The following is a 72089-nucleotide window of genomic DNA, read 5'->3' as shown; positions in this document are numbered from 1 at the left end:
TGTGTCGAGTCAATAAATTTGGGTTGAATACTGTACCCTTGAAAACTGTTGCGATCCCCTATACTTGTAGGTTATCAAGACCTTTTTCTGGCGACGCTGCCTGGGAGCACAGTTCTATTCTCTGAGTCACTTGGGATTTATATCTATTGATCACTATGAAGAATTTGAAAGATACCAAAACCAAGATTTTTCCCTCTAAAATGAAGGGAGATAAGGAAGTGCCTTCTAGCTCTACACTTGATTCACCTTCTGTTTTGAGTAAGCTTGCGACACCTACACCTACTATTGATTCTGATATGTCGCAAGTAATCGTTGATGCTACTTCTGCTTTACATGATGCTTATGATGATACTACTACTTTTCTTGATAATGTTGTGCCACTGGGTCAATTTCTTGATGAACAAAAATTGCTAGAGTTAATGATATTGAGAATGCTGAAAGTGATGATATTTCTGAAACTGATGAAATTATTGAAACTAAAAACTTTGAAACACCTGAAAAGACTAGATCTCCTAGATATGAACTTCCTATTATACCCGAGGGTTATGTTATGGATGGAGAGATATCTAGGCACTTTCTTGCTTGTAAAGATAGAGAGGATCTTAAGAAACTGCTTGTCAAGTTGAAAGAAAAATCATTGAATGCTAGAATACAATATGATCCTAAGTTTGCTACTTAACCTATCTTTGTTATTGATAAGGATTACGAATTCTCTACCGATCATGAGTTAATTACTTTGGTTGAATCAGGTCCTTTCCATGGTGATGAATCTGAAACTATTGTGGCACATCTTACTAAATTGAATGGTATGACCACTCTATTTGCTCATGAGGAAACAATTCGCTATTACTATATTCTTAAGTTGTTTCCTTTCTCATTAAAGGTTGATGCTAATATATGGTTAATTCTCTTGCTCCTGGTTATGTGCGTAGTCCCCAGGATATGATTTACTACTTCTCTCAAAAATATTTTCCTGCTCATAAGAAACAAGCTACCTTACAGGAAATATTTAACTTTGTGCAAACTGAAGAAGAGAGTCTCCCACAAGCTTGGGAGAGGCTTCTCCAATTACTTAATGCTATTCCTGATCATCCTCTCAAGAAAAATGAAATACTTGATATCTTTTATAATGAACTAAGCGATGCTTCTAGGGACCACCTAGACAGTTGTGCTAGTTGTGTTTTTAGGGAACAAACTATTGAGCAAGCTGAAGTGATACTAAACAATATATTTAGTAATGATAATGTGTGACGCCCGGGAAATTAAGCTACAGTGATCCTCTGCTAGTGATGCCACGTCACCTCAATTATAGTTGCTAATCTTGAGTTAGTTCAAAACCGGTCCAAAATTCAAAATTCAAATTAATGATAACAATAAAAGTTTTCAAAAATTAAAACTAAAAAGTTCGCTGGTTGTCAAATATTACATCGGCAATTATGGTGGAGTGCACACATTTTTATAAAGTGTCTGAATATTTTAAAATGAATTAAAACAGAAAAGGAAAAATAAGAAAAGAAAATAAAAACAAACCGAATAAATAAAGGGAGGGGAGAAAACCCCACTGGCCCAACTAGGCCAAGCCCCCACCTGGCCCAGCCGGCCACCCCCAGGCCCGGCCGGCCGGCCCACCCCGCTACCCCCTCCTTATCCACTCCCTCCCCCAAACCCTAACCGACAGCCACCCACTCGCCCCCCACTCGCTTTCTCCCTCTCCCCCCGATCCAATCGGGATCGGGCCCGACGCCGACGCCGCCCCTCCCGCACTCCCCTGCGCCCCACGCCGCCTGGACCGCGTCGGCCACCTCAACCGCACGTCGTGCGCCTCGGACCCGCCGTCCCCAGCGCCCGTGGACGGCCCGCCGTCGCCGCTCGACATCGTCCCGCCGCCAGGAACCTCCCCCGCCGGACCACACCTCGCCGCCTCGACCGCCTCCTCGCCGGAACCACGTCACCGCCGCCCGGAGGATCACCTCGCCGGTCCTCCCCGACCGCCCCCGAGCCCACTGCCCCGTTGCCCTACTCCCCCTCGTGAGCTCCCCCTTCGCCCTCCTCTCCCCCTAGGTCGCCTCGGCCGTCGCCGCTCGACGCGCTCCGGCGCCACCGGCCCGCGCCGGGCCGTCCCGCCCCCGACCTCTCCCCTCTCCCCCTCGCTCACTCACCGAGCGGTCCGCGCTCCGGCGCCCGCGGCCACCCCGCTCAGCCCCTGGTCGTGCTCCGGCACCACCGACCGCACCCTCGACCCCGGCCCTCCCTCTCTCTCCGCTCGCGCCCGCACCCGCCGTCGCGCCCTGGCGCCCTGCTGCTTCCCCCCTAGGCGTTTCCCCTCCGGTGGCCGCCCGGCCATGCCCCGGTCCTCCTCGCCCGCCGATTTGGGCGAACGCCCAGTCGGGCGCCGCAACGACCAACCCGCTAGCCCCCGGGCCACTGACTAGGGGGCCCCGCCCCATAACGTTTTTTTTAAAAAAGAATTAAAAAAATGTTAAATGAATAAATAGATAATAATTAAAATAATTAAAATGTTAATTAATTAATTAATTAAGTAATTAATTAAGTTAATTAATCCTGATTAGATTAAGCTAATCACTAATTAGATTAACTAATCTGTAATTAAACTAAACAGAGAATGACAGGTGGGTCCCACTGGACCCGCATGTCAGGTTGACTAAGTCAACCCTGTTGACTGCTGACGTCAGCATGACATCATGCTGATGTCATAAATCCATTTTCGAATTAAATTAAATAATTAATTAAATTTCAGAAATTAATAAAATCTTTAGAAAATCATATCTTTTAATCCGTAACTCGGATTAAAATATTTTCAACATGAAAGTTGCTCAGAACGACGAGACGAATCCGGATACGCAGTCCGTTCGTCCGCCACACACCCCTAACCTATCGAACTCGCAACTTTCCCCCTCCAGCTCCTCTGCCCGAAAACGCGAAACACCGGGGATATTTTCCTGGATGTTTTCCCCCTTCACCGGTGTCACCTATCCCTGCGTTAGATCACCTCTAGCACCGTATTTGTCATGTTATGCTTTGATTGCTCTGTTATTTATTATGTTCCCCCTCCGTTACTTTTTCCGGTAGACCCCGAGGCCGCTGTCGGTACCCCCTGTGATCGACTATGGTGTTGTCGACCCCTCTCTCTTGCCAGAGCAACCAGGCAAGCCCCCCCCCCTTTGATCACCAGATATCGCCTACTCTTCTCTATACTGCTTGCATTAGAGTAGTGTAGCATGTTACTGCTTTCCGTTAATCCTATTCTGATGCATAGCCTGTCATTGCTGCTACAGTCATTGATACCTTACCCGCAATCCTAAATGCTTAGTATAGGATGCTAGTGTTCCATCATTGGCCCTACACTCTGGTCAGTCTGCCTTGCTATACTACCGGGCCGTGATCACTCGGGAGGTGATCACGGGCATATACTATATACTTTACACTGTTACATTACCTGTGATACTGTTCGGAGTTGGGGGCTGAAAGGACAGGTGGCTCCATCCCGGTAGAGGTGGGCCTGGGTTCCTGACGGTCCCCGACGGTTACTTTGTGGCGGTGCGACAGGGCAGGTTGAGACCACCTAGGAGAGAGGTGGGCCTGGCCCTGTTCGGCGTTCGCGGATACTTAACACGCTTAACGAGATCTTGGTATTTGATCTGAGTCGGCTACGAGCCTATACGCACTAACCATCTACGCGGGAGTAGTTATGGGTATCCCGACATCGTGGTATCAGCCGAAGCACTTCAGACGTCAGCGACGGAGCGGCGCGCGCCGAATTGGACTGGAACGCCACTAGGCTAGGTCTGCTTTCGGCCGCGTACGCAACGTGCAGGTGTGCTATGGGCGATGGGCCCAGACCCCTGTGCGCTTAGGTTTAGACCGGCGTGCTGGCCTCTCTGTTGAGCCTAGGTGGGGCTGCGACGTGTTGATTTTCCGCGGCCGGGCATGACCCAGGAAAGTGTGTCCGGCCAAATGGGATCAAGCGTGTTGGGTAAGTTGGTGCACCCCTGCAGGGAAGTTAATCTATTCGAATAGCCGTGATCTTCGGTAACAGGACGACTTGGAGTTGTACCTTGACCTTATGACAACTAGAACCAGATACTTAATAAAACACACCCTTCCAAGTTCCACAGACAACCCGGTGATCGCTTTTCCATAGGGCGACGAGGGGAGGATCGCCGGGTAGGGTTATGCTATGCGATGCTACTGGAGATGCTACTTGGAGATGCTATTTGGAGATGCTACTTGGAGATGCTACTTGGAGGACTTCAATCTACCCTCTTCTACATGCTGTAAGGCGGAGGCTGCCAGAAGCGTAGTCTTCGACAGGATTAGCTATCCCCCTCTTATTCTGGCATTCTGCAGTTCAGTCCACTGATATGGCCTCCTTACACATATACCCATGCATATGTAGTGTAGCTCCTTGCTTGCGAGTACTTTGGATGAGTACTCACGGTTGTTTTTCTCCCTCTTTTCCCCCTTTCCCTTCTACCTGGTTGTCGCAACCAGATGCTGGAGCCCTGGAGCCAGACGCCACCGTCGACGACGACCCCCTACTACACCGGAGGTGCCTACTACTACGTGCAGCCCGCTGACGACGACCAGGAGTAGTTAGGAGGATCCCAGGCAGGAGGCCTGCGCCTCTTTCGATCTGTATCCCAGTTTGTGCTAGCCTTCTTAAGGCAAACTTGTTTAACTTATGTCTGTACTCAGATATTGTTGCTTCCGCTGACTCGTCTATGATCGAGCACTTGTATTCGAGCCCTCGAGGCCCCTGGCTTGTATTATGATGCTTGTATGACTTATTTTATTTGTAGAGTTGTGTTGTGATATCTTCCCGTGAGTCCCTGATCTTGATCGTACACATTTGCGTGCATGATTAGTGTACGATTGAATCGGGGGCGTCACAAGTTGGTATCAGAGCCGACTGCCTGTAGGAATCCCCCTTTCACACTTCTTGGCCGAAGTCGAGTCTAGACATTGCAAAACTTTTACTAACTTGGCTGTGTGCCTTACGGGCCCACGTCGCCATTGGGTGGTAATAGGATCTTTTACTCCTCGACCTTTACTCTGGGACTCTGAGCTCTCTTCTATTCGGGTTAAATGATTTTGCTAAAAACAAAACTAACTTTAGGTTCTCGCAAGTACTTTCTCCCGGAGAGCCACTTGTTACCGATGACCGCCTGCTGCACCAGAAGATTCTGAAGATACTCTACGATGTGCTCTCGAGACTATGTGCCATCGCTTTTGCAATTCACTTCCATCGATAAATCCCTCTGGATAACTACTTACACCTATCGTTCATATTGTCATCCCCAGTTGCTCTTGTTATTACAAGATGTCCTGAAATACTCTTCGATATTCCGAGAATTCTTTACGCTTACTGCCCTGCAGTTCCTTGCTGCATGAATACCCCTACGGATAATTACTCGCGCTTGCCGAGTATCCGCTCATCCCCAGTTGTTCTTGTGTTTCACAAAAGTCTTCAAAATAATATTCGATCTTCTGAAAACCCTCTGGAGCCTTTGGCTCTTGAAATTCTTGCTTGCTTGCATTATGGTTAATCCCATAAGTCTCATAGTCTTAATGACATTCATTGTCATTATCATTTTGAGTCTGTTGACTCAATATGTTTGCGAATACACGCAATCATCATTGATCCTTATAAATTACCTTTCCGGCTGAGCTTCCATTCTTTTAACTGGAGTTGGTTCTCGACCAATCCAATTGTCGTTGGTTGTACCCTAAGGCTATTCAACTTATCCATCCCTAATCAGAGCATTGCTTTTGATCCCTTGATTTGGAAATCATAATTCCTTTGCATTTGACAATTGAGTTAGTCAGTTGTTTCTATAATCTGATCTCCTTGCATTCTTCTTCCTCTAGTTGAGTACCGATACTCGTATCAGATCCCTTGTGGACCATCAAGTCCTTTGTTGGATTTATCGGACAACGCCCTTCATATTCAATAACCTTGTGAGCCTTTCCTCGGATACATAATGCCTTTGGTAAATTGTATCCTCTGCTTTTCTCAACCATGCTCTGCCATCGAGTTTGTGTTATTTACTCTTGAAACTTGTGGTATATGTTTCTAAGAAGCCCCTATGGGTTGAACATATGCCTTCTCTAAACCGTGTGAACCCGAAAGTTTTCACGAGTCATACCCTTCTGGTGCTTCACCAGACAAAATTTCAACACTACAACTTCATCGAACATGAGAAGTGAATGAAAGGTTATGCATTGGAGAAGTGGGAGTCGACCTTGAACTTGTGTTCATGCCCATGGACGCGATATATATCCTATCATGAAAGCTTCTTGTAACAATAACTATTTCCTTGATAACTAACCTATGGTATCTGTGAATTGATCCCTTGCAACCGTGGTTCCGACCATGATTGTTCTTCTTTGATCTCATTTCTCGGACAAGTTAAAACAATTGTCTTCTATGGATCAATACACCAGTCCAACCTTTACTTTGATCTTGTGTCGAGTATTACCCCCCTGGTATCTCGAGATTATCATGGAACTGCATAACTTTTTATGAGTTCTTCATCAAGTGCTACCTTCCCATCGATTCCAATTTTTCACGGGCTCTGAGTTATTGAACACTCAAAGACACCGATAACTGAACCGAGTCCGCTCTACGGTTCAACAACTCTTTAGCAAGCTTCTATAAGTACGAGTTTGTTACCCGATCACGCCATTCCTAGCCTGTTTGGCTATATCGTTGTCGTGACGAATTCTAACGGGGCTACCTGGTCCTTATTTTCTGAGCACCAATTTTCGACGCTGAACTAACCTTACGTCGATTGTCCTCGTCATACCCTTTCACCTTAAACAACAAGCTTGAGTTCGAGTTTGTGTCGTAACGGTGGTTCCAATAACCTCTTGCTTCATCATTCCTTTGACTTGATGTCGTCGCTGATTGACTACATCTGCATGAAATCTCTCGACAATTGTGTCGTGATCATCATCAACCTTATGAGCTCTTCCAGGAATTCAATTGAATTCATGATGGGTAATACCATCCTTGCCCCTCGATGATTCCTGTTCTCATCGACCACTTTATTGCCTTCCGTTCAACACAACTTGTTCGTGTTTGGTGTAAACCTTGAGATCACTGCTACCCAGCAGTCGATCTTCCTTACCTCGGTAGTATTACCATCTCTTTTTGTCAAGAATGTGGTGAGAATTTCACCACCTCTTAATAATTCTTCATAACATAATACTTCTTGCCATCTTCGTTCATTCCTTGGTCCCCGTATTGTTTTCAACCGGAATACCGACAATGGAGCTATGACGTGTGAATTCAAAACTTCTAACAACCCTATTGCTTTGAAGTGAATGGGCAATAGTTCATTCTAAGTCCTTCGCTAATTGAATCACCATTCTGACATTGGTCGTGCAACCCAACCCATATTTCGGGCGCACCTTTCAACCAATGTTTAATTGTGTATGTTTTCCTCGAGCATACTTCCTTATATCATTTGATCTGACAAATGTTATCTCCTTGTTCACTTAATGGTGGAAATCCATCTTTTGGGAATCTCGGTGAATTGCCGTTGAGTTCACCAGACACCTCCTTGTCCTCTCCTTGGGTTAATGATGGACTCTTGTTAACGGAAATCACTTCGTAGTTCATTTCCCCGAGAATCTTACAATGTCATCTCGTCAATTTGCGTTGCACCTTTTCTTCTCAGGTATCCTAAGTCTGAGGTATCCTGACACCAATCGGATCTGAATCTCGGTCAGATATGATGGTTGGGACAATTTTCCAAGAGTCATGAAGTTGATCCTTTGATGACCCGGTAACATGATGTCATGCCTAGCACCCCCCCCCCGGCTGGAGGACCTATCATTATAGATTACTTTTCAGCAAGGTTATCCATTCGTCCATGAGGAAATTGTAAGACTTATTCTACAAGTTATTCCTGATGGATCCTTCGTGTTTCCAAAGTCTGATCTTCACCTGAAGACCATGTCAATGCTATCTCGAAGCATGTCAATGGTACTCCGATTTTCAACAGGAACATTTGAAGCACGATGCTAAATTTTATTTATCACTTATCCTAACACCGTTGTATGGGTAATATCATGAGATTCCTTCCCCCTTACCTAAATGGTTTTCTACTTTATATCCTGTCATGGATATCATGCTCTGCTTGTCATTGGGAAGGATATACCCCTGAAATATGTGTTTAAACACATTTTCCTTTCCATTGTTCTGTTTAATCTGATGATCATATTTTCCTTCCATTGTTGGTTTAACCTTTCTTGTGATCTATATGATCTGAGAAGTAATATTTTCCTGCTTATGTAAACACCTTGTTGTACAATTCTGTCAGTAAGACCCTGTTACTTTTGTTGATGACATTCCGGTAACCACCGATGGACGAGAACTTTGCCTACTGGTCTGCCTCGTTCAACGAGCAGGAAAATGGTTCTCTTCGTCCCTCGCCCTTGGTACCAACATTGTTGCCGACATAACTGACATGCTACTCTCTGACATGCCTTGCTATCGTGATCGTACAAGATGTCAGCCCCCCTTTATACTTTTAACCCACATGGTGGGCCCATAACCCACAGGTCCCAGGAACGAAACCTGACTCTCCTATACAACCTGTTGTCAAAGTTGTTCCTCGTGCTTGGCTTTGTATGTAATTCACGGGCCATTTGCCTGTTGATCTATTCTGGTATCAGACACAAAACTTATTACCATTGCTCTGGACCCCTTTTACACTTTGTTTCAGGCATCAGATGATTGCCTACCCGCTTGAAACTTCTCATGGTACCTTCTTACTTGCTCTCGATATTTTCTTGAGTTCCAGTTCGAGAGTTACTTTCCGCCACCTTCCCCTATGTTAGCTACCAGATAGTCAACCTTGCATAGGTTCGTTCTACCGGAATACCCCCTTACCTATTCGTAAGTACGTTGGAGTTCCCGAGAAAAGGGCGGCATCACCATGATGACCTGTAGCAGAGAAATGATGATGTCAAGGTAATGGACCGACCTCTTCAAGAAGAAGAACCAAGACTGAGAAGATTCGTTAGGATTTCGTAACCAGACCTTTCCCCCTTACTCCCCTCTTAAATCTCGGGACGAGATTTCTTGTAGTGGAGGAGAATTGTGACGCCCAAGAAATTAAGCTACAGTGATCCTCTGCTAGTGATGCCACGTCACCTCAATTATAGTTGCTAATCTTGAGTTAGTTCAAAACCGGTCCAAAATTCAAAATTCAAATTAATGATAACAATAAAAGTTTTCAAAAATTAAAACTAAAAAGTTCGCTGGTTGTCAAATATTACATCGGTAATTATGGTGGAGTGCACACATTTTTATAAAGTGTCTGAATATTTTAAAATGAATTGAAACAGAAAAGGAAAAATAAGAAAAGAAAATAAAAACAAACCGAATAAATAAAGGGAGGGGAGAAAACCCCACTGGCCCAACTGGGCCAAGCCCCCACCTGGCCCAGCCGGCCACCCCCAGGCCCGGCCGGCCGGCCCACCCCGCTACCCCCCTCCTTATCCACTCCCTCCCCCAAACCCTAACCGACAGCCACCCACTCGCCCCCCCCCACTCGCTTTCTCCCTCTCCCCCTGATCCAATTGGGATCGGGCCCGACACCGACGCCGCCCCTCCCGCACTCCCCTGCGCCCCACGCCGCCTGGACCGCGTCGGCCACCTCAACCACACGTCGTGCGCCTCGGACCCGCCGTCCCCAGCGCCCGTGGACGGCCCGCCGTCGCCGCTCGACGCCGTCCCGCCGCCAGGAACCTCCCCCGCCGGACCACACCTCGCCGCCTCGACCGCCTCCTCGCCGGAACCACGTCACCGCCGCCCGGAGGATCACCTCGCCGGTCCTCCCCGATCGCCCCCGAGCCCACTGCCCCGTTGCCCTACTCCCCCTCGTGAGCTCCCCCTTCGCCCTCCTCTCCCCCTAGGTCGCCTCGGCCGTCGCCGCTCGACGCGCTCCGGCGCCACCGGCCCGCGCCGGGCCATCCCGCCCCCGATCTCTCCCCTCTCCCCCTCGCTCACTCACCGAGCGGTCCGCGCTCCGGCGCCCGCGGCCACCCCGCTCAGCCCCTGGTCGTGCTCCGGCACCACCGACCGCACCTTCGACCCCGGCCCTCCCTCTCTCTCCGCTCGCGCCCGCACCCGCCGTCGCGCCCTGGCGCCCTGCTGCTTCCCCCTAGGCGTTTCCCCTCCGGTGGCCGCCCGGCCATGCCCCGGTTCTCCTCGCCCGCCGATTTGGGCGAACGCCCATTCGGGCGCCGCAACGCCCAACCCGCTAGCCCCCGGGCCACTGACTAGGGGGCCCCGCCCCATAACGTTTTTTTTTAAAAAGAATTAAAAAAATGTTAAATGAATAAATAGATAATAATTAAAATAATTAAAAATGTTAATTAATTAATTAAGTAAGTAATTAATTAAGTTAATTAATCCTGATTAGATTAACCTAATCACTAATTAGATTAACTAATCTGTAGTTAAACTAAACAGAGAATGATAGGTGGGTCCCACTGGACCCGCATGTCAGGTTGACCAAGTCAACCCTGTTGACTGCTGACGTCAGCATGACATCATGCTGATGTCATAAATCCATTTTTCGAATTAATTAAATAATTAATTAAATTCCAGAAATTAATAAAATCTTTAGAAAATCATATCTTTTAATCCGTAACTCGGATTAAATTATTTTCAACATGAAAGTTGCTCAGAACGACGAGACGATTCCGGATACGCAACCCGTTCGTCCGACACACCCCCCTAACCTATCGAACTCGCAACTTTCCCCCTCCGGCTCCTCTGCCCGAAAACGCGAAACACCGGGGATATTTTCCTGGATGTTTTCCCCCTTCACCGGTGTCACCTATCCCTGCGTTAGATCACCTCTAGCACCGTATTTGTCATGTTATGCTTTGATTGCTCTGTTATTTATTATGTTCCCCCTCCGTTACTTTTTTCGGTAGACCCCGAGGCCGCTGCCGGTACCCCCTGTGATCGACTATGGTGTTGTCGACCCCTCTCTCTTGCCAGAGCAACCAGGCAAGCCCCCCCCTTTGATCACCAGATATCGCCTACTCTTCTCTATACTGCTTGCATTAGAGTAGTGTAGCATGTTACTGCTTTCCGTTAATCCTATTCTGATGCATAGCCTGTCATTGCTGCTACAGTCATTGATACCTTACCCGCAATCCTAAATGCTTAGTATAGGATGCTAGTGTTCCATCATTGGCCCTACACTCTGGTCAGTCTGCCTTGCTATACTATCGGGCCGTGATCACTCGGGAGGTGATCACGGGCATATACTATATACTTTACACTGTTACATTACCTGTGATACTGTTCGGAGTTGGGGGCTGAAAGGACAGGTGGCTCCATCCCGGTAGAGGTGGGCCTGGGTTCCCGACGGTCCCCGACGGTTACTTTGTGGCAGTGCGACAGGGCAGGTTGAGACCACCTAGGAGAGAGGTGGGCCTGGCCCTGTTCGGCGTTCGCGGATACTTAACACGCTTAACGAGATCTTGGTATTTGATCTGAGTCGGCTACGAGCCTATACGCACTAACCATCTACGCGGGAGTAGTTATGGGTATCCCGACGTCGTGGTATCAGCCGAAGCACTTCAGACGTCAGCGATGGAGCGGCGCGCGCCGAATTGGACTGGAACGCCACTAGGCTAGGTCTGCTTTCGGCCGCGTACGCAACGTGCAGGTGTGCTATGGGCGATGGGCCCAGACCCCTGTGCGCTTAGGTTTAGACCGGCGTGCTGGCCTCTCTGTTGAGCCTAGGTGGGGCTGCGACGTGCTGATTTTCCGCGGCCGGGCATGACCCAGGAAAGTGTGTCCGGCCAAATGGGATCAAGCGTGTTGGGTAAGTTGGTGCACCCCTGCAGGGAAGTTAATCTATTCGAATAGCCGTGATCTTCGGTAACAGGACGACTTGGAGTTGTACCTTGACCTTATGACAACTAGAACCGGATACTTAATAAAACACACCCTTCCAAGTTCCACAGACAACCCGGTGATCGCTTTTCCACAGGGCGACGAGGGGAGGATCGCCGGGTAGGGTTATGCTATGCGATGCTACTGGAGATGCTACTTGGAGATGCTATTTGGAGATGCTACTTGGAGATGCTACTTGGAGGACTTTAATCTACCCTCTTCTACATGTTGTAAGGCGGAGGCTGCCAGAAGCGTAGTCTTCGACAGGATTAGCTATCCCCCTCTTATTCTGGCATTCTGCAGTTCAGTCCACTGATATGGCCTCCTTACACATATACCCATGCATATGTAGTGTAGCTCCTTGCTTGCGAGTACTTTGGATGAGTACTCACGGTTGCTTTTCTCCCTCTTTTCCCCCTTTCCCTTCTACCTGGTTGTCGCAACCAGATGCTGGAGCCCTGGAGCCAGACGCCACCATCGACGACGACCCCCTACTACACCGGAGGTGCCTACTACTACGTGCAGCCCGCTGACGATGACCAGGAGTAGTTAGGAGGATCCCAGGCAGGAGGCCTGCGCCTCTTTCGATCTGTATCCCAGTTTGTGCTAGCCTTCTTAAGGCAAACTTGTTTAACTTATGTCTGTACTCAGATATTGTTGCTTCCGCTGACTCGTCTATGATCGAGCACTTGTATTCGAGCCCTCGAGGCCCCTGGCTTGTATTATGATGCTTGTATGACTTATTTTATTTGTAGAGTTGTGTTGTGATATCTTCCCGTGAGTCCCTGATCTTGATCGTACACATTTGCGTGCATGATTAGTGTACGATTGAATCGGGGGCGTCACATAATGATTGGACTCTTCCCGAACCACCTGCTAAGCCAACTCTAAAGAAAAGAGGTATTCTATTTCTCAGTCCTGAAGATATGCAAGAGGCAAAGAAATCTATGAAGGAAAAAGGTATTAAAGTCGAGGATGTTAAAAATTTACTACCTATTGAAGAAATACATGGGCTTGAAGCACCACCACCATCTAAGGTGGTAGAGGTAAAATCTTTAATGAAATTCAATGAGTGATGATCCTCGAAATAAACATCCTAGTCAATGCCTTTATGAGTATGATAATTACATTAGGAAGCAAGACCACTTTAATGCAAATGTTATGGAACAATTGAAAAACAACTCTATTATGATTGCTCGCTTAAGTGACTTGCTATTTAGAATCTCAAATGATGTTAGAGGTGTAGAAAGCATGCCTCTATGGTTCAAACTCAGTTAGAACAAGTTGTTAAATCTCAAAGAGAGTTACTTGATGAAATGAACAATAATATAAGTGACTTTGCTGTTAGAGTAGCTACTAGAGGAGGTAATATGACTCAGGAACCACTTTATCCTGAGGGACACCCAAAGAAAATTGAACAAGACTCTCAAATAATTAATACTGATGCGACTAGTCCTTCTAGAAAGAAAGGGAAGAAAAAAAGTTAGGACTTTGCATGCCTCTAGTGAACCTGAAATAGAAAAACCTCCTGATAATGATAATGAAATTTCTATCTCTGATGCTGAAACTCAATCTGGTAATGAACATTCACCTTATGATAATGAAAAAGGTAATGTTGAGGTTCATGAAGACATTCAACCAAATGATAAAGAACCATACAATGATGTTGAGATAGAACTAGCTGTTGATCTTGATAACCCACAAACCAAGAATAAAAGATATGATAAAAGAGACTTTGTGGCTAGAAAACACGGTAAGGAAAGAGAACCATGGGTTAAAAAGCCTATGCCCTTTCCACCTAAGTCAAACTAAAAAGAAAGATGATGAAGAATTTGAACGCTTTGTTGAAATGATTAGGCCAGTCTTTTTGCGCATTCGCTTGACTAATATCTTAAAAATGCATCCTTATGCAAAGTGCATGAAAGACATCACTATGCTTGCTAAAGTCTCCACTATGCTTGCTAACTATACTTTTAAATATGGAGTACATAAAAAACTTGGAGAACCGGGAATACCAACTATACCTTGCTCCATTAAAAGAAACTATGTGAAAACTGCTTTATGTGATTTGGGAGTTGGTGTTAGTGTTATGCCTTTCTCTTTATATAAAAGACTTGATTTGAATAAACTCACACCTACTGAAATATCTTTGCAAATGGCTGAAAAATCAACTACCAAACCTATCGGTATTTGTGAGGATGTACTGTTGTTGTTGCTAATGTTACTATTTTGACTGACTTTGTTATACTTGAGATGCCCGAGGACGACAACATGTCAATTATCCTTGGTATACCCTTCTTAATATTGCACGGGCTGTTATTGATTGCAATAAAAGCAAGGTCGCTTTTCATATCAATGGTAATGAGCACACGGCGCACTTTCTGAAGAAACAATTCCAAGTGAATGGTATTAATGTTATTGAAAAATCTCCGACAATCACTATTGAAAGTTTTAAGCTACTCTACCTACTGTTAAAAAGAAATATGAAATGCTTATTGTTGGGCACATTGATATCCCCATTGAGGTAACTTAGTGATTTATGAAAGTTCTTTGGTTTCATATTAATCAAAAGTGGTTGTAAATAAGACTTGATCAACCTTATTAATGGATCAGTTTTGAGAGGTATGAAGTTGATGAATTTAATGAGCACTACCTTCTGCCCCTTCCTTTTGTTTTCTGTTTTTCTTAGTTAAATAAAATAAAATGCCATGCTTTGTCTATTTTCTGATTTTTCCGTGCAATAAAAAATGACCCAAAAATAAAAGTTCTCAGAATGCCTTGAAAATTTAACAAGATTTTTTCTGGATTCTAAATTTTGGGTGCAAATAATATCAGAGGGAGGTGCACCAGGTCGGCACAACCCACCTGGGTGCGCCAGGACCCCCAGGAGCGCCCTGGTGAGTTGTGGGCCCCATGTGGGCCCCCTCACTTACTTCTTATTCCCACATCACCACATTCACCCAGAAAAAAATCACCATTGCACTCTCTCTCGTGTTCTTACTCCCGAAACCGCGGGTTTCGATCTCTTTGTTCGAAGCTGCGTTTCCAAAACTGTTTCGGGGCTTTGTTGCTTGGTATGTGACTCCTTCGTGTCTCCAATTAGTTTTTGTTTTAGTGGTTTATATTTGGAATAATTAGCTACTCTTGTTGCTGATGTAGATGAGCTTGCATGTTGAATTCTTAGAGTTCTAAGTAGTTTGAATGCTTGTTATGGCCTCTATACATCCCTATGAGTAGTTGCTACCCTTCTTATGAAGTTTTGTTAACAAGTTTTAGTGACCAAAAATTTTCAGAAAATTGTACGCGAATATGATGAACCTTTTTGGAAGGAGTTCTTCGAGGAGGAGATCCTCGGAGGCATCTTCTAGCAGCAACTCCGCTCGTCGGTCTTATGTTGAACCAAGTAAAAGTTCCATTCAAAGTGCCACCACCAAAACATGCTTATGGACATTCAATGATTATATGGTGAGTGTGGGCATTAAGGAGGAATTCGAGCAATATGTTCACAATCCTGACCTCGGTCTCTACATTTCAGATAACTGCTACCAATACCTCATCCTCACTGAATCATTTGTCAAAGGATTTAAATTCCTTCCCCATGAGTCTAGGATGTCGTTTAAACTGTATGAAAATCCATTTACCATTTCTCTACAAAGGTTTGCTCACCTCTGCAAAATCCCATTCTGGGGTTCGCTCGATGAGCCACCGAGGTCTGAGTTTGAAATATTTTTTACTAGTCTTTGCTATGGTGAAACTAGGGGAGTGACGCAAGGTAGAATAAAGAGCATTCATTTTCTTGCAATTCAGTACTTCGCATTATTTAATGGAAAATGTATTGTAGGCAAACAGGATTGTAGTGCACTTTGTGCTCCTGACCTGAGCCTCATACACACCGCTCTCAATAGTGATATGAGTTATAATCTTGGAGCGATTGTTGCACGTAGATTACAGCACAACGCTGGTAGTGGATATTTTTATGGTGGAACTTATGCCGCACGCTTAGCAAGAGGGCTGGGTGTTTCACCTTTGCCCTATGATCCTATTTTACCCACGCAGTACCTAGAATTTGATGCTATGAAATGTCAAAAGATTCTGAGGGGTGATCCCCATAATTTCACTTATAATTTTATGTTTAACAAGGACTCTGTGGTAGACACATATTTGCCTGCACCTGCTCTCTTTGATGTTCATAACAGGGGAAGATATTATATTCTTGAGAGCGAGGCCCGAGCTCATAACACAGTAGTTGTGGCTGCACGGCGGGCTGAGACATCCGCACCGAGAGCCTCCATGAGCTACCACTCCGACCATTACACATGCTACTCACTGATTGCCAAGTTAGGCCAAAACCCTAAGCTTGGGGAAGTACGTATTTCCCACCAACATTACATCCATGTTCACACATTTCATGCGAGTTGTCGGCGTTCACACGTTTTCATTGTATTATCCATGTTAGATTTATGTTCTCGCTTTCTTCTTGTGTGTTTGAAAAACTTTGAGAAAATCCAAAAATATGTTTCTTGTTTCTTTTTGATTTTTTCTTCCTAGTTTAAATTTTTGTAGCACTACAAAGAAAAACCCAAAAAGATTTCCTTGTTCCTTTTTTACTCGTTGGGAGCTTTCCCGTGTAAACAGTTTTTCTCGTTTTTGCTTTTCTCTTTTTCATTTGCTTGCTTATGAAAAAAACTCCAAAAATATTTCGATGTGTTTCCCTGAATTTCTTTTCTTTTTATTGAGTCATACCGAGGAGAAGACCACGATGAAAATGTTGAGTGGCTCTCATTTGCATTATTGTTGATCTAACAAAGAGCCCATATTACCTTGTCTTCTCCTGTAGAATAAAATGTTTGTAGATTCTAGCTTAGTCCACGGCACTCTTGCACTATTAATATTTTCAAATCATTCAGTCGTGCAAGTGAAAGCCAATAATGACGATATTAGATGAACTGGCCGTGGCAGAGAGAAACGGGCATGAACTCGACTTGTTCTGTCTTTGTAAACATGTTTATCCTAGTATCCATGATTCTGCCTATTATGATCAAACATGTTTGCAATGACAATTAGAGATTATAGTTTCTCATGCCATGCATAAGTAGCTAGGAGTGAATAATGACTTATCTTGGATACCAACATTGCATTAAAATGATTGTGATGTAGTATGACGATATGGTATCCTCCTCTGAATGTTTGAGTGGCTTGACTTGGCACATGTTCATGCATGTAGTTGAATCAAAACCAACATAGCCTCTATGATATTTATGTTCATGGTGTTCATATCCTACTCATGCTAGTATCATATGTTACTTATGCATAATGCATGTCCATGGCCGTTGTTGCTCTCTAGCTGGCCGCTTCTCAATCTATTTGCTAGCCTTCGCCTGTACTAAGTGGGAATTCTGCTTGTACATCAAAAACCTTAAACCCAACTTATTCCGGATGAGTCCACCATACCTGCCTATATGCGGCATTACCCTACCTTCCTAAGTAAATTTGCATGCGCCATCTCTAAAAACTTCAAATAAATATCCTTTTTGTGTGCCTGGATCGTTCATGGAACGACATGAGTTAGTCGGTATCTTCCATGCTAAGCGGGTTATTCTCAGGTCGAGTGTTTATTCACTCGCCATCGCACGAGAAAAGGGCGGTAATAGGGATGCCCAGTCCCAAACTGCAAAAAGAATTGATCTCTCAGATAATCAAACAAAAACTCCCAATGGAGTCATAACCTTTACTTTTCTGCTTGGGAACCGCCACTAGCGTGTTTAGCATGGGAGATATTGATAATTGATAGTCGTGAAGTAAATGAGAAGGGTGCATGTCTCAAAATTTCATTTACCTCTGTTATAAAAACTTGAGCACTGGCACCTCTGCAAATCACTGCTTCCCTCTGCGAAGGGACTATCTATTTACTTTTATGTTGTGTCATAACCTTCCCAAATAAGTGTCATAACCTGAGAGCACTGTTGTCATGATGATGCATTGTGTATAGCTAATGTTGGGTGCATCATGACTGGGTCTTTTCTACCATGAATTACAATGTTTAGTCGTTGCTTGAACTTTGGGGGTGCTCTACATTTATGTTTTGCGGTCTCAGAAAGGGCTAGCGAGATACCACTATTGTCATATTATATCATGGTTGTCTTGACAACGTGTTGCTGTTTGAGATATCTTATTATCTGCTCTCTAGTTGATTATGTCATTGATATGAGTTAATATAATTTTAAGAGTTATTGCCGACATGGTTAGTTATAATCTTTGCTGAAAACCTCGGTGTTGTTTAAGCTTATTTATGAAACAAGAGCAAAAAAGTTCATAAAAGTTTTTCTTTTTCACTTTCAGTTTATCAACTGAATTGCTTGAGGACAAGCAAAGGTTTAAGCTTGGGGGAGTTGATACGTCTTTGTCGAATCTACTTTTCCTAATGCTTTTCCTCTTGTTTTATACTCTAATTAGCATGATTTGAATGAAACTAACCCGGACTAACGTTGTTTTCAGCAGAACTACCATGGTGTTGTTTTTGTGAAGAAATAAAAGTTCTCGGAATGGAATGAAACTTTGCGAGGATTTTTTATACAATAAAAGAAAATATCTGGAGCCAAGAACCACCAGAGGGGGGCACCTGGGTGGGCACACCCCACCAAGGCACACCGACCCCTCCAAGCGCGCCCACATAGGTTGTCCTCACCTAGTGGCCCTGATGACCCTGAAACCGACGCTATAAAATCACATATTTCTAGAAAAAAATCAGTAAGAAAGAATTATCGCGTTTGATGAGACAGAGCCGCTGCCGTCTCTTGTTCTTCATTAGAAGGCCAGATATGGAGTCCGTTTGGGGCTCCGGAGAGGGGGATCTTCGATCTTCATCATCACCAACACATCTCCATCGCCAATTCCATGATGCTCCCCACCGGGAGTGAGTAATTCCTTCGTAGGCTCGTTGGTCGGTGAGGAGTTGGATAATATTCATCATGTAATCTAGATAGTTTTGTTAGGGCCTGATCCCTAGTATCCACTATGTTCTGAGATTGATGTTGCTACAACTTTGCCATGCTTAATGCTTGTCACTTTGGGCCCGGGTGCCATGGTTTCAGATATGAACCGTTTATGTTATCACCATTATATCCATGTTCTAGATCCGATCTTGCAAGTTATAGTCACCTACTATGTGTTATGATCCGGCAACCCCGGAGTGACAATAGTCCGGACCACTCCCAGTGATGACCGTAGTTTGAGAAGTTCATGTATTCACCATGTGTTAATGCTTTGTTCTGGTTCTCTATTAAAAGGAGGCCTTAATATCCCTTAGTTTCCAATAGGACCCCGCTGCCATGGGAGGGTAAGGCAATAGATGTCATGCAAGTTCTTTCCATAAGCACGATGACTATTTACAAAATACATGCCTACATTATATTTATGAACTGGAGCTAGTGCCGTATCGCCGTAGGTTATGACTGTCTCATGATGAATATACTCCAACAAGTCACCGATCCAATGCCTACGAATTTACCTTATATTGTTCTTGCTAAGTTACTACTATTGCTACTGTTATCATTACTGCTACAAAATCACTGATATCACTGCTACCGTTACTGTTGTTGCTGCTACTATTATCAAAACTATCATCTTATTGTGCTACTAATCACTTTTATGTAGATAATTAACCTCCAGGTGTGGTTGAACTGATAACTCAGCTGCTAATACTTGCAAATATTCTTTGGCTCCCCTTATGTCGAATCTTTAAATTTGGGTTGAATACTCTACCCTCGAAAACTATTCTGATCCCCTATACTTGTGGGTTATCAACCTACTATAGACACACCGGAGAACCCAAATGATATTTCTATTTATGATGCTGAAACACAATCTGGTGATGAACATGAACCTATTTATAATGTCAATGATGATGTTAATGTTGATGCTCAACCTAGTAATGATAATGATGTGGAGATAGAACTTGAGGTTGATCTTGATAACCCAGAACCTAAGAATAAAAGATATGATAAGAGGGACTTAATTGCTAGGAAACATGGTAAATAAAGAGAACCATGGGTTCAGAAACCCATTCCCTTTCCTTCTAAACCATCCAAGAAAAAGGATGATGAAGAATTTGAGCACTTTTGTGAAATGCTTAGACATGTCTTTTTACGCTTGCGTTTGACTGATATTCTAAAAATGTCTCCTTATGCTAAGTATATGAAAGATATTGTTACTAATAAAAGAAAGATACCAGAAGCTGAAATTTCCACCATGCTTTCTAATTACACTTTTAAGGGTGGAATACCAAAGAAACTAGGAGATCCAGGAATACCAACTATACCATGCTCCATTAAAAGAAACTATGTTAAAACTGCTTTATGTGATTTGGGAGCTGGTGTTAGTCTTATGCCTTTCTCTTTGTATCATAGATTTGATTTGAATAAGTTGACACCTACTGGAATCTCTTTACAAATGGCTGATAAATCAACTGCTATACCCATCGGTATTTGTGAGGATGTACCTATCATAGTTGCAAATGTTACTATCTTAATGGACTTTGTTATTCTTGATATTCCCAAGGACGATAGTATGTCGATCATCCTTGGTAGACCCTTTTTGAATACTGCAGGGGCTGTTATCGACTGCAACAAAGGCAATGTCACTTTTCATGTTAATGATAATGAGCATACGGTACACTTTTCGAAGAAACAACCTCAAGTTAATAGCATCAATTCTATTGGAAAAATTTCAACTAATGCTATTGGAGGTTTATAATTCCCTATTCCTACTGTCAAAAGGAAATATGATATTCTTATTGTTGGGGACATGCATATCCCCATTGACGTAACCTAGTGTTGTACGAAAATTCTTCGGTTTCATGTCATTCAGAAGAAGTTTGTTAGTAAGAACTGATCAACCTTGTTAAGGGGTTCCTTTTGATGGGCATGAGATGGATGAATTTAGTAAACACAACTTTCTGTACCCACTTTTTACTTTCTATTGTTTAGAATAAATAAAGCAAAAACACTAGTATTTGTCCGTTTTCTGAATTATCCGTGCAATGAAAAATGTCCCAAAAATAAAAGTTCTCAAATGCCCTGAAATTTAGCAAATGGGATGTATGCTATTTTCCACAGATTTGAGGCTAACTTATGCGCCTACTATAGGTTGACTCGTACGCTTTCCTAAGAAAAGGTTGATGTGTATGCAAGGTTGTGCCAACTTAGTCAACACAATAGAGCAATGATTGTTGGATGTCCATCCAACGGCCGTCGTGCTTCTTCTATCTCTGGTCTTCCTGCTCCAGCCGCCCAAGCCAGCACCGGCGGGACCACTTGCTCCCTCCTCCCGTGGCCGGCTGTTCTGCTGTGCAGGCCTCACCGGCCGACCCTACCGCCACGCTGGCCAGGCTATCCCTCTACCCACCCATACATCCTGTTATTTTCCGGCGACACCAGCCTCACCCCACAATCGAACTAGTCGCAACCCTCGTACTCCCCTCAGCATGGGCATCCAATACTGTGGCTTCACCGACTCTGGGTCATTTCCTTCCTTGGCCTCGCCGTCGTGCACCGCGTTGATGCTCTTGGCGCGGCGTGGTCAACGTGGTCCACAAACGACAGCCATCAGTCTACTAATCTTGGACGTGATGCCTATATAATGATCATTGCTTGGATATCGTCATGATTATTTGAAGTTCTATCAATTGCCCAACAGTAATTAGTTTCCCACCATTTGCTATTTTTCTCGAGAGAAGCCACTTGTGAAACCTACGGCCCCCGAGTCTCTTCTTTATTATATTTGCCTTCACGGCCTATTTTATTTGCTTTTATTTTCAGATCTATTAAACCAAAAATACAAAAATACTTTGCTGCACTTTTTTTATTTGTGATCTATTTATCCAATCTATTACAACTTTATCCCGTCTCCGTGTGAATTTCTGGCGCCGTTGCCCGAAAAGGATTGACAACCCCTTTAACACATCGTGTTGCAAGTATTTGTTATTTGTGTGCAGGAGTTGTTTACGTTGTGTTGCGTGGTTCTCCTACTGGTTCCATAACCTTGGTATCATCACTGAGGGAAATACCTACTTTTGCTATGCTACATCGTCCCTTCCTCTTTGGGGAAATATGGACGTAGTTCAAGCAAACATCAAAAGGAATTTCTGGCGCCGTTGCCGGGGAGACATCATCAACATCAACCAGGTTCCTAATCACAAATCTCATCTCCTTGCAATTTACATTATTTGTCATTTGCCTCTCGTTTTCCTCTCCCCCATTTCGCAAAAAATTGTCCTTTTTGCCTTCTTTTTCATTCGCCGTTTTCTCGTCAGATCTGTTTTTGAGTGCAATCTTGTTGTGAAGTCACCATGACTCAAGAGAACACCAAGTTGTGTGATTTATCAAATACCAACAACAATGATTTTATTAGCACTCCGATTGCTCCTCCCGCCACTACTGTGGAGTCTTGTGATATTAATACTGCTTTGCTGAATCTTGCTATGAAAGATCAATTTTCCGGTAATCTAAATGAGGATGCCGTGTGGACAATGATCAATCTTAACACATTCATGGAATTATGTGATATGCAAAGGAAAAATATGTGGACAATGATGTTGTGAAATTTAAATTATTTATGTTTTCTTTACGAGATCGTGCAAAAAATTGGTTTTCTTCTTTGCCTCGCAATAGTATCGATTCTTGGAATAAGTGCAAGGATGCTTTTATTACTAAGTATTTTACGGCCGCAAAAATTATTTCCCTTAGAACCCAAATCATGAATTTCAAGCAACTTGAACATGAGCATGTTTCACAATCTTGGGAAAGGATGAAATTGATGCTAAGGAATTGCCCAACTTATGCGTTAAATCTTTGGATGATCATACAAAATATTTATGCGGGATTAAATTTTGTTTCTCGTAATCTTTTAGATTCTGCCGCGAGGGGTACTTTTATGGAAATTACTTTGGGTGAAGCTACTAAATTGCTAGACAATATTATGGAAAATTACTCGCAATGGCATACCGAAAGAGCGCCTACTAGTAAAAAAGGCAATTCGGTAGAAGGAATAAATTCTTTGAGTGAAAAAGTTGATGCTCTTATGAAGTTGGTTGCTGATAAAAGTGCTCCTATTGATTTTAATGATGTGCCTTTGTCCACCTTGATTGAGCAAAATATTGATGCCATAGATGTGAATTTTATCTCGCAAAACAATTTCAATAAAAATGCTATAGAGGTAATTTTAATCCTAGGCCTTTTCCTAGTAATTCCTCTAATAATTATGGTAATTCCTATGGTAACCCTTCCTATAATAATAATAGAAACACCTTTGATCTTGAGAATAATATTGAAGAGTTTATCAATACTCAAAAAGTTTTCAATGCTACGATAGAAGAAAAGCTGAATAAAGTTGATGATATGTCTAGAAGTATTGATAGAATTTCTCATGATGTAGAAACTCTCAAGATGAAATTTTTTGTGCCTAAAGTTGAAGAATCAATTAAAGCTCTTTACGTTTCTATGGATGAAAGTAAGAAAAGAACTGCTATGCTTAGAGCCAAAAGAGAATTTTTAGAAAAAGCATTTTTTAGTGATTACTTTCAAAAAAGTGATGAAGATCTTTAAATGATTGGTGTTTCTTCTATTGATTCTTTGTTCAATAAAATTAAGATTGAAGAAAAAGGGACATGAGAAGAGTCAACTTTAGCTAGAATGCGTCCCGATAATTCAGAGGGTGAAAATCTTGTTGAGAAATTGATAAAAGTGGGTTTGAAGAGGTCAAAACTTTAACTAGTGATGTGCCCACTATTTTGGATTACAAAGACTTTAAATGTGATAGTTGCTCTTTGGTTGATCGTATTTGTTTATTGCAATCCATGATAAATTCACCCCATGCTTATGAACAAAATAAAGCTTTTACTAAACATATTGTTGATGCTATGATAAAAGCTTTTAAAGAAAAGTTGGAATTAGAAGTTTCAATTCCTAGAAAATTACATGATGAATGGGAACCTACCATCAAAGAAAGATTAAAAAGTATGAGTGTTTTTTGTTTATGTGACTTGGGTGCTAGTATTTCTACAATTCCGAAATCTTTATGTGATTTACTTGGTCTTACCGATATTGAAGAATGCTCGTTAAATTTGCACTTTGCGGATTCTACTATTAAAAAGGCTATGGGAAGAATTAATGATGTTTTTATTCTTGCAAGTAGGAATTATGTGCCCATAATTTTATTGTTCTTGATATTGATTGCAATCTGTCTTGTCCAGTTATACTTGGTAGACCGTTTTTACGTACTATTAGTGTCGTGATTGATATGAAAGAAGGCAATATTAAATTTCAATTTCCATAAGAAAGGGTATGGGAAACTTCCCTAGAATAAGAATTAGGCCACCATATGAATCAATCATGAGGGAATCGTATGGATCTAGAGCTAAAGATGACAAAACTTAGATCCTTTGCATTATGCCTAGCTAGGGGCGTAAAACGATATCGCTCGTTGGGAGGCAACCCAAATTGTATTTTTTTGCTTTTTAGTATTCTTGTTGTTTTCAATAAAATAACCAATTATGCCTCTGATTATATGTGTTTTCGTGGTTTAAATTAGTGTTTGTGCCAAGCAAAGCCTTTGGGATGATTTGGGTGAGAATTGATTTGATCTTGCTAAAAAAATATAAACTTTTGCTCTCACAAAAATAATTCTAATTTTTAACAGAAGAGTGCTTTTGATTTGATTCTTTTTGCAGAATATTAATAAACAAATTTCTCACGTTGTCCAAATTTTTCAGAATTTTTGTAGTTACAAAAGTATTCGAAATATCCAGCTTGCTACATACTGTTCTGTTTTTGACAGATTATGTTTTCTTTGTGTTGTGTGCTTGTTTTGATGATTCTATGGTTTTCTTTGAAGAGTATTGGCCATAGAAAAGTTGGAATACAGTAGATATAATGCAAAAATAAAATATGAATGGGTTTGCAACAATACTTATAGTAGTGGTTTGCTTTCTTATACTAACGGATCTCACGAAGGTTTTGTTGAGTTTTGCGTGATTGAAGTTTTCAAGTTTTGGGTGATATTATGATGGATGAAGGAATAAGGATTAGCAAAAGGCTAAGCTTGGGGATGCCAGAGGCACCCCAAGATAATATTCAAGAAGTAGCAAGCAACTAAGCCTGGGGATGCCCCCGAGTGGCATCCCCTCTTTCTTCTAACAACCATCGGTATTTTACTTGGAGCTATATTTTTATTCGTCACATATTATGAGTTTTGCTTGGAGTGCCTTGTATGATATGAGTATTTGCTTGTTTTGCTTTGTGTTTTAAGTCTTCAATCCTTGTTGGACACACCTTTTTGAGAGAGCCAAAAATTATGCTATGCTTGCTCCTATGCTTCACTTAAATTTTTAGAGCCTTGGAATTGCTCTAGTGCTTCACTTATTTCTTTTTGAGCATGGTGTGCTTTGTTATTTTTGAAGAAATGCTCTTATGCTTCACTTAGATTTATTTGGGAGTTAGTAAATTTTTTAAGAAACTCTCTCTTGCTTCACTTAGATTATTTTGAGAGAAATAAATACTATGTTCATGTTCTTCACGTATATTTGTTTGAGCTTATTAAAAGCACCATATGAAATTAGTCCCAAAGTGATAGATATCCAAGGAAGATATAATAAAAACTTTCATGAAGATCATTGGACAAAATAAACTTTATTCTTAGTAATGGTTTTGAGATATGACGATATGATATGTGAGTCATGTTGATGAGTAATTATGCTTTCGTAAGAATATTGGTGTTAAGTTTTGTGGTTCCATATGCAAGCATGAAAGTCAATAGTTATGCAATGAAATTATATCCTACTTGTGGTGCATTATTCGGTGTAACTTATGCTTGATGCTCGCGTATGAGATTTTTCGCTTCTTTGTTGGACGCTTCTCAATCTTTTTACTAGCCTTCATTTTGCACTAAGTATGATCACTACATGTGCATCCAAAACCCTTTAAACTAGTTTTGCCACATGAGTCCACTATACCTACCTTTTGTTGAGGAAATTGTTAACTAGTAGCTGCTCGGTTGGCTGGTGAGTAGGGGATTAATCGGCTAATCGGCAAGTTAATCGGCCATTTAATCAATTAATCGGACGATTTATCGATTTATAGGCTACTCGGTGACCCTACGAGTAGGGATTAATCGGCAAGTTAACTGGTTAATCGGTACATGCAGTATTTCCGTGTCACTCTAAGCAAATTTGCATGTTCCATCTCGAATTTTCAAAATAAATTTCTCTTTTGTGTGCTCATACCGCTCGCGAGGCGGTGAGGGGTGGCCGATGTTTTCCATGCTAGATGTGTTATTCTCACGATGAGTGTTTATTACTTGTCATTGCACGAGAGTACGGTAAAGGTATTAGGGATTCCTAGTCCCGAAATGAAAAATGAATTTACTTTATGTTGTCAAATGATAAATTCCTTGGAAAGTGTTGGTATCAAGGGCACCCATGGATAGGTTAGCCATGGAAAGTGAAAGTATGGTGGAAAAAGGAATAAACTTTGTTTTCTGTTTGGGAACCGCCTATGATATATCTAGCATGGAAAGTGTTGGGAACTCTAAGTCATTTTTGTTGGTGGGAAAATTATGCCTCCCAAAATATTTTTATCTCTCAATTTTCGCTTTGAGATCTGCACCTCTACAAATCCCTACTTCCCTCTGCGAAGGGTCTTTCTTTTACATTATGCAAAAAAAATTGAACTTGAGTATCCATCTTCTCTTATAAAGCACCAACTAAGGGGCACTATGATCGTATTTGAGCATTGGGTATAGCTAATATTCGAGTGTGTTCCATGAACGGATCAATGATTGAGCATAATGGGCTAGGGATAACTTGCTTTAGCGTTGATATTTTGAAAGACATGGTTGCTTGTCAATATGCTTGAGTATTAAAGTCTTCATGTCGAAACTAGACTATTGCTTTGAACAATATAAAAGTCCAAATGTCCATGCTAGAAATAAAAAGAAAATGTGATGAACATGTTAGGCAGCATTCCACATCAAAAACTCTGTTTTTATCATTTACCTACTCGAGGACGAGCAGGAATTAAGCTTGGGGATGCTGATACGTCTCCAACGTATCTATAATTTTTATTGTTCCATGTTGTTTTATTATCATTCTTGGATGTTTTACAATCGTTTTATAGTCATTTTATATCATTTTTTGGTCCTAACCTATTGACATAGTGCCCAGTGCCAGTTGTTATTTTCTCCTTGTTTTTTACATCGCAGGAACTCAATACCAAATGGAGTCCAAACGCATCGTAACTTTTTGTGGATTTTTTCTAGACCAAAAGACACAAGTTGGGTCGAAGAAATACCAGAGGGGTGCTCCCAGGCAGGCACAACCCACCAGGGCGCGCCTGGGGGCCCAGGCGCACCCAGGTGGTCTATGCCCACCTCGGTGGCCTCCCGCGCCGCCTCTTTGCTCTATAAATACCCCAATATCCCTGAAACCCGAGTCGACGAAAATCAATTCCAGCCGCCGCAAGTTCCAGAAACACCATATCCAATCTAGACACCTTCACGGAGGGGTTCATCATGTCCATTGGTGCCTCCCCGATGATGCGTGAGTAGTTCTTTGTAGACCTACAGGTCCGTAGTTAGTAGCTAGATGGCTTCCTCTCTCTCTATCTTTATTCTCAATACAATGGTCTCTTGGAGATCCATATGATGTAAGTCATTTTGCGGTGTGTTTGTTGGGATCCGATGGACTTTGAGTTTATGATCAGATCTATGTTTTTATCCACGAAAGTTATTTGAGTCTTCTCTTGATCTCTTATATGCATGATTTCTTATAGCCTCGTATTTATTCTCTGCTATTTGGGTTTTGTTTCACCAACTTGATCTATTTATCTTGCAATGGGAAGAGGTGCTTTGTGATGGGTTCGATTTTACAGTGCTTGATCCCAGTGATAGAAGGGGAAACGACACGTATGTATTGTTGCTATTAAGGATAACAAGATGGGGTATATTTCTACATAAATAGATCTTTTCTACATCATGTCATCATTCTTATTGCATTACTCCGTTTCTCCATGAACTTAATACACTAGATGCATGCTGGATAGCGGTCGATATGTGCAGTAATAGCAGTAGATGCAGGCATGAGTCGGTCTACTAATCTTGGACGTGATGCCTGTATAATGATCATTGTATGGATATCGTCATGATTATTTGAAGTTTATCAATTGCCCAACAGTAATTGTGTTCCCACCATTTGCTATTTTTCTCGAGAGAAGCCACTAGTGAAAGCTACGGCCCCCGGATCTCTTCTTTATTATATTTTTCTTCGCGATCTATTTTATTTGCTTTTATTTCCAAATCTATTAAACCAAAATTACAAAAATACTTTGCTGCATTTTATTTTATTTGCGATCTATTTATCCAATCTATTACAACTTTATCCTATCTCCGTGCCAATTTCTGGCGCCGTTGCCCGAAAGGGATTGACGACCCCTTTAACACGTCGGGTTGCGAATATTTGTTATTTGTGTGTAGGAGCTGTTTACGTTGTGTTGCATGGTTCTCATACTGGTTCGATAACCTTGGTCTCATCACTGAGGGAAATACCTATAGTCGATGTGCTGCATCATCCCTTCCTCTTTGGGGAAATACCGGCATAGTTCTAGCAGACATCATGCACCACTTCGCTACCGGGTTTCAATTGTTTGTAATAGCCATAATACTTGCTCATGGCCTTTTGAAAGATGTACCATCAATCAGTGAGCAACTTCAAGTTACAGTCATGGATCATCACCATGCAATATGGATCAAAGTGCATGTCCTCATGGAAGCAAGCATGCACATTTGTCCAAAAGGTTGCGCCCCTTTTCTCAGTGCCATGAATTAGATAAATGCTCGTGGCCAACTAAGCATTAACCAAAAATTTAACCTCCCTAATGTTGAAATTTCTCTCATTTTCTTCTTTCGCTCCACACCCTCAACCCACACGTCATTCGAATCACCGTCCGGTTGTTGGATTTGCATCGGCTCAGCCTGGTACTGCTAGTTGTCCAGCAGGTGAGTGTCCACCTCTGGCTGGAAGTCGTCCACTTGCCAGGTCTTCATAGTCATTGCCATTGTGGATCAAATTCATCCGCTCCTCATCATCATCAATCGTCGTGACTGATTGAGACATGTCGGCAAAAAGATGCTGGTTCCAACGGGCGTGGTAGCCGGCATCCGCGAACAGAAAAGCTCCCACAACTGTGACTTAGTGAAGTCCTACTCCTTGTTGAGGTCGATGTTGTATGGGACGTGATAGCCGGTGGTGCCGATAAGAGCGGGCTGCTGCTGCAGACAGAGTTGCATGGCGGTGAAGTAGTATGCAGGAACCAGCACCCGCCGAGCGATACATTTTGCTGGACGAAGAACTAGGTTACCGGCCGCCGCTAATGCATCCTCCCTCTTCTCCTATTTTTAGCGGCGTGTGTGCGTGTCTCCATGTTGGCCTTGTGGGGGACCACCTCCGAAGTGTCCCCGGCTAAACTATGATCATCGCCATCACCACCTCCTTTGTCTACATCATGGCGGTGGACTATGAAACATGCGAGGAACTTGGGTGAGTTGCGGACTTGCTGTCGGTGTCAAAACCGGCGGATCTCGGGTAGGGGGTCCCGAACTGTCCGTCTAGGCGGATGGTAACAGGAGACAAGGGACACGATATTTTACCCAGGTTCGGGCCCTCTTGATGGAGGTAAAACCCTAGGTTCTGGTAGACAAGGGACTGCCAGAATTTTTGCTGAGGTTATTGCTGCGTGCTAGCCAGCTATCCTCACCCGCGCAGAAGCGGGTCATGAGTGATGTGAGGGCTGCCATGGATTTCGGCTTTTCCTGTCCCAGGTGCCGGGCAAGCCACTCATCGCGGATGTTATGCTTGAAGGCCGTGAGGGCCTCCACATCCGGACAGTCGGCGATTTGGTTTTTCTTGGTTAAGAACCGTGTCCAGAATTGTCTGGCTGATTCGTCTGGCTGTTGAATTATGTGGCTTAGGTCGTCAGCGTCTGGTGGTCGCACATACGTGCCTTGGAAGTTATCGAGGAATGCGGCTTCCAGGTCTTCCCAACTCCCAATTGACTCTTCTGGCAAGCTGTTAAGCCAATGCCGGGCTGGTCCTTTAAGCTTGAGGGGGAGATATTTGATGGCGTGAAGATCGTCACCGCGGGCCATGTGGATGTGAAGAAGATAGTCTTCGATCCAAACCGTGGGGTTTGTTGTGCCATCATAAGATTCGATATTCATGGGTTTAAACCCTTCGAGGATTTGATGATCCATTACTTCATCGGTGAAGCATAGTGGGTGTGCGGCGCCTCTGAACTGGGCATATCACAACGGAGCTCGGAAGAACTTTGTCTGTTTTGTTCGACCCGGCCGGACTTACTGTGTCCGGCGCGACGGCTGTCGTCACGTACCGTGGGGCGCCCACGCGATCCATAGATCGATCTTGATTGTCTTGCCTTATCCTTCAATATATCTCGCAAGTCCGGAGCATTCCCCTGTGGCCTTGTGCTTTTCGAGCGATGCCGGGGTACGGGTCTAGTGAAGGGCCTAGAGGCCTCTCTGTCGTGACCACGGGGTGGTCGGTCAGCCGTATTGTCTCTTGGTGATGCGGGTTCATACGCTTCCTCCTCTAATCGGGGGAGCAGCTTGCATTTAGGGTAGCTTTTGGAGGGGCGTTCGAGCTCATGCTCTTCGGCCGCGAGGACTTCAGTCATCTGTCGGCTAGCAGATCTTGATCAGCTCTAATCTGTTGTTGCTTTTTCTTGAGGCTGTTCGCCATGGCCATAAGCCTGCGTTTAAAACGCTCTTGTTCGACGGGATCCTCAGGCACGACGAATTCATCGTCGTCGAGGCTTGCTTCGTCTCCAGAGGGAGGCATATAACCCTCTACCTCTTCTTCTGCCGCTCTCTCATGAGGGCTGGCGTCTCCATCCTCCTGCGCTGGATCTTGCTGGAGTGGATTGTCTTCAGCACTGTCCGGTGTATTATTATCTCCGGTGCCGGAATCTTCATTCTTGCTATGGCGGGATTTAGAGCGGCGCCGCTGACGCCGGCGCTTGGGCTGTTTCTTGGAGGGGTCATCCTCCTCTGTTCCTTCGCCATTCCCATCCTTTGGGATATCCACCATGTATATGTCATATGATGAGGTGGCTTTCCAGTGCCCGGTAGGCGCTGGTTCTTGGTTGTCTCCGGCATCTTCGTCCATACCGTCGATGTCTTCGGAGTCGTAGTCTAGCATGTCGGTTAGATCGTCGACAGCGGCTACCAAGTAGGTGGTGGGTGGGCTTTGAATTTCTTCGTCATCCGCATCCCAACCGTCCTGACCGCAGTCCGGCCAGGGCTCTCCTGATAACGAGAGATACTTTAGTGAACTCAAGATGTCGCCAAAAGGTGAGTGTTGAAAGATGTCCGCTACGGTGAACTCCATGATTGGCGCCCGATCGGATTCGATCGGAGAGGGCGCTGGAGGTTCGGAGTCCGGCAAGGAGTCCGGCACCTCGGAGTCACGAGCTTCATGAGGGACAAGGTCATTGTTCGGCTCCATCGTTGTAGAGGTTGCAGCCCCCGAGGCGGTGTCTAGCCATTCGTCCTTGATTTGTGCAGCCGGCTCCGAATTGAAGATCGGAGCGGGTTCGAGTGCGGCCTCCAGGTTACTGTCCGGCTGCAGAGCTAAATCATGCTCGCCGTGACAGCGCGGCACGCTCGGCTGTGGCTCGAATCCATCGAGGATCAAGTCCCCGCGGATGTCAGCCGTGAAGTTCAAACTTCCAAATCCGACCTGACGGCCAGGGGCGTAGCTTTCGACCTGCTCCAGACGGCCAAGCGAATTGGCCCGCAGTGCAAAGCCGCCGAATACGAAGATCTGTCCGGGGAGAAAGGTCTCACCCTAGACTGCGTCGTTGATGATGGTCGAAGAAGCCATCGAGCCTATCGGTGACGACACAGAGGAACTCTCAATGAAAGCACCAATGTCGGTGTCAAAACCGGCGGATCTCGGGTAGGGGGTCCCGAACTGTGCGTCTAGGCGGATGGTAACAGGAGACAAGGGACACGATGTTTTACCCAGGTTCGGGCCCTCTTGATGGAGGTAAAACCCTACGTCATGCTTGATTAATATTGATGATATGTGTTACAAGAGTGGATCTACCACGAGATCAAGGAGGCTAAACCCTAGAAGCTAGCCTATGGTATGATTGTTGTTCGTCCTATGGACTAAAGCCATCCGGTTTATATAGACACCGGAGAGGGCTAGGGTTACACAAAGTCGGTTACAATGGTAGGAAATATACATATCCGTATCGCCAAGCTTGCCTTCCACGCCAAGGAAAGTCCCATCTGGACACGGGACGAAGTCTTCAATCTTGTATCTTCATAGTCTTGGAGTCCGGCCGATGATGATAGTTTGGCTATCCGGACACCCCCTAGTCCGGAACTCCCTCACTTGCGGTGGCGATCAAAGTGGAGACATTGGAAAGGGCGGGCTTTCACGCGGAAACAATGCGGAAATTGCCAATGGCGAGGGCTCAAAGTGTCAGAGCCGCCTTGCTATTTTGTGGGTTGGGGTATCGTAGTTCAACGTGTCGGCTGCGTGGACTCCCCCCAAAGCTCCTCCATGTTTCCTTCATGTTTGTGACAATTTGGACGCCCTGACTATTCTGCATACGTTTAATGGACGACGTTGAAGGGCTCAAAGTGTGTGGACGGTCTAGTCTTGACGTTTATGGGTGGTTTGATGGAGGCAGTTGGAGACGCCCTTACTTGAGAAATTCCCATACAAGCTTGAATGACAAAGTATAAGGGTAACTCCAACGCAAGATCCCAAATCGCCCGGCCGCGTCCATTTGGGGGTAAACGGACATAACACGCAGCCCAATGCGCGGGAGCAAACGGACCAATGTCCATTTTTGGTCCGCTTTCTACCCATTCCCAACCCAACTTTGGGTTGCGTTTGCGGCCAAAAGGACATGCTCGGACGGGCGCGACACGTGCCCTTGTCCTCCCCAGGCATACACCCGTCAGGGACACATGCAACCCTTTTTCTATTCCCCTTCCCCCACTCCAGCCGCACCCCACCCCGCTTCACTCCCCCCTCGTCCCTAGCCGCCACCGCCGCCATTTTTCTCGGTCGTGTCGCTGTCCAGCATGGACGTGTGCTCGCCCCTACCCTTGTTGCAGCCCACCTTTGCTCGACACCCCGGGTTGTCCAACCCCAGCCGCCTGATTTCAGTGCATCCATCGGCCGGATTTGGAGCCAATCCGTACAAATTTGGAGCCAATCCAACCGGATTTGATCTCACCCCGGTTGCAGGAGGCCATGTCATGCCATGGACTGGACGGGTACGGGACTGCAGAGTCCCGGTACCACCCGATGCCACATGCAGTAACTGACTTTGCCTCTACCCATTCGGATTTACCCCATCGCCGGTTCGCCAGCAAATACACCAACGACCGTTGTCCGGGCTTGGTAACGGTCCAAAGGCTCGTCGGCGCACCGTTGTCGCTTGTAAAGTGCGATGACTATCCACGGAAGGTCATGCACCGCATGTCTACAACGCCAGAACATCCTGGGTGGGTGTTGGTCAAGTGCAAAAATGATGGTGTACGTGCTAGTTTTGCTTCGGTTGTGCTCCCGGATTCGGTGCATCTTGCTTATACTCAAATTTTTAATTGTATAGGAAGGATGCAACTTTTGGTATTGGGAAGAATAATACATCAATATATTGATAGAAATAAATTTTATAGATGTTCGTGCACTCGTTGCTAGAATAGATCCTAGAGATGAGACTAGATGCGAACAAGCAATGTCTACTTCTTTACACTCGAAGAAGAAAGAAGCATGCAAGATCGAGAATCCGCAGATCAACAATGAAGGCATCGAGAAGATACTAATCCAGCTTGCGGGAGCAATTATGGAAGTTGAATATAGTTTAAAATGTCTTCTATTGTTCTTGTTTTCTTTGGTCTTACTATTCTAGTCAAGATTTGGTGAATGTAGTCCAATGTATCAAAAAAAATTGTTGGTGAAAATAATAAGAAATGCGGTGAAAAATAATGTATGCGGACGAGATGTGGCCAAGATGCGGCTGCGCTTTGGGTGCACAGCCCCCGCATCCAGAAAATCCGGGCAGACGCTGCCCCATTGCCACCCCAAACGGACGAATTGCAAATAAAGCGAACATCCATTTAAGGGCGTGCGTTGGAGTTGTCGTACCTCCTGAGTTTAACTTGAGAAATTCTCATACAAACTTGAATGGCAAAGTGGGCATCGACATACAAGACATTGTCAGTTGTTCAACCAAACATCATTTTTTATCATGATTAAGAAAACAGGGGTGCTTTGGCTATGATCGAAACGACACAACTGTATCTTTTCTTGACTAGCCATAGGTAAGAGCATCTACATCCAGGTGCCTCAAACCCTCCTCAAACGCCCCGGCGAGCCGTCCGGTCACTGACCGGTTACGTTGTTTCAACCCAGACGAACGCCTCAAACATGCCTCAAATGCCCGGGCTGACCGACACCCCTCATATTCAGACCAAATATGGGGCAGATATGGAGGCGCCCGGGCACGCCGCCATGTCGGACCCGGCTCATGCTAGCCGACCCGACACCACATATATTTGTTCCCATCCGCTCACCGGAGCAAACCCTAGCCACTTCACTCCACTCCCCCCCCCGCCACCCAAACTCATCTTTGACGGTTTTCGGCCTTCTCCGGCATGGCAGGCAGTGGATCGGACTTCAACCACTCTGGATCCGTTGATTGGGGTGTCATCTTGTGCGGGTTGGAGGAGGCAATGGCACTCCGCCGCTCCCGGGAGTATAGCGCGGGGCCAACAGATGGATCCATCCACCACGACACCATAACGTCTGCTCATCAGGCACTTGGGTCCTCTGGTGCTGGATCCTCATGGTCCCGGTAGCCGGAACACCTCTCTTCCTCATCACAGGTTGAGTAGACTATGAGTCCCACCAGGAACAGGCGGCCCGTCGTGGGAAGGAAAGGATAAGGACCGACGAGGCTCATATCACGACGGAAACGGCAGTGGCTATGGCGGATGATGCGGTGACGCAGGCGGTCACAGAGGAGGAAGACATCTGCACCCGCATTGTGAAGAAACGACAGTGAAGGAACACGCGTGCCCTCGCGCGAGAGCAGAATTGGGCGGTCTGTGCCATTGCCGGACTGCCACCAAAGGAGAAGGAAGACAGCGACGACGAGGACATCTCTGACGACTAGAAGATCTAACTCGATCCGTACTGTGTTTTCAACTGGTACTTCAATGAGAAGGACAGCAAGGGCAGCCGTGGATGAACTCCACCCCAGCCAAACATGCCAATTTTTGGTAGTCCGATGGCATGTTTAATAGTAGTGATGAAGTAGCCAGATGATGTGTGTGCATCGACGTAGTTGCATGAGTTTGTATGGATTTGAGATATGATAATTGAGGTGTCCGAATGTGGATTATATTATTTGAGGGGTGCCCGGTCATTGCCCGTGGATGCGCCCGGGCACGTCCGCGGGTGTTTGAGGGGCCAGATTTGCCAAGTCCGGCTATAGATGCTCTAAGGCCAACTCCAATGCGTGACCCCATACGGACGCCTGTTTCGTCTGTTTGGAGATGGCAATGGGGCCGTGTCCGCCCAGATTTCTGTATGCATTGGTCATGCACCCAACGCGCGGCCGCATTTCGGCTGCATCTCGTCCGTTCAACCAGCACACTATACTGAAGCATATCAAATGGTTCAAATCAAACATAGCAAATTGTTATATGTCCGAAATGGTCTTACAACCCAATCGAAAGAAAAATATATCAAATAGTCTTACAACCCAATCGAAATTTGTTTGCATGAAAAAAATTAAACTGATAGATCTACTGGTTGCCAATGTGAGTCCATATGTGCTCAACCAAGTCATCCTGGAGTTGGACATGAGTACGCCAATCCCGCAATTCATGATAAAAATGGACAAACTGTTCGAAGGTTGCAGGAGGTGGCTGCTTAGGCTCAACATTTTCACCCTGGAAATCAAACCCTTGGTCATAGATGATTTCATCGCGCTCATCTTCCACGATCATGTTGTGCGTGATCACATAAGCAGTCATCACCTCCCAAAGCTTCTGTGTGCTCCATGTAAATGTAGTGTTTCGAGCGATACCCCATCGTGACTGAAGCACACGGAAAGCACATTCCACATCCTTCCTAGCACTCTCCTGCATTTGGGCAAACCTCTGTCTCTTCTCTCCTTGTGGATTGGATATGGTCTTCACAAGAGTGGACCACCGTGGATAGATACGATCAGCAAGGTGATATCCCTTGTTGTACTAGTGGCAATTGACCTCAAAGTTGACCTCTGGACGATGGCCTTCTGCAAGCCTTGCAAACACTGGAGAACGCTGAAGACCATTGATATAATTGTGAGAACCAGCCTTGTCGAAGAAAGAATGCCATATCCACAGATCTTGAAGCCACTGCTTCAAGTATGACAGTAGCACCTTTCACATGCCCCTTGTACTGCCATTGACAAGCAAATAAACAGTTCTTCCACTTCTAGTGCATACAATCGATACTACCAAGCATGCACGGAAATCCCCTTTCGGCATTGATCGCCAACAACCTCTCTATATCAATGGCAGTTGGCTCTCTCAGGTACTCAAGGCCGAACACTGCCACCACGGCCTTGCATATACATTGAGAGGAGACATGTGGACTCACTCATACGAACATACTCATCCACAAGATCATCAGGAATTCCATATGCAAGTATGCGGATGGCCACAGTGCATTTCTGGTAAGAAGAGAAGCCAAGCTTTCCAAGGGCATCCTCTTTGCACTCAGAGTATGGGTCATATGCTACCACTCCCTCCCGAATACGATTGAACACATGTCTCGCCATACTGAAGCGGCGGTGAAATTTGTGAGGTTTGAAGAGAGCGTTATTCTCCAAGTAATCGACGTAGAGAATGGTGTGGCCTTTCTCCCTATTGCGCTTGAAGACCGGAACATGGTCGGGGATTGATCCCTTGTACCAAGGCCGCTTCCTATTAATGTGGTCGTGGACGACCAATGCAGTGCAAGCTCTTCATCATCCAAGGACGAATCATCCGATGAACAAATGAAGTTGTGAAAGAAAAACTCATCCCCGCTATCCCTGATACCTTATGAGCAAGGGGTCGAACACCTTGCGGTTGTGGTGGAGAGGCAGCCGGAAAGAGCAAGTCGATGAAACAAGCAAAGTTGGTGCTGATGAGGTGGGCGCACAGCCGCAATGCAGCGCCTCCTGGAAGTTGTTAGGGTTGACGGCCGGCGCCGGCGGACGTAGCTTCTCTCCCACTGGCAACAAGGAACCATGAACGCAGGCAAAAAAAAGCTACACCGAAACGCGGGCGTGGGGCGGCTATGACATGGCGTGGTTGTGGGGCGGACGACCTTGATGGAAGGCGACGCGGCCGGGAACTGGGGTGGCAGCGACGATGGCGGCTGTGGAGGGCGGAGGGAAGAGAAGGAGGAGAGAAAAGTGGTTGTGTCCCCGACGGGCGAGCCAGAGGAGACTAGAGCGCGCGTCGCGCCCGTCCGCACGTGTCCATTCGGCCACAAACGCGACCCAACCTTGGACCGGAAATGGATCGAAAACGAACGAAAAACAAACGACGGCTTGTTTGCTCCCGCTTGTTGGGCGGCTTGTTAGGCCAACTCCATCGCACGACCCCAAACGGACGTCCGGTTTGGCCGGATTTTGTCCCTTTGGGGCGCCGATGGGTTCGCCCATGTCCGGCTTTATCAGATGGGTCATGCGTGCGCCCACCGCGCGGCCGCACCCCAAATCGTGTCCGGGGTGGATGTGAATAAAAATATAAAAACTAGAATGAAATAACTAAAAAAGTAAATGAACGCATTTTAAAAAAAACATAAAACATATATAGGGGTCGGCCACAAAACGGCCCAGTTTTCACGGCCACTTAAAAGGCCCAGTTTCATAATTAACATATAAAAAAAGAAAAAAAAACGCCTCCCACGCGCTCCTGCCGCGCCCGTCGGTGCCGTGGCCGTCCCCGTCTTCACTCGTCGCCGGTGTCGTCGTCGTCGCTGACGAGGTCGACGTAGGCCGGCGGCGTCCACAAGTGGGGCGGTGGTGCGTGGTAGACGGGGGCGGGATGGACGGCCAGAGGTGCCTGCACCACCTCCTCCCGCGGCGACGCCTCACGCTCCGGTGACCGCGGCGGAGTGGGGCACCAGTTCACGCCCAGGCCGGCGGCCATCTCCGGCGCAGTGCAGGACCAGCCCCACCCCTGGCCCAGCAGCTTCTCGAACGCCGGCGGGTCCTCCTCCATCGGCTCCTCCGTGATGGCCGTCGTGACGGCCGCCAGCTGCAGCTCCGGGAAGGCGACGTCCCCGGCGGCAGAGAGGGCCATGGCCTCCTCCAGGCCGTCCCACTGCCGCTCGTCGTGCGTGTTCATGGAGTCGTCCATGACACGCTCCAGGAGACGGGCCTCCTCCTCCGCTGTCATGCAAGGAGGGGGAGGGGGCGACGGAGACAGGGAAGGCGACGGCGTGGGCATCAGGCCGCGCACCCGTGTACGCCCGTGCGGCTCTGCGCGTGGCTTCCGCGGCCCCGACACGGTGCCGGCGAAGTAGGACGTGCGGCGCGTGTCGTGCTCGTCCTGGAGCCATGTGTCCCAGAGCGGGGAGTCGGGGGCATACCTGTGGTCGTAGTACAGGTCGTCGGGGAGGAGGCGACGGCGGCGGTTGATCTCATCACGCTGTGCACGGCCGGTCGCCGGCACTGGCGGGATGGGGACCCGGTCCGCGGAGAGGTGCCACCCGTTGGGGAGGTGGGCGTCGCTCCACGGGACCGGCGTCGCCGTCTCCAAGTACCTCTGGCACACGTCCGCGCAGATGTACTGTCGGTCGCGCTCGCCGGAGGGCCTAGGGGCAATGGTGAAGGGGGCCGGCGCGGGGGCTCGACGGGAGGAGTGTGGCGGTGACGCGGGCTCCTCCTTTTTCACGGATCCGCGGCGGCCGCCGGAGGAGGAGCCGGCCTCGCGGTCGTGCTTCCCCTTGCGGTTCCACAGACCCATGGCTAGGGTTTGGGCGTGTCGACTTTCAAGGGGGTAGAGAAGGGCCGGCGTGGGGATGAGGACGACGACCGGTCCACGGGTCCCATTTAAGAAGGACGCCGACCCGTCGCTGTGCGGATGACAGGTGGGGCCTCCCGCCCGTGCGTATTTATGTTGGCGGGTGGGAGGTAGGTGGCCGCCTGTCACGCGGCCCCGATGCGGACGTTCGAAGCGTCCGTTCGTTGTCCGCCGCGACCCAAATCCGACGCAAGTTTGCGCTCGAAATGGGTCGGCACAGACACAAAACGGACCAGATGGGTCCGGACCGTCGCGCGCTGGGCCGTCTCATTTGTCCCTTTTACGCCAAACGAACGGGGCCGAAGGTCGCGCGGTGGAGTTGGCCTTATGCCCGTTTGCCCCGAACGGACACGGCCAAACCATCTGGGATCGCACGTTGGATTTGGCCTGACCCTCACAACACTTAATCCAAAGTACCAACCCTAGTAGAGGGCGGTGGTGAAGTCCGGTCAGTTCAGGTTCAGGGCGTCAGGCTCATGCCCATGCACCAAGGCAATGCGAGCAACCAACAACTGCTCCTCGGTACAGGCACGGCGAGGTCGGGGTGGGCGTGCGCAAGCGAACCAAACCAAGTCGCAGCAGCGTGACACGGAGCCGGTGGGACGAGGACGTGTGGACGGGCTCGGCATCGGCGTCCGCGTAGGGCGGTGCGGTCCGGCCCGTGCGCGCGCGCGGCCCCGGGCTCGGCGTGGCGTGGACAACCGCGCGCGCTCTGCAGACTGCAGCAGCGGCAGGCAGGGGGAAAAGGCGGGCCGCTTCGATTGGTCGGGGATCAGAAAGGCAGGCCAGGCCGGTAAAAGCCAAACTATACGGAACTGCAGCTTTCTTTCCTGGGGAATGCTGCCGCCACTGTAGTAAAAGTAGTAAAAGAAAATCTTCACGTCACCCCCCTCAGTTCCCACTTTCACCCCTACACCATCCACAATTTATCAACCTCGCCATGCCCTGCGTTGCGTTGCGAGAGTGCACCGGAGGAGTACGCGGTAAGCTTTGTCAATGTATTACTCAGCTTAATAGTATAATCACCAAAGATTCTGTGCCCCGTTCCCCTCGGCGAGACGGCGACCGGGGCGGATCGTTTTCGATCAGGGCCAGCCTCTGTAGTCGCCGCGGAAAAAGTAGTCGCGGCTTTTGCGACACCTCCTCCGTTTTCTTATCTGCTTAGCCGCAATATTTTAGCTTGCCCAAATCCCATCGGATCCCGGCGACACGTATTTTAATCCATCTACTTCCACATAAAAAAAGTCGCTCCCCGGAAAGTGATTCCTCCCAAAAGCTGGATTCTTTGGATGTTCCCCTGGTCCGTTACCCCCGTGTGTGGTTGTGTGTGTGAACCTTTCCTGCGTTCTCGTACTACGCGGCGCTGCCAATTGTAGTTTGTTCTTTGGAGTTTTTTTGTGCGTAATCCGCGCCCCGTGATCGCATCGTCTTTGTTAAAACGGAGGAAAGGCAGAGGTCACTGTAAAATCAGATCGCGTCTTACTTTGATCTGTAACACGAACCACGTCGACCCCCGCAAAAAAAAAAAGACACGAACCACGTCGGGCGCCTGTCGTGCGCTGCATGGCGGAGAGGACAGGAGAGCGAGAGAGCGTCAGGGAACCGTGGCGTGCGAGATTCCGGGACAAACAGAGGTGGCGACGCGACGCGCCCCCAGTGACAAGAGGGAGGCAGGGGGCCGGATCAGCTCGACCGCCGGCCTCGTCGCAGTGGGAGGAAACCACGGGAGGACGGATAGCCCCGTGCCGACCACTGTGCCTGTGCGAAGCACAGTGGACCGGAACAGCCCCGCGCACATCTCACTCGCTGGATACCGACCCATCCGTCGATCAGTCGCTTTGGTCTCCCTCCCTTTCGGCCCGCTCGTCCTGTTTGTTTCCCTCGCCGCGGTGTCGTCACGCGCGCATGTCCCATGTGGTGGTGCGTCCATCGTTGTAGCACCGTCTCATCACGCGCATGCGTCTCTCCGCGGCTGGGCCGTGCGTGCACGATCCCTCTTGCTCTGTGTCGCGGCAGGCAACGTCACCTCACCCCCGTTGTCGCCACCCGGCAAGTGAACCGTCGTCACCGGCTCACCTTCCTTCCTCCTTCTGGGCGGCGTGTGGGTGGACTGGCGTGGCAGCAGCCGGCAGCGAGCTTTGCGGGTGAGGTGAATTCGGCGCCAGTTCACTGGTGCCGGAGCGAGCGCCGGGGGGGTCCCGGCCGGTGGAATGGCCGTCGCCCATTGGTACGTTGTAGCCCATGGTGGCTGGTGGGATGGGCCTGAATTTTGCGTGGAACTAGGAGGAATCTCGCCCCGCGATGGCTCCTCGCGGCATGGGTGGGAATCGGGCATGGAACCTAGCGGCTGATCTGTCGATCCCGGCTCGGGCGCGACGGAGGGACGGGAAGGGAAGGGACGAGGCATATGCCGCGCCTGACTCGGCTGATGACATCCGGGCGCGCACCAGGCCGAGGCTGGTCCCGCGCAGGCAGGCTGACCCACTAGCCTTTGCCCCGTCCGTCTCCGTCGCACTGACGCCACTGTAGCCGCTGCCTGCCTACGCCCAAGTACTGACTGCTTCACGCCCCCTGCCTACCGGGCCAAGTTACCCCGGCCAACGCGACGGATCATCATGGTCAGCGAATTGCCTTGGTTCCGCTCTCTTTTTTACCGATTTTTTAGGGTCTTTTTTACCGATTTTAATACGTACTTTGTGGTGTGAATTCTTACTGCTAGCGGACGCCATTTTCCCAGACGGGGTCAGGTGCACGAGCATCTCAGTAGGCTGGACGTGCAGTTCACATGTCGCAAGTACTACCCAAGTCAGCGGTCGGGTCAACATTCTTGACCAAACTCGGGGACTGCGACGTCGGCTCCTAATAAGTTACTGCGGGTGAAACTGTGAAAGAAAGGATTCACGCCTCGGCGGGGCAGCGAAGCAATGGCGTGATTGGATTTTACTGCTGCTACACAGTAAAACAGCCTTACAGAAAGTAGCTGCCGCTGCATGCAAAGCAGTGAGTGATCTCTCCCTCGTCGGACAAACGGGTTGCGCAAGGCTCCAGAGGAGACGAGGAAAGGCTGGGGGCACCACACGGGTCGTGATATAGAAGAACAATGTACTCTACGCGCGTTCGTGTAGCACCCCAAAGTACGAAGAGCGTGAAGTTCTTCCAATTTACACGTAGATCGCCAATCTGTCGAGTGAAACATCTCCACAGCAACTTCAGTGCAAATGAACGTGCAGCTAAGCACTGTACTAGTCAGTGCGCTGAGTAGATGGCAGTCAACAGGCCGGGCAGGGGCGACCCCATGTACGTACGCGTGCCTGCGGCCGTAGAAAACCCTGTTCATGACGCATAGTATGTCCAATGGACCTTTAGTCGTATTCAAAGACCTGGACCCCTAGTCTCCGGTACACGCCAGCCACCTGTCCCCGGGAAACAGGCTCTGTATAAACAGGGACGTCGTGGGCAACTTAGCAACGGGCCGAGCAAGCAAAGAGGCAGGCACCTGCCCAAAAGGCCTCGTCCCCGGCCGGTCCGGAGGGCCACTAGGCCGGACCGCGCTAGGAAAGCGATGCGTGCGTGGGTTGGGGCCGCGCGCTCTGGCCCATCGTCGTCATCATCGTCGTCCCCTTTTCTCCACGTCCAGCATGCATCGATGGGCTGCACCACGTACTGGTACACTACTACTGTGCTGTGCACGAACCGCCCGACGTGCCCCACACGCACCCACCACCCATGGCCGGACGGATTCCTCCTCCGTCCCCTCCCCGCGCAGACGGGGCAAAACCGCAAAAGCTCTCGCGCTTTATAGGTGAAAAATAGCCTCGCTTTTGCTCCGGTTTCCTGCCGGACCAGAGCGGCAACCATGGCGCATGGCGCGTACCGCGCGCGGTGGGGTAAAAACCGCAGCTGCGGCAAGGCTTCTGCGTGCATGGCATGGCACGGCCGCCGCACTTGATGGAGTGCTAAATTAAATTAAAGCTCCATTGCCATGTCAAGTTCATGCTCTTGATAGTACTTCCCGTTCGAGAAAGATCGCACTCGTAACGTACCCATGCTGATCGTCGTCGTGTGTGTCGACTAGGCGAAGAAGTTTCTTTTCGTTCATTGTCCCGGGCTCGATCGGGGCCGTGAGACCGAACGGCGTTTGGTTTCCACTTCCGTAGGCTCGGGTAGAGCAAAAGGATGTGCTGGTAGGACTAGCTAGGCATTGTCATGACCGATCGCGTATGGAGTATCTCATCTTTCCTCTTCTTCGATAGGCGCAAAAGCGAGTTCTCTTGGTTTCGGGTGAGCCCTAGCTCTAGCTAGCCGGAGACTTTTCTAGGCCGGGCTGGCGACGTTACGCTCTTGCCTGACGTGCGCCGAGGCGGTAGTAGTGCGTTTTCCTACGCCTAGCTAGGCGATGTTAGCTGACGCCTGCAAACACGATCGACACCGGCAACGGCAGCTCTAAAACGTTCGGTCGCAGGGGTAAAGGTGAAGGCGTTGTTGCATCGACCTTTGGTCGTTTCGCTGGCACGCATCAAAGCTTCCGGTTCCTGTGCGGCGGCGGCTTCGGGTATACGTGCATCGTAGAGTCTGTCTGTGTTGTCCGGGCCCCGGATGGACATCAATCACGTTAACATTCACGCTGGCGGCCGGCCGGCCGTGGTGACGGTGATCCGAGGATGGGGTAAATGCGCGACGCGACAAGAGACGGGCGCACCAACAGGAGCTGACGAGGCCCTCGGGCCACGGACGACACGTAACGTGAGCGTACCTGTGGCTGCGGGCGTACGTGCGTGCGTGGCGGGCACCCCGCACCCGTCGCGTCCGTCCGTGGAGCAGCGAAGCGAACGCGGGCGGGCGGGACCATCCTATCGCTGCCTTTTGAGTTGGTTACGATCAGGTGGTCCAGTGGCCGCTGGAGCTGGACCATGCATGCGCGCATACGGCCGGCTGAGCTGAGCTTACCTTCGCGCGCGTCTCGAGCGGCGCGACGTACGTACGCACTGTGCGCGCCGGACGGGACGGGATGGGACGTGGGCGCGGCGCGGCGGGTTCATGGCGGGGCTTTCGGTTGCGCCCGGGCGAAGCTGTTGGTGGCGTAGCACGAGAATCCCGTCTCCAGTTGGTGAAGTGCACACTGACGGCGACGGGTCGCACGTAGTAGATGTGTAGATCAGCATGTGTAGTGTAGGTCCGAAACGGCATGGTTGTTTGTAGATGCTGGTACAGTGGTACTGGTGCTCCGCTGCGCTCCACACGCATCGTACATGCCCTCCTTTTTTTTCTTCCCTTAAGAGCACAGGCTCCAAATCGCGCATATCCGTGTATACTATATCCGAATCCCGGTATCCATATTAAATCATGCAACGTCGATTAAACTATGTAGATCAACTGACGGGACATAGAATCGGACATAGGACAACACAATAGTTCATCAAAAGATCACCAAAGTTTACATAAACGACGGACAACTTTATACTACATCTAAAACTTTTGAGATAAAATTGAACATCATCACTTCCGGGCCGGCCCTTTCCCCTTCTGGTCGCCGGCGTAGCTGTAACTGTCGGCGGCTGGTGGAGGATCATCCGATTCATCGGACGAGGAGCCGTAGTCGTCGGACAAGGAGGACACGATGATGAGGCCCTTGAGGCGCTGAACGGCCCGGTCCTGCTGGCGTCTGAGCTTGGCCAACTGAGCCGCCTTCGCCGCCTTCTCCTTCGCCTCCTGCTCGGACTGCTCGATGGCAAGCTAGAGGGCATTTGCATTCTTCCAGCGGAGCCGCCGAGCGTTCGTCTCCGCCGTCTTAAGCGACCAGCGGTAGACCCACGCGAGGAGCCGCTCGTCCTAGTCGGACTCCGTCGGTAACCCACGGTGGCGACAGACAGAGCTCTCCGTAGTGTCCCTTTCCCTTGCCCGCTGCCTCTCGCGGGGCGCGGCCTCCGACTTTGGCGTGCACATCCGGGCCGGTGGGGGCGGGCACAAGCACCCACCGCTGCCCACGAGGGGGAGTGACAACCGGTAGGGCCAGGGGACGGCGTAGGGGAGGCGCGGATTGCGCAGACCGCCTGTCGGAGCCGCCCCCGGGCCAGGAGGAGCCAACGTCGGCGTCCGACCTGCGCCGACGGGGAAACTGCGGCTGCAGCGAGGCTGCAGATCCGGACTTGCCCCAGGTCTCCACCTTGGAACGCTCCAAGGCGACGCGGAGGGCTAGCTCATACTCCGGATCAGTTCATCGTCGGAGCGGCTGCCGGAGCTCAACATTGCGCCGGATTCGATCGGAATCGATGCGGGGAGGGAAGAGGAGAGGACGGAGAGAGAGAGAGAGAGGAGAGTGAGTGAGTTAGGGTTTCGAAGCGATGAGCCTGACGAGGTTTTTTGTGGGACGTATGTGGGGTCGGTGATGGGTCGGGCATGTCAGGCGGACGCGCCCGAGCGTGCCTGGGCCGCCTCATATCCGTCCTACATTTTGGGACGGATATGAGGGGTGCTAGTCAGTCCGGGTGTTTGAGGCCCGTTTGAGAGCTCCGGTTGGGTCGGTATTTTCTGACCGTTCAGTGCCCGGACAGCCTGCCCGGACGTATGAGACGGATATAGGGCGTCCGGCTGTAGATGCTCTAACTTAAGCATGTTTATGTCAGTGCCAAGTTCAACCAAGAGAACCTTAGAACATCTCCAGCCGTTCGGGCCCCCAGGGGCTCGAAATAGCACAGCCTGGGGCGTGCTGGCGAAAATATCAATGTGGGGGAGGTCGGTTTCCCAACCGCCGCCCCAAGCCCACCCCCAGACGCCGTTTTTTGAAAAATAAACTCGGCCAAACTAGGATGATTTCGTTGATATTTGTACATAAAACATAAAAACATAATTTAAAGACTTAAAAACATAACTAAAACTATTGTGCCGCCATCCGCCCCCCCTCCTACAGGCCGAAGAGCGCGTCCAAGGCGCTGTAGTCACCGCAGTCGTCCTCCTCCTCCTCCTTCTTCACACCGCTGACGTCCTTGCTGCACCTCTGCCCTGGGTCGCCTTGGCGGCGGCGGTGCGTCGTCGTCACTGTCCTCGAGGACGATGACGCCGCCCTCGTCACGGCCGCAGCGCCGAGCGGCGATCTCCTCGAGGGCGCGGCGCTAGCGCTCCGTCTCCAGCCGGACGTAGTCCTCGCGTGCCCACTTGAGGGCCGCTTCGTCGGCGGCGGCCATATAGTCGTACTCGCTCTCCACGGCGACGAGCCCCGGCTCCGTCTTCGGCTTTACGAGGCAGGAGGAGGAGGATCCACGGCCGCCCTCGTTGATGACGAGAGCACCGCCGTGGGTGCGCCGCCCGAGCAGCGTCTCCACGGGCTCGACCTTGACACTAGCGAGCCGGTGAACCGTAGGAGCGGGAGGGTGAGGAGGAGGGCGACCCACCCGCCATGCGCCTCGGCAGCCAAATGTCGTCGCCGCTCCAGCGGGGGACAGGCACTGGGCCGCCGGGTACTGGAGCAGCGGTTGGTTGCCGCCCTCGAGGTACTCGAGGACGTAGTGCAGCGTCCGCCTGGGACGCCCCACCACAGGCGGCGGCCATTGGCATTGTGGCGCACCCTCATCGGCGCGTTGTTGGTGCAGGCAACCTGCTCCTCGTGGCGACGTTGGAAGTACGCCGCCCAGCTGGCATGGTTGTTGGCGGTGTACTCTAGGCGGCCGCGCACCTCCTCCGACATGGAGGCCCGAACGCACGCGAACTCGCCGTGGAAGCGATCGGCGTCGGGCTGCGGGGGGACGATGAAGCCTCTGGCGCTGAGCCTCCACCGCCCCGGCACGCGCATGTCAAGTGGCGCCAGGTAGTTCGCCTCGTGGAGGAGGTACGCCTCCCGCTCGTGCAGGGTGCGGCGGCCGAAGTCGTTGGCTGCCGCTCCGTCGCCGAGGAAACGCTCTCCCATCAGCGGTTGTGGCTATAGATGGGGAGAGAGAGAAAAGATGGGGCGTCGACGACGAGAGAGGGGCGAGATGGGGGCGTCGAAGGAGAGTGCGTCCACCGGCGAGGGAGGGGCGGCTTTTATAGCCGCCTGTGAGGAATCAATGGAAGGCTGACCGGCGACAGCCTTGACATTGATTCTCCGCGGGAAAACAAGGTGATGAGGAAGACGAGACGCGGCCGGTCGCTGACTCGGCGGGTCCATCGGGTTTTCGCGCCAAAAAGTTCCCCCCGACGCCCCCGGTTCGGCCTGGATCCGCCGGCATCAAATTCAGGTCTAACCGCCGAAAAGTGGGCTTCTGGGGACGCGACTGGGCCGATTTTTCAGCGCCGACTATAAAAAAGGGCCTTTGAGGAGGGGAGGGGGGGAGAGCGGGTGTGTGTGTGTGTGTGTGTGTGTGTGTGTGTGTGTGTGTGGAGACGCTCTTACATCTGTTTGACGACAGTTATTTACAAACGGATGAAGTAGTTTTTACAGCAGATGTTGGAGAAAGGTCCACTGAAATTGCTGTGGATCTTCTTTGCCGCAAATTACTTCAGCTCGCGCATGGATGGACATCGCAGTTTGTGACATTTGCTTGATGCAATTATGTGATTATTTCATTTTGGATGTGTGCATAACACAGGGGTGGAAGATCAACGAAATTGTTCCTTCGGTAAAGATGCGCTTCATATCGTGTCCAGGTTAATATTTGCTGCAGGTGCTAGCTGCACATCTGTTTTTGTTTTTACACATATTGCCCTGAATTACTACTTGGAGCGTTTCGATTCTTCGCTCGGATAATAGTATTTTTGGGAGGAAAAGATGCATGTAAAAATTGAAAGTTTAAAAATAGAACAGTACTCTAACAATAGAGAATACTGTAACAAGATTGACATATTTTAGCACCAAACTGTTCAGCCCTGATCTACATTTCCGAGAGATAAAAACGGGGAACTGTACAAGATGGAGAGGAAATGACCGAAGGCTTGACACAGACAATCTGTTATATTTCCCTATCATCAACAGACCACCAAAGGAAGATCACTCCGGAACCATGGACAGTTCAATGAGTTCCAAAAGGAAAGATTTGGTCGACTTGCAGTGCAGCTACTGTCAATAAAGCCCCAGAAATTTCCACCAAAAGGTGCCAACAACTCCCCATATCAAAGCATTAATCAGGGCTGTTACAAAGCCCAGCCTGAATATATCTGGAAGCTCCAGGTACCCCGCTGCGGAAGGAAAGCAACAGGTTACTGGCCGTGAGCTTATCGGTATCAACAGACTTACTGTTTTAGCATGATATATAGATAGATATGTACAGAAGATACACCATAAAACAATATAACTGCTATTCTCATTCTACATGTCTATTTGCAATATTTTTCTTTTTGCCTTTTCCGTCCTGTATGTCAATCTACAGCCACATGCAAATGCAGGGAAATTCATTTGGAAATACAAGAAACAAAATGAATCTGCATACCTCCGAAATATACCGCAGCTTGCCCACTGCTATAGTGTGTTAGTGCGCCAAACAGATTTGTGTTGAATGCCAAAGCAAGCGCGGACAGCACACCAGGAACACCAGCTGCTAAATGCATAGCCAGAAACGCAGAGTATAGAGCTCCAACATGCCCCGTTTGACTCGCAAATAGATAGTGAATGAGGAAGTAGGAGGCCTCAAGAACAACAAAAGCTGCAGGCCAACTCAATGAGAAAGATTCAAGCAGCTTGGCGACAGAAGTTGACATCCACGACACAATTCCAAGGTCTGTGAGCTGTCCGGCCATCGCAACTAGAACTGCGAACCAGGAGAGTGTATCCCATGCTGACTTCTCACTCAAGCAATCATCCCAGTCTAGCACACCAAGCAGGAGAAGAATAGAGAGCCCAAGCATTGCAGCAACAACACTAGATACACCAATAGCATCCCTGCACAGATATTGTGAAATGGATTATGCAGTGAGACTTCATGACCAATAGTCCAATACAGACAAGTTGCGGAGCATTTTAGGGCACAAGGCATAATATCTTGTAAATGATATTCTGATGCTCTTTCTGATTCATGGTTCTGGTCATCAGACATAAGGTATCCTTAACATACTAAAGGGGACTAAAATAAACGTGCAGAATAAGGTGGCGTTTGAAACGAACATGTGGAACTGGAAGTAGGACTAGGAGTATAGATGGGATATATACTGAGTTGGGTTTGGTACTGAGATATGGGTTTTCACTACAAGCGTACAAAGGCAGACTAGATGAATGTGAGATCATCAGAAGGAGGATCCCATTGGTTTCTATTCATCCTCAAGATTAAATGTTGTTTCAGTGCAAACATCTTGAACAATGAATAAGTAATCTCCAGCTTAAGATTATAAATATATAGAAGAAAATTTTATCAATACCGGTGAACTTCTTTAAATTCATAGGCTGAAATAAAATATGATTAATTCCAATCATACTAGAGTAGGCGCCTATCAAAACAAAATTTCTTTTGAAGCAAGGTTCTAAACAATTTCCTGTTAATTAAACAGAATATTGCATTGATATATCAATGTAGTCAATTTAGAGGAAGTACTAACCCATGAAAATCCCAATCAACGGTGCAAACTGAAAACGACATAGTACACCCTCTGTTCCCAAATGTAAGACGTTTTTGCAATTAAATTTGAACTGCAAAAATGTCTTACATTCAGAAACAGAGGTAGCAAAAAACACCACAAGCCGCATGACATACTTGAGGTCGATATTATGGGGTACTTTATTACTAACACAGAAGCTTACCCGAAAATCCATAATGACACTGCAAGAATCATTGTACCAATCATAACCCACTCATTCTTAGTCACTGGGCCCATGAGCTTCAGCTTTTCTGCAGCTAATGCTGGGGCTTCAGGTGTGTCCTTTATTTCAGGGGGGAAGATTTTATATAGCAAGTATGGTGTTGCTAGCAGGGACACAATAGCTGGCAAACTAGCAGCCTGGAACCATGATACCCATGGATTCGCAACTATGATACCAAGCTCCTCTGCTAGCTTCAAGCATAACAGATTTTGTGCTGCAGCAGTCAGGAAGAGAGCACTTGAGTTACAAGCTGCCTGCCAAGAAACAAAAAGCATAATAGTTATGTTGTAAGAAATGCTGGATGAATTTAATCATTCAATCATGTATGAACTTTATGAGAGTTGAAACTGCACATACCATGGAAGTTCTAGAGCATAGCTGTTGTTTACAACAAATTAAGTCTAGGCCAGTAGATAAACGACTTTAACCTCACAGAAGAAATTTGATTCACTCGCACTGTTACTCATAGGTTGGGTTCTGTTTAATTAAGATAGCATACAAGCAAGAAGCAAAATATACACAGTCGAGTAGCTTTTTTCCTAGGATAGTTAACTTGCAGTACAACTGTTTTAAGAAATCATCAGTATACTTTCCATTTAGGATGGTTGACATTGGTTTTATAATGGAAGGCACCCTTTCTTCCTAACATCCCCATCTAATTTCCTATCTCAATGATCAAATCATGGTCATCATTGTCCATGCACGAAATGTTGTCATCATTATCCAGTAAAACAAATACTTACTCCCTCTGTAAACAAATATAAGACGTTTTAGAGTGGCTGGCCTGGGTCTTACTGTTGATCGGGTTAATTCGTACCTCCCAGTGGCTCACCTTAGTAAACACCAAAGTTCGATATGGACCAAGTTTAGGTTTCATATTTCAACGATGTTACCTGTTGTGTTTAACTGTTTGTCACTTGTTATTTCCAGATAAGTTAATGTTTTCTTCAGTTCAACTTCACCAATTTACTGAATAATGCTGTCAGGAATCAGATGAACAATGCACTACTCTAGTTTCGCCGTAGAATCCTCCAACCGACAGGATACTCCCTTTATAAAGGCTGTTGAGAAATCACGAAACTGAAATGCACAAAATAACACACTGACATGCTAGAGCTCCAAATTTAATTTCAGCAATGAAGGGTGTACACTAAATAACTTCTGACCAAGCAAGCATCGCATACAGGATTACAGGTCCTTGCACTAATTCCTCCTAGGAAAATCATATTAACACCCCACATCTCCCAATCAGTAACAAAGAAATGTTGCACCGCCTTCAACCTGTGGAGAGCACAGCTCCACAAGAGGTTAAAACGATCAAGGTTTATTAGAGGTTACAGTTGCACTGAACCCTTTCTGAAACAAAAATGGCCGGGGGAATGCACCCTTCAAGAGTTCGAGTATAGTGACAATTAGCAACTGAGAGTCTGGCGCATTCATTTATTAGAAATGTACGGCGGCAGGATTGTAAGATCGATCTAATCTATGACCAAGTTACAACCAGCAAGTTCATCAAACCTTAAACCACGATTGAATAATGAAAATCAATTTACACCACTTACCTGGAACTGGGTCATCACAAGATAGGAGCCGAGCTTCCGCGACGACGGGTCGTTAGGCTCGCTGCCCGCGGAGAGCGAGAGCGACTGGATGATAGGCAGGAAGACGCCCCCGGCCCTGGCGGTGGTGCTGGGCATGGCCGGCGCGATGCACGCCTCGCTGACGGTGAGCCCGTAGGAGAGCCCCAGCGTGCTGCCCCCGAGCCACTTGATGAAGTAGGTGGCGATGCGGTCGCCGAGGCCGGTCTTGACGAAGCCTCGCGCGAAGAAGAAGGAGATGACGATGAGCCAGATGACCTCGTTGGTGAAGGCGGAGAAGGCGGTCTCGAAGGGGAGCGTCCGCGTGGCCACGGCGGTTGTGAGGCCGAGGAAGGCCCAGGCGCCCACGGGGAGCGGGCCCAGCACGAGCCCCGCGATGGTGGAGAGGAAGATGGAGAGCAGCTGCCACGCCTGCAGGGTCACCTCGGCGGGCCGCGGCGCGAGGAAGCGCACGGCGAGGCCGGCCGCCAGGGAGACGACGAGCGGGACGAGCTTGGCGCCGTCGGGCGCGGCGCTGGCCGCCGCGTCGGGCTCGGGGCCGGATTCGGGGCTGGGCGTTTGGGAGGCGAGGAGGTGCCGGGCGTGGCGGCGAGGGGCGGGGGAGAGCAGGCGGTGCCGCGAAGAGAGGGGGCGGGATGCGAGCGGGGCGGGGAGGTGGAGCTGGCGTCGGTGGAGATGGCTCGGGGCGGGGAGGAGCAGAGGCGGGCGGTGGGAGACAGCGACCCGGAGGCGCTCCATCGGCGCCGGCGGCGGGAGGACGGGGGAGGAGTTGTCCAGGAGCAAAGGCGGGCGGTGGTTTCGGAATTCAGTCCCAGGAGATCGACTTGTAATGGCTGCCTTTTGAAATAAGCATTTTTAGCCTAGATACTAACGGCGGAATCTGCGAAACTAACGCCTCGCGGGTTTCGCCCACTGACATGTGAGGCCGTGTGCTGGGCATCCGGGATGGACCCACCTGGCAGTGGCCGAAGGAGCAGCGCTGTGTCGCCCACACGTTTTTGTCGGGAGATACTAGGGCTCGGCGTGGGGACCAGTCGCAGTCGCCGGAATCTGTGTTGGTGCTCACCTGTGCGGTGCGGCTGAGCTGAGCAGCCTCGTCACCGGTGGTGGATCCCGCGAGGCCCCCGCTTCGACGGATCCGGCTTGCCTGCTCCCTTCCCATGCTCCCATCCGTACTCCCACTTCATCCTACGGCTGTTATTTTCTCTTTCTTTTCTAATCTAATCATCTCCCCTCCTGATTTTCAGGGGTGGGGCCGGACCTTATTTTCTTCCAATCAAATCAAGCCACGTACGCGGGAGCACAGATGGGAGCACGGAGAGGGAGCAGGCAAGTCTCGTCCGTTTCGACGGGAAGCGACGGCCAGCACGGGGTCGACACGTGGCGCCAGTAGATACTGGTCGCCAGCAGCGTCTGCCGTCCGACGAGAATTGGACGATCCAGATGACCAGCCAGGTCATTTTCCTGTAGATCGCACACATTTCCCACGCGACATTTTCCATTCCACGAAACCAGCAGCGTCGCTGGACCACCTGTAAACAGTAAACATTGCAAACAATTCCACGAAATACACATTCAAGCCAACAAAGAGTGTGAGGAAGACCAGAGTTTGGACAAAAAGAGCGTGTGAAGACTGGAGAAGCCATATAATATAATCAGTGAGACAAAATGACCTGCGTCACAGCAACAATTTTCGTGAGTATAAAATAATGACGCTGTTACAACTCTCCGTAGACTTGTCCTTGCAGCAAAACCATTTGCAGCAGCTTGCAAACAATCAATGACAGATACTATGGTGGTGTTTGGTTCAGGGACTTTTTAGTCCCAGAGACTAGAAAAAGTCCCTAAAAAGTCCCTAGAAACCAAACGGGAGGGACTTTTTCTACAGGGACTAGAAAAAGACTCTACTGGAGAGTCTTTTTTGATTAGTCCCTGGGACTAGAAAAAGTCCTAGGACTTCTAAACCAAACACCCCCTATAACACCTTGGAGACTATCAAAACCTATGGGGGGCTAGCTTCAGCATACTGTTGGAAAATTCTATGCTGAAGCAATGGATGAGAGCCAGGCCTACAGTCTATGACCCCAAAAAAAAACCTCGTGAAAACGCGTCATGTTAAGTACTATGAGGGATCACTTCCACGCGACAACCCTTCCCTATCGTCAACCGGTATCGTGGTATCCGTAATGAATGCCCCCGAGCGTTGCGCGTCAGGGGCATTTGGTGGGAGGGCAGAAGTCCGAAATGTCGACGCCGGCAGCCTCCATTGCGTCATGCTGGCAGTTGGTCGGGGTGCAGCACTCCGATATGTCGATGCCGGCAACCTCCATTGCATTGTGAACCCACTTTGGCACGTCGCCCTTTGGGAACTGCCATCATCATGATTTTAGTGTTTAGAGGTAACACAAACTACTAAGATAATAACAAGACAAGAGTATGGTTTTAGCTCTCTAGATGATTGGGTGGCGATGGTATAAGGAGGCAGTTTGTTGCTCAGCTATTTTTTATTCAATCATATATGATAGAACAGAGATTGCAGAGCAAAACAAACCTGCACCCTCAAGAATCCTCTCACGAATCTGCAAACATGTCAGCAGAATTTCGTTATTTAACAGCACACAATTTAACTAAATAATCAGGCAGATTTATGTCGAATGAGACAACATACTCTGGAAATCGCCCTTCAAGAATCGACATGTGGAGATCTCTACTTAACTGAAACAGAAATGAGAGTGATCAAACAATAGCCAACTATGCTCAAAATGAACAACTCAGCCAAAAAAAATGACAGGATACCCGCGCCATAAATGATAAATTGTGATATGACAGCAGTTGAGAACCCATAGGATCTTTCGTGACCAGACAATGCAAGTATGCACGGGTATAGTTTTTGCAGACCTGAACAACAAGACAACCATGTTACAGAACTCCAAAGATTGTAACTATATCAATCAGTTTACCACTTTGTTCCTAGTGTTGTTGAAGCCATACCATACATGGACAGGAAGGATCAATGGGCCGTTCGTCAGTTGCCATTGCATTTTGTTTCAACTTCAGAACACCCTAAGATGATGCAGAAAAAAATAAGTTTAATAAATCATTGACGGGAATTAAAGTTAAAAGGGGTAGATAAACTAGATTAGCACCAACTTAGAAATTAAGACTATCTTAACATAAGCTTAAAGCCTAAACCTGCTATAAATGTGCCTGCTTCTACAACAAGCACAGTTAATTTAGACAGTATACCCAACAAGCATAAATGCCAGGGTCCCCATTGCAACACCATCAAATGGCTTATCAGCAAGTCCAGCTTATGGGGTTTCTAGAAGAAACAATATCCCCTCCCATTCACTCACACGGACACACCTCTCATGTGAGTTCGCTACAGTAATGCTGAGTGAGGAAAGCACAGAGGATGTGATCTCAGAATTTCGAATGGACTATGGTTGCATATGTTACTGTTCTTACCCATATCAGGCTAATGTAAGATAAGTTCTTTGAATGCCAAAAGACTGAAATATATCAGTGCTAGAATAAAATGCTTCACCCAGCTTGAATTGCATAGGGCTGTCAGGGACAGAATTTTCCTACCTCAGGCACAAGTGCGCTCCCAAAGCGAGCAGTGCGTGTTGGATAGACACAGTCATACATATCTGCACCCAAAGCACTGCATACTACAATATCAAGTGGATAACCAACACCCTGCATATCAGAAAAACAGCAAGCGTTAACCAAACAAGTTCTGCGTGCTGCGTTGTTGAAAGCTGAAACAAGGGTGAATCGTATCAAGCACAATCTATAATCAGCTTAACATGAGCAATTTGAGAAGTTTATAACTTACCATAACATATCGTGGTTTATCTTCAGGCAATCCAGCGGTGCACTGGGCAACAACACGCCAAAACGAGTCTTTATCTTCACCACCTGCAAGACCACCAATGGCATATCTAGCAACAAGAAATTCAAAGTTTGAGCCACTGAACTCTTGAATTGCAGGGAGTCGTGGAAAATACAAAAAACATATTAAAAAGGATTAACTTTTCAAGTATGTGACAGATGTTGGAGATCGTGGAAAAACGAAAAAGATCTTTTGGCTGCATATAAGAAAATTGTGCATGGAATTTATGGGTGAAAATTTAGTCTGACATACCCGGGAAGGTTCCGCTCAACCAAGCCCCTCATGCAAATATCTCTGGAATTACAAGAGTTGCAAAGTAACTTATCAAACTGCATTGATTGCATGAATGCGTACCTTTCATGCATGTACTACAAGAAGCCATATAAACTAACCTCAGAACCGGATCTAATCCTCCTTGCACAATCCCAAATAAGTTTTGAACATCAGGTTTCTTGTGAGCTACATGTAACATTGGAAGAAAAAAAATACCAGACTTTAATTAACCATGCTTATCGCAGTTTCAACTGGTCTTCAATACATCTTAAAGCCATAGGATAAGTAGAGGCAGTGAGTGACATGATGCTGAGCTTTAACTTGAAGATGGGAAATAGTTGATTACAAAAACCAGATGAGTATACAATTTGGCCAAGAGTCACAAGACTAATAACCATACCAGCTATGCACCTATCAATCCAACGAAGGGTACGATACATAGCTTCCTCTATCCTCGGGCCGGTAATTGTTGTCTTAACAACATCGTCAAGAGCCATGATTATATCAGCTCCAATGTTGTTCTGCATTCATGTCCCAGAAATGTGAAGGATGGGCACACAAGTGTTAAGGTGTAAAATCAGGATTTTTTTTATAGCAGAAGTCTAGTTCACAGTGACCCAACAAAAAAGTTTGTCAAGGAAAGGACATACCTGAATATGGATTGATTCCTCAGGCGTCAAGAGCATGGGTTTCCCATCAACAGGTGACTGTAGATTGGGCACAGAAGAATAATAAAATTAGAGAATGTTCAAAAGGGAAAGCAGTTCTCCGCAGCAGTAAAGTTCCAGGGACCGAGAGAAACAAGTAAAAATGCATCATGAAATGCAGGGGAAATTCATTTCCACACAGAAAGCTAAACAAACTTCCTGCTTTTAGCATCAACATGAAAATTAACATAGTACATAGTAGATGGACTAGAAAAAGGATAGCACTAGACATTGCACACGATGACAAAATGCAGCAACATGACACTTGATTATTCATTATTCAATATCTGCCAACTAACAATACCATCAGTTAATTGTACATCAGTCTCACAGGACCACTTGAATTTCTATTCACCATGTCATATTGAAAATTACAGTTGCACAATTGAAAATAACAAGATTACATGGGAAAATGAAAATACAGTTCAGAAAATAAAAGGTACTATATAGAAAGACATTTAAATAATAACAATTCAGCTTTATGATGAAAAAGCAAAATCTTAATACTTGCCAGCCCTAAAACAACCTGAACCTGCCTAATTACTTTGTTACCATATGATAACAAATATGGGCATTGTTTCAACGAACCAAGAATCAAAAACAGTGCCCTACCCTAATATATACCCTAATTTAATCTGACTATAGGATATTCATGTTACAAAAGTAAGAAACCAATTTGAAGTTGTGTTTACAAAGAACGAGTGTATGAGATAGTAGGCAACTATAAAGGGTACCTGAAATGTAACTCCTTCCTCAGTAATGTCAGCCAAATGCAGCAAAGAAACCTAAAACCATGTTGACAAGTTAGTAACATTTCAGAAGCAAACCTAAATAATTGAAAGGGGCGCTAAGATAAATAAGTGATCATGTCAGTGGTAATCTTCCAACAAACACCAGCTCTCCACTTTTGAATGGATATTTGACTGGAACCGGTGCTATGTAATGATCACGGAACCCAGCATGCCATTTAATATCTAGCAAACAACTACATGTTTCAAATTTTGCACGAAAGTGGAACAAGATTTGTTGTGCAGAGCAACTAATTGCTGGTAGAAGCACACAGAAATATTAGCCATCACATATCATTAGGCAACTGCAAGAAATCAACAATTATCATATACGATTTAAAGTAGAGTACAGGAAGATTCAAGTACAGTGGAAATGACACATTTTATTTAGCATTGACTTAGCTGAGTTAGTTCTACATGTTCAAATAGTGAACTACAACACTTAATGTGAAAGGATAAATAAATAATAATGATTTGGAGCAACCATTTGGAAACCACCAGAGTCAGTCAGCAATGCCCTTTTCCAATTCATAAACTTGTGAAGGCCACCCAAGTCATCAATAAGTTGAGAGCCAGGACGAAGTTCAAGATGGTAGGTATTTCCAAGTATAATCTGACAACCTATAGTCTCTAACTGGTCTGTAGTCAAGCCTTTTATTGTACCTGGGCAAAAGAAGAAAAAAAAAAGAGGAATGAAACCAGAATAATTGTGAGATGCAAGAATCACACACATCATTCGACAAAGTTGTGTCACATCCAAAATCTCTTAATCACAGTATGAAACTGAACTAGTTTAATCGGAAACAAGTACAGCCAAGCTGGGTTAGCCGAGAATAGTAACTAATTGTTGAAGTCGATATTTGCTTTAGTGAAGATTGGAGAGTTAAGACATACTGTAGAAACTAAGAATTTCTGATTTCCATGAATAAGACAATGCTAGAACATTATTCATCAGCACATGTATAAATCCGACATTATCCATTCAAGTCACCTCTAATTGCTCGTATGAACTCAGTTATACAGTACAAAAAAACAGTAAGTTCATATGTTACACAAGAAGAGGCTGCATTTCAGACTGAACTAGCATATGGCAGAGAAATGGTACGAGATCCAAAAATATAATACCTTGGGTACCAACAGGCATAAAAAGTGGCGTTTGACAAGTAAAGTGTGGCAGAGTTAACCGAGCTGCGCGAGCACGATTAAATCTTCCTAACACCTGCAAGCAGAAAACAAAATAATTTTCACTCCAGATTCATCTTTATGGTCAATGCTTCATCTTTAAACAAACTTTGATATTTATGTTCCTGATTGCTAGAACTTAGGTTCAATTAGCCACCCTCCATGATTTTGTCCAACAGAGGTCATGAGGTTTGACAGAGGCAGGCTGCAATATGATCTGACAGTGGTGCCACTACCACTGCACCATCTCTCTGTATCATTCTGAGAGCATGTGCCACGTGGAACCACTTCTCAAACTATTTCCCTATTCTTTTTCTTATTATATGGAGGTATGGACCACTATAAGCCTACCGCATCGCCTCTGAAGATTAATAAAGAAAGAAAACATGAAGGTTTTACCTTAAGAAAGGCACCAAATACCGTACCAGGTAAAGACAATATGTAACTCTGAAAAACACGTGCCTAGGGCAGTAGGTGCATTAACTCTGATGTAGTACTGGTCAGTAGGAGTACCACTGTACTACTACTAGTAGCCAATAATGATTCGGTGTTAAAATAAAACAGTATAAGCCTAATTGGGAGTCTGTAGTTGCAGAAAATAATCTGAACCAATATATTTATTAGAACACGACATTGCATCGCATCCAAACGTCATATATTGATTTATCAGCTAGAGTACGGAAGCGGTACAATCTTATCTACTTCGTCACCACAAACTTCGTCAGCTAAACTCCACTTTGCGCAGACCGAACAAAGAAACCGCCGGTGTCGCTTCTCATCTCAATCTCAGGAATCAAAGGGCACGGACAAAACTACAGTATATGAAATCTCGAAGAGAAAGCGAAGCACATGTTATCCATTAAAACTTGGACAGACCTCGAACCGGAGCGCCATGGATGGAGGAGAGGTCGAAAAACGAAGCCGGAACCTGCGCCACCAGCATTCTCAGTTAGCTCAGGAGACGAACTCGAAGGCACGAATAGAAGAGGGGAGGTGCTTCTCTTTTGGCGCGAAACAGAGCGTCGAACGCGAACCGGCGGAGGAATCCGGCAAAACTAACCTGAGCTGAGACGTTAGGGCGGTAGGTCTTGTTGCGGAGGCTGCTGCTCTCGCCGGCGGCGGGGGCGAGGAAGCCCTAGACTGATTCGGCTCCTTCCAAATGGAAAGGGAAGACTCCGTGGCGGCGGCCGGCGGAAGCCTAGAACTCGTTTAAAAAAGAAGGACGGGATTTTGCACGGGGCACCCCTGTCGTTCTCGCTGCCGTGTCGCTACAGAAGGGCTCCGTTCTCCATTACAGCGGTCCTAGGTCTTGGGGCTTCGGCCATGGCCATTATGGCACCAAAGCCCATGATTATGCTTTCGGGCTTCAACCGTCGCAGCCCAAGGTTGACTCAGCCCATGATTCATGGATCATGTCATTTCAAATCGAGAAGTCCATTATTCACACTCACTGGTACTACGCCCAGCCCTAAATAAAAAAATAAACTAACACTACGCCATTGCCACAGGCTACTCCCTCTGTACCGTTTTATTTGTCGTTGGGGTTTCTAGTACAAAGTTTGTCACGTACAATTTTTTTGTTGTTTCCTAAACTACCCTCCCACCTCTCGCTCTCGTCCACTCTCTCGCTCATTCACCCGCTCGCTCTCCCTAGCTTGCGTCGCCAGCGCCTCTGCCTCGTCTGCGTCGCCGACGCCTCTCCCTAGCCTGCGCCGCCTGTGCCTCTGCCTCGTCTGCGTCGCTGGCGCCTCTCCCTCGCCCGAGTCATCGCCGCCTCTCCATTGGCTCCGTCGCCGATATCTCATTTTTATTCTCCGGCGGCTGATCTGGAGCGCGGCGACTCGATCTGCAACGGCCTTCCTCCATTCCAACGCAAGCAGATGTGGTACGCCGCTCCCTCGCTGTTGCTCATCTACCAACGCCTGCAGATCTCCGAGCTTTACCAACGCCTCTCTGAGCTCGTCCCCAATGTGTGGCAGTCGACCATGTAGCAACTGTAGCTAATGATACGTCTTCAACGTATCTATAATTTTTTATTGTTCCATGCTATTATATTATCTATTTTAGATGTTTTATATGCATTAGTATGCTATTTTATATTATTTTTGAGACTAACCTATTAACCTAGAGCCCAGTGCCAGTTTCAGTTTTTCCTTGTTTTTTGAGTTTCACAGAAAAGAAGTACCAAACTGAATAAAATATTCGTGATGATTTTTCTTGGACCAGAAGACACCCCCAAAGACTTGGGGATCAAGTCGGAAGATCCACGAGGCGGCCACAAGGGTGAAGGGCGCGCCCAGGGGGGTAGGGCGTGCTCCCCTGCCTTGTGTCCCCCCTCCCCCGTGACTCCCCTGACCTAATTCCTTCGCCTATATATTCACATATATTCCCAAACCACCAGAAGTATCCACGAAAACACTTTTCCGGCACCGCAACCTTCTGTACCCGTGAGATCCCATTTAGGGGCCGTTTCCGGCATCCTGCCAGAGGAGAATTCGATCACAGAGGGCTTATACATCAACTCTATTGTCCTTCTGATAAAGCATGAGTAATTTACCACAGACCTACGGGTCCATAGCTAGTAGCTAGATGGCTTCTTCTCTCTCTTTGATTCTCAATACCATGTTCTCCTCGATGTTCTTGGAGATTTATCAGATATAATCTTTTTTTGCGGTGTGTTTGTCGAGATCCGATGAATTGTAGATTTATGATCAGCTTATCTATGAATATTATTTGAATCTTCTCTGAATTTTTTATGCATGGTTTGGTATCTTTGTAATTCTCTTCGAACTATCGGTTTGGTTTGGCCAACTAGATTGATTTTTCTTGCAATGGGAGAAGTGCTTAACTTTGGGTTCAATCTTGCGGTGTCATTTCCCAGTGACACTAGGGGCAGCAAGGCACATATTGTATTGTTGCTATCGAGGATAAAAAGATGGGTTTACATTATATTGCTTGAGTTTATTCCTCTACATCATGTCATCTTACTTAATGCATTACTCTGTTCTTCATGAACTTAATACTCTAGATGCAGGCAGGAGTCGGTCGATGTGTGGAGTAATATAATAGATGCAAAATCATTTCGGTCTACTTGATACGGACATGATGCCTATATTTCATAATCATTGCCTTGTATATCGTCATAACTTTGCGCTTTTCTGTCAATTGCTCGATAGTAATTTGTTCATCCACCGTATTATTTGATATCTTGAGAGAAGTCTCTAGTGAAACCTATGGCCCCCGGATCTATTTTCCATCATATAAGTTTCCGATCTACTATTTTGCAATCTTTTACTTTCCAATCTATAAACTAAAAATATCAAAAATATTTACTTTATCGTTTATCTATCTCTATCAGATCTCACTTTTGTAAGTAACCGTGAAGGGGTTGACAACCCCTTTATCGCGTTGGGTGCAAGTTGTTTGATTGTTTGTGCAGGTATTGGTGATTTGTGCGTTGTCTCCTACTGGATTGATACCTTGGTTCTCAAACCGAGGGAAATACTTATCTCTACTTTGCTGCATCACCCTTTCCTCTTCAAGGGAAAAACCAACGCAAGCTCAAGAAGTACAGCTACGTGCATAGGTACTTGATAGAATAGATCTCTCTCTCTCCACAACAGAGATAGAGATCGAGTGGCCATGACAGAGATCGAGTGGCCACAACAGAGATCGACAGAGACAAAGATCACGACATCCCTGATGTGGACATATTATGTAGTTATCCTTGGCCACAACTGTGTCATTTAGAAAGACCATGCTAACAGAAAATTAAATCATGTCCGATATAATTATCCTCTTAAAACAACAAATGTGTTCTTCACTGAACCTGAACGCTCCATGTAAAAAAATTGACAGAACCTGAACCTAAAATGTGCACAGGCACTTCACAAGAGCATCATAATCGGACCTAAAATGCAAAGAAAAAGAAATTTCTTCTTAATCACTCTGAAAACTAGGCTCAATTCTTCACTGAACGCATTCTTCACTGAACCTGAACGCTCTATGTCATTGTGTTTCTTTCAGGACAAAGAATCACTTACCCTCAGTGATAACCCACAAGTATAGGGGATCGCAACAGTTTTCGAAGGTAGAGTATTCAACCCAAATTTATTGATTCGACACAAGGGGAGCCAAAAAATATTCTCGAGTATTAGCAGCCGAGTTGTCAATTCAAAAACACTTGAAAGACTTAATATCTGCAGCAAAAAAAATTAGTAGCAAAGTAGTATGGAAGTAACGGTAACGGTGGAAACAGTAACAGTAGCAGTTTTGTAGCAATCATAACAGTGGAAACAGAGAAGTAACTTAGCAAAGATCAATATGAAACGAACTCGTAGGCAATGGATCAATGATGGATAATTATGTCAGATGTCATTCATCATGCAACAGTTATAACCTAGGGTGACACAGAACTAGCTCCAATTCATCAATATAATGTAGGCATGTATTCCGAATATAATCATAAGTGCTTATGGAAAAGAACATGCATGACATCTTTTGTCCTACCCTCCCGTGGCAGCGGGGTCCTAATGGAAACTAAGGGATATTAAGGCCTCCTTTTAATAGAGAAACAAACCAAAGCATTAGCACTTAGTGAATACATTAACTCCTCAAACTACGGTCATCACTGGGAAGTGTCCCGACTATTGTCACTCTAGGGTTGCCGGATCATAACACATAGTAGGTGACTATAACTTGCAAGATAGGATCAAGAACACAAATATATTCATGAAAACACAATAGGTTCAGATCTGAAATCATGGCACTCGGGCCCTAGTGACAAGCATTAGGCATAGCAAAGTCATAGCAACATCAATCTTAGAACATAGTGGATACTAGGGATCAAACCCTAACAAAACTAACTCGATTACATGTCAGATCTCATCCAACCAATCACCATCCAGCAAGCCTACGATGGGATTACTCACGCACGACGGTGAGCATCATGAAATTGGTGATGGAGGATGGTTGATGATGATGATGGCGACGATTTCCCCTCTCCGGAGCCCAAAATAGACCCCGGATTTGCCCTCCCGAGGAAGAACATGAGGTGGCGGCGGCTCCGTATCATAAAACGCGATGAATCCTTCTCTCTGATTTTTTCTCCCTGAACGTGAATATATGGAGTTGGAGTTGAGTCAGTGGAGCTTCGTGGGACCCACAAGCCAGGGGGCACATCCATGGGCGGATAGGGCGCGCCCCCACCCTTGTGGACAATAGGTGGGTCCCTCTCGGTTGATTCTTTCACCAATATTTTTTATTAATTCAAAAAATATTCTCCGTGAAGTTTCAGGTCATTCCGAGAACTTTTGTTTCTGCACAAAAATAACATCATGGCAATTCTGCTGAAAACAACGTCAGTACGGGTTAGTTCCATTCAAATCATGCAAATTAGAGTCCAGAAACAAGGGTAGAAGAGTTTGGAAAAGTAGATGCGATGGAGACGTATCAACTCCCCCAAGCTTAACCCATTGCTTGTCCTCAAGCAATTTAGTTGACAAACTGAAAGTGATAAAGAAAAACTTTTACAAACTTGGTTTGATCTTGTTGTTGCGAATATGTAAAGGCAGCATTCAGGTTTTCAGCAAAGATTATGAACTAACCATATTCACAATAACATTTAGGTCTCACATTCACTCATATCAATAGCATAATCAACTAGTGAGCAATAATAATGAATCTCGGATGACAACACTTTTTCAAAACAATCATGATATGATATAACAAGATGGTATCTCGCTAGCCCTTTCCGAGACCGCAAAACATAAATGCAGAGCACCCCTGAAGATCAAGGACTGACTAGACATTGTAATTCATGGCAAAATAGATCCAGTCATACTCAATATTGACTAATAGCAAAGCATACAAATGACAGTGGTGCTCTCTAACTGGTGCTTTTTATAAGAGGATGATGACTCAGCAATAAAACTAAATAGATAGGCCCTTCGCAGAGGGAAGCAGGGATTTGCAGAGGTGCCAGAGGTCGAGTTTTAAAACAGAGATGAATAATATTTTGAGCGGTATGCTTTCATTGTCAACATAACAACCAAGAGATCTCGGTATCTTCCATACTAGATACATTATAGGCGGTTCCAAACGAAATGGTAAAGTTTATACTCCCCCACCACTAACAAGCACATTTCGGCTAGTCCAAAACAAAGGGTACCGTCCAACTAACAACATTCCTAGGGGAGTTTTGTTTGCAATTATATTTTGATTTGATTTGAGCATGGAACTGGGCATCCCATTTACCGGCCATTCTCTCGTGAATGATGAGCGGAGTTCACTCATGTGAGAATAACCCACCTAGCATGGAAGATACTAACAACCCATAGTCTCTATATGAGCGATTCGGGCAAAAACAGATTATTATTTGAAGGTTTAGAGTTTGGCACATGCTAGTTTACTTGGGACGGCAGGTAAATACCGCATATAGGTAGGTATGGTGGACTCATATGGAACAACTTTGGGTTTATGGAAGTGGATGCACAAGCAGTATTCCCGCTTAGTACAGGTGACGGCTAGCAAAAGATTGAGGAGCGACCAACTAGAGAGCGACAACAGTCATGAACATGCATTGAGATGAACCAACATTGAGTGCAAGCATGAGTAGGATATAAATCACCATGAACATAAATATCGTGGAGGCTATGTTGATTTTGTTTCAACTACATGTGTGAACATGTGCCAAGTCAAGCCACTCGAATCATTCAAAGGAGGATACCATCCTATCATACTACATCACAACCATTTTAAAAGCATGTCGGCACGCAACGTAAACCATTATAAACTCCTAGCTAATTAAGCATGGCATGAGTAACTATAATCTCTAATTGTCATTGCAAACATATTACATTCATAATGGGCTGAATCAAGAATGATGAACTAATCATATTTATAAAAACAAGATAGGTCGAGTTCATACCAGCTTTTCCTCATCTCAATCATTTTATCATATATCATCATTATTGTCTTTCACTTGCACGATCGAACGGTGTGGATAATAATAATAGTGCACGTGCATTGGACTAAGCTGGAATCTGCAATCATTTATTCAAAGGAGAAGACAAGGTAATTTGGGCTCTTTGTTAGATCAACAATAATGCATATGAGAGCCACTCAGCATTTTCATCGTGGTATTCTCCTCTCGACCCCCATAGAAATGAAAAGAATTTCAAAGAAAAACACTAAAATTTTTTGGAGTTTTTTTTCTGAAGAAAAGTAAAACAAGAACGAGAAAAACTATTTACACGGGAAAGCTCCCAACAAGCAAAAGAAGAGTGAGAAATCTTCTTGGGTTTTCTTTCAATACTACAACTAAATAAACATGGAAAGTAACTAAAGGTAAACTACAACTAATTTTCTTTTTGTTTTTTCTTCAAGTTTTTCAAACACACAAGAACAAAGCGGGAAGAAGAAAATAAAATAGCATGGATAATACAATGAAAAAGTATGAACACCGACAACTGAAATGAGTGTGTGAACATGAATATAATGTCGGTGAGAAATACATACTCCCCAAACTTAGGCCCATGGATCAAAGTGGCCCTCTCCGGTGTACTAAGGAGGATCCTGGGGGTTCCACTGGTTAGCGAGCTCCTGTGGCTCCCACTGATAAATAGACTCCTGATATGGGTCAGGTGATGCTCTGGCTTAGGAACTGGGGATCACGTCCCCTCCCAGTATGCATAAATGTCTGCGGGCATGATGAGGTACCTGCCTGAATGAATATCAAACAAAGAAGGTGCAGGCAAGGTAATAATCTAACAAGTCTTTTCGCTAAATACCAGGTTATAGATGAGTCTCTTGTCATCGTCTTTCTTAATAAAATCATGTGCTACCATACTGTCACAATCTAAGTATATAGTGGGTAGCAGCTTATCCTCTTTTTCATTGTGCCTAATGGGTATCTCAAAGCATCTAGCAAGACAGGAGGCATAAATACCTCCGAAAATAGGCCACTTCAAACTGTTTAAATTCAACCGCCGAGCAAACATAGCGCCCAAACTAAAAGTTTTATCACGAAGTAAAGCATGGCGCAAAATAGCAAGGTCAGGAGCACCAAGGCCTCCACTCTCCCCGCGACCAATTAAACATCTCCCCGCAAATAATGAGTAGTAGCGCAAAACAGGGAAATGTAAACTAGACACTCTCACTTCCGACACCTTTCTCCTTTCCCCAATGGTAACTCCATCCATAAAATCTTCCACATCTCTAGGACGTGGCTCATCGACACTACCTTCATAAGGTAATTTGCAAACCTCACAAAAGTCATAAAGCGTCATCTCCTTATGCTCATCATATAAGTGAAATTCTACCATGGGTGGTGATCTCCTAGCATGAAAGTGAAAATTTTGTATGAAAGTATTAGTGAGTAGGAGGTACTGATCACACTTATCATGGAGAAAGTCGGTGATGCCTGCATTCCCAGCCGAATAATAAAAATCCTCATAAATTTCGGCCGCCTCCAAGAATGCATCACATGGCCATTCACACGGTCGAATCTCCGTGGTGCGAGGAAGGTTGTACTTGGGCTTTTCCTTCTCTTCATTTTATTTTCCCTTCGAACCCTGGCTCGAGGAGCCACTCAACAATCTCCTCATCATTTTCTTTCTCTGAAAAATTTCTAAAATTTTTAGTGACTCAAAATAAAAGTGAAGCAAACTCAACAAGATTGATAGCAACTACTCCTACAAGTGTCTAGAGGCTAAATCATGCATCAAAAGTACTTTGGACCATATAAATTTGACATGCAAGCTCAAGAACAAGGTCACCACAGCAGCAAAAATTTGCAATAAGCAAAGCACTAGAACGAAAACTAATTGGACCATTGGAGGAGTCACATATCGAAGAACAATCCCCAAAGCAGTTTTGCAAATGGAGCTTTGCACAAGGAGATCGAAAATGGCAGCAAGATGAGCAAGAACACGTGTTTGAGCTACAGGATGATTTTTTTCTGGAAGAAGACGAAGTGGATGGATGCTGGAATAAGTGAGGGGGACCCACATGGGACCCACAAGGCAGGGGGCGCGCCCAGGGGGGGTAGGGAGCACCCTCCAACCTTGTGGCCCACTGGTGAAGCCCCCTGGTGTGTTCTTAGTGCCAGAAATTTTCAATATTCTATAAAAAATCATACTAAATTTTTAGGGCATTTGGAGAACTTTCATTTTCGAGACATTTTTTTATTGCACGGATAATTCAGAAAACAGACAGAAAATACTATTTTTGCTTTATTTATTCTAAATAACAGAAAGTAAAAAGTAGGTACAAAAAGTTGTGCTTTCTAAATTCATCCATCTCATGATCATCAAAAGGAATCCATTAACAAGGTTGATCAAGTCTTATTAACAAACTTCTTCTGAATGACATGAAACCGGAGAACTTTTGAATAACACTAGGTTACCTCAACAAGGATATGCATGTCCCCAACGATAAGAATATCATATTTCTTTTTGACAGTAGGAAGAGGAAATTCAAAACTCCAATAGTAATAGTTGAATTTTTTCCAATATAATTGATACTATGAACTTGAGGTTGTTTCTTTGGAAAGTGTGTCATATGCTCATTACCATTAACATGAAAAGTGACATTGCCTTTGTTGCAATCAATAACAGCCCCTGCAGTATGCAAAAAGGGTATACCAAGGATGATCGACATACTGTCGTCCTTGGGAATATCAAGAATAACAAAGTCTGTTAAGATAGTAATGTTTGCAACCACAACAGGCACATCCTCACAAATACCGATGGGTATAGCAGTTGATTTATCAGTCATTTGCAAAGAGATTTCAGTAGGTGTCAACTTATTCAATTCAAGTCTACGATATAAAGTGAAAGGCATAACACTAACACCGGCTCCTAGATCACATAAAGCAGTTTTAACATAGTTTCTTTAAATGGAGCATGGTATAGTAGGTACTCCTGGATCTCCTAATTTCTTTGGTATTCCACCCTTAAAAGTATAATTAGCAAGCATGGTGGAAATTTCAGCTTCCGGTATCTTTTTATTAGTAACAATATCCTTCATATACTTAGCATAAGGAGGCATTTTCAGCATATCAGTCAAACGCATACGCAAAAAGATAGGTCTAATCATTTCAGCAAAGCGCTCAAAATCCTCATCATCCTTTTTCTTGGATGGCTTAGGAGGAAAGGGCATGGGTTTCTGAACCCATGGTTCTCTTTCCTTACCATGTTTCCTAGCAATGAAGTCTCTCTTATCATAACGTTGATTCTTTGATTGTGGGTTATCAAGATCAACAGCTGGTTCTATCTCTACATCATTATCATTAATAGGTTGAACATCATCATTAACATTATCACTAGGTTCATATTCATCACTAGATTGTGTCTCAGCATCAGAAATAGAAATATCATTGGGATTCTCATGTGTGTCTACAACAGGTTTACTAGAAGCATGCAAAGTCCTATCAGTTTTCTTTTTTATTTTTATTACTGGACTAGGTGCACCAGTATTAATTCTCTGATAATCTTGCTCAACTCTCTTAGGATGGCCCTCAGGATACAAAGGCTCATGAGTCATCTTACTACCTCTACTCATAACTTTAACAACATTATCATTATTCTTACTATTCAACACATTGAGCAAATCATCTTGTGCCTTAAGTACTTGTTCTACTTGAGTTTTAACCATGGAAGCATGCTTACTAATAAGCTTAAGATCATTAATAGTTCTACTCATATAATCACCCAAACAATCAATCATGTGAGCATTACGTTTCAATTGTTTACTAACATAAACATTGAAATTTTCTTGTTTAACAATAAAATTATCAAACTCATCTAAGCATTGACTAGCAGACTTATTATGAGGAATATCACCTTCATCAAATCTATAAAGAGAGTTTACCTCTACTACCTATGTCGGGTTATCAAGACCATGTATTTCTTCAATAGGCGGTAGATTCTTAACATCTTCAGCTTTAATACCTCTTTCTTCCATAGATTTCTTTGCCTCTTGCATATCTTCATGACTAAGAAATAGAATACCTCTTTTCTTCGGAGTTGGCTTAGGAGTTGGTTCAGGAAGTGTCCAGTCATTATCATTACTCAATATATTATTCAATAGCAATTCAGCTTGCTCAACAGTTTGTTCCCTGAAAATACGACCAGCACAACTATCCGGGTGGTCTCTAAAAGCATCGGTTAGTCCATTATACAAGATATCAAGTATTTCATTTTTCTTGAGAGGATGATTGGGCAAAGCATTAAGTAATTGGAGAAGCCTCCCCCAAGCTTGTGGGAGACTCTCTTCTTTAGATTGCACAAAGTTAAATATTTCCTTTAAAGCAGCTTGTTTCTAATGAGCAGGGAAATATTTTTCAGAGAAGTAGTAAATCATATCCTGGGGACTACGCGCACAACCAGGAGCAAGAGAATTAAACCATAACTTACCATCACCCTTTCACGAGAGAGGAAACAATGTAAGAATATAGTAATAGCGAATTTTTTCCTCATGAGCAAATAGGGTGGCTATATCATTCAATTTAGTAAGATGTGCCACAACAGTTTCAGATTCATAACCATAGAAAGGATCAGATTCAACCAAAGTAATTAACTCAGGATCGACAGAGAATTCATAATCCTTATCAGTAACAAAGATAGGTGAAGTATCAAACTTAGGATCATATTGCATTCTAGCATTCAAAGATTTTTCTTTTAGCTTAGCTAACAGTTTCTTGAGATCATCTCTATCATTACAAGCAAAAAAGTCTCTAGAAGTTTCTTCACCCATAATATAACCCCTAGGTACAACAAGAAGTTCATATCTATGGGGAGAATCATAATATTTAGTTTCAATAATATCATGAGTTTCAATAATTTCATTCTCTCTAACCCTACGAGTTGTTTATCAAGAAATTCACCTAGTGGTACAGTATTATCAAGTAGAGAAGTAGTATCATCATAAGCATCTTGTGTAGCAGAACTGCCATCATCAATAACATGCGACATATCAGAATCAATAGCAGGTGTAGGTGTCGCAAGTTTACTCAAAGCAGAAGGTGAATCAAGTGCAGAGCTAAATGTCAGTTCCTTACCTTCCCTTGTAGTTGAGGGAGAAATCTTGGTTCTAGTATCTTTCAAATTCCTCATAGTGATCAACAGATATAAATCCCAAGTGACTCAGAGAATAGAGCTATGCTCCTCGGCAATGGCGCCAGAAAAAGGTCTTGATAACCCACAAGTATAGGGGATCGCAATAGTTTTCAAGGGTTCAATATTCAACCCAAATTTATTGATTCGACACAAGAGGAGCCAAAGAATATTCTAGAGTATTAGAGCTGAGTTGTCAATTCAACCACACCTGAAAGGCTTAATATCCATAGCAAAATATTTAGTAGCAAAGTAGTATGGAAGTAACGGTAATGGTGGTAAAAGTAACAGTAGCAGTTTTGTAGCAATCGTAACAGTGGCAACGGAGAAGTAACTTAGCAAAGATCAATATGAAACGAACTCGTAGGCAATGGATCAATGATGGATAATTATGTCGAATGTCATTCATCATGCAACAGTATAACCTAGGGTGACACAGAACTAGCTCCAATTCATCAATATAATGTAGGCATGTATTCCGAATATAGTCATACGTGCTTATGGAAAAGAACTTGCATGGCATCTTTTGTCCTACCCTCCCGTGGCAGCGGGGTCCTAATGGAAACTAAGGGATATCAAGGCCTCCTTTTAATAGAGAACCGAACCAAAGCATTAGCACTTAGTTAATACATGAACTCCTCAAACTACGGTCATCACCGGGAAGTGTCCCGACTATTGTCACTCCGGGGTTGCCGGATCATAACACGTAGTATAGGTGACTATAACTTGCAAGATATGATCAAGAACACAAATATATTCATGAAAACATAATAGGTTTGGATATGAAATCATGGCACTCGGGCCCTAGTGACAAGCATTAGGCATAGCAAAGTCATAGCAACATCAATTTTAGAACATAGTGGATACCAGGGACCAAACCCTAACAAAACTAACTCGATTACATCTTAGATCTCATCGAACCCATCACCGTCCAGCAAGCCTACGATGGGACTACTCACGCATGGCGGTGAGTATCATGAAATTGGTGATGGAGGATGGTTGACGATGATGATGTCGATGATTTCCCCTCTCCGGAGCCTAAAACGGACTCCAGATCTGCCCTCCCGAGGAAGAACATGAGGTGGAGGTAGCTCCGTATCGTAAAATGCGATGAATCCTTCTCTCTAATTTTCTCTCCCCGAACATGAATATATGGAGTTGGAGTTGAGGTCGGTGGAGCTTTGTGGGACCCACAAGCCAAGGGGCGTGCCTAGGGGCGTAGGGCACCCCCATCCTTATGGACATCAGGTGGGTCCCCCTCGGTTGATTCTTTCGCCAATATTTTTTATTAATTCCAAAAATATTTTCCGTGAAGTTTCAGGTCATTCTGAAAACTTTTATTTCTGCACAAAAATAACATCATGGCAATTCTGCTGAAAACAACGTCAGTCCGGGTTAATTCCATTCAAATCATGCAAATTAGAGTCCAAAACAAGGGCAACAGAGTTTGAAAAAGTAGATACGATGGAGATGTATCACTTTGCTGGGGACTTTGATGTATGCTCTCCCTCTTGTTCATTTGGTACACCACTCACATCCTACCGCGGCTCCATACTTTCAAGACGAGCGGTCACCAGCGACGACCTCTTGATCGGAGGCGTCTCACCCTCACCTGCAGAGACGGGTAGGGTTCAGAGATAGAGAGATAGGAGAGAGAGA

General features: G+C 46.1%; 2 protein-coding genes across 2 annotated transcripts; both read right to left on the bottom strand.

Moving 5' to 3' along the window:
• Positions 1–47850: 47850 nt before the first annotated feature.
• LOC123112272 (dicarboxylate transporter 2.1, chloroplastic) lies at positions 47851–52286 on the bottom strand. The gene is made up of 4 exons (XM_044533221.1): positions 51431–52286; positions 49809–50122; positions 48508–48956; positions 47851–48256 (listed from the first exon to the last, which is right to left on the bottom strand). Exons 1-4 carry the CDS (start codon positions 52202–52204, stop codon positions 48141–48143), a joined length of 1653 nt encoding a protein of 550 aa, XP_044389156.1. The 5' UTR covers positions 52205–52286; the 3' UTR covers positions 47851–48140.
• Positions 52287–53091: 805 nt separating this feature from the next.
• Positions 53092–59581, bottom strand: LOC123112271 (queuine tRNA-ribosyltransferase catalytic subunit 1). Its single transcript, XM_044533220.1, has 16 exons — positions 59375–59581; positions 59191–59242; positions 58258–58351; positions 57617–57795; positions 57079–57129; positions 56288–56344; positions 56038–56158; positions 55757–55823; positions 55617–55658; positions 55308–55413; positions 55058–55168; positions 54458–54529; positions 54263–54364; positions 54135–54181; positions 54018–54045; positions 53092–53835 (listed from the first exon to the last, which is right to left on the bottom strand). Exons 2-16 carry the CDS (start codon positions 59206–59208, stop codon positions 53677–53679), a joined length of 1254 nt encoding a protein of 417 aa, XP_044389155.1. The 5' UTR covers positions 59209–59242; positions 59375–59581; the 3' UTR covers positions 53092–53676.
• Between the last annotated feature and the right edge of the window lie 12508 nt (positions 59582–72089).

This window comes from Triticum aestivum, chromosome 5B, assembly GCF_018294505.1.
Source record: "Triticum aestivum cultivar Chinese Spring chromosome 5B, IWGSC CS RefSeq v2.1, whole genome shotgun sequence".
NCBI classification, from domain to species: Eukaryota; Viridiplantae; Streptophyta; class Magnoliopsida; order Poales; family Poaceae; genus Triticum; species Triticum aestivum.
This window is presented reverse-complemented; position numbering and strand designations above follow the sequence as displayed.

Coding starts and splice junctions, on each gene's coding strand:
- LOC123112272 (XM_044533221.1), bottom strand. CDS start 52,204: ATGGAGCGCCTCCGGGTCGCTGTCTCCCACCGCCCGCCTCTGCTCCTC. Junction 48,957..49,808: donor GTGTCATTATGGATTTTCGG/GTAAGCTTCTGT, acceptor ATATCTGTGCAG/GGATGCTATTGGTGTATCTA. Junction 48,257..48,507: donor AGCTGCGGTATATTTCGGAG/GTATGCAGATTC, acceptor TTCCTTCCGCAG/CGGGGTACCTGGAGCTTCCA.
- LOC123112271 (XM_044533220.1), bottom strand. Junction 54,530..55,057: donor GGAGCGCACTTGTGCCTGAG/GTAGGAAAATTC, acceptor GCATCATCTTAG/GGTGTTCTGAAGTTGAAACA. Junction 54,046..54,134: donor CTTGAAGGGCGATTTCCAGA/GTATGTTGTCTC, acceptor ACATGTTTGCAG/ATTCGTGAGAGGATTCTTGA.